The sequence below is a fragment of the Bufo bufo genome, chromosome 5, assembly GCF_905171765.1.
Source record: "Bufo bufo chromosome 5, aBufBuf1.1, whole genome shotgun sequence".
NCBI classification, from domain to species: Eukaryota; Metazoa; Chordata; class Amphibia; order Anura; family Bufonidae; genus Bufo; species Bufo bufo.
Window position 1 is genome coordinate 349220736 of NC_053393.1, and position 72089 is coordinate 349292824.

Here is a 72089-nt window from a genome sequence, read left to right on the forward strand (position 1 = left end):
TGACAAAAAGTGTAATATAGAGCAACCAAAAATCATATGTACCCTAAACTAGTACCAACAATACTTCCACCCTATCCTGTAGTTTCAAAAATGGGGTCACTTTTTTGGAGTTTCTACTCTAGGGGTGCATCAGGGGGGCTTCAAATGGGACATGGTGTCAAAAAAAACAGTCCAGCAAAATCTGCCTTCCAAAAACCGTATGGCATTCCTTTCCTTCTGCGCCCTGCCGTGTGCCCGTACAGCAGTTTACGACCACATATGGGGTGTTTCTGTAAACTACAGAATCAGGGCCATAAATATTGACGTTTTTTTTGCTGTTAACCCTTGCTTTGTAACTGGAAAAAAATTATTAAAATGGTTTTTGAAGATTTCTGAGAAATTTCAAGATTGCTGCGTCTTACTATGCCATTAGATAGCCACATCCCCACAAATTGTTAACTTTAAACATAACCCATATAAATTCTAGTAAAGAGTCAGTGTGCATAAATTAGGTCCCATCTTTTCTGTTTAGCAGAGAAAGGTGGAACCATAGTCTTGTATTCTTGAGCAAGGAGAATATAGGTGAGGCTGAATAGGCCAGACAGGCAGGGAAATCATGGGCAGTTTGAAAATACCTAGTAATTTGAGAAGGCTTCAGGAGATAAGAAAGTTCTTTGTAGTAATGAGATTAAACATGTAACTATTTATAGTTTATTTTCTACTATGGTAGCACAAAGAGAATTGGGTGAATAACCATGTGCAATTGCAGGGTATGCCTAGCTAGATCCAGGAGAATTTAGAACAATGCTACCTCAATTGGGCCATACTTCCTCTTTGCAGCCAATAATAGTGCCTCCATAATGTTGAAAAAGTAAACATAGTAAAGTCCTGCATTGTATGATCTTCGTCCCAGATCCTATGAATTATATCTTTGGGAGTCTTCCAGGCAAGAGGCAAAGAGGGATTGGATAAGATCTCAAGAGCTTTTAGTGTAGTTGGCCAGCTAAGACCTGTCCTAGGTTGCTAGTAGAGCTTATATGTGTATACAGCTAGACCGGCTAATAACCTTAATACAGTTCCTATGTTTATGTGTTAAAGACAAAAGCAGAGTTATTTACTGTGACATTATGTTTTGGATGTCATATAACTGTTATACAGGGTGGGCCATTTATATGGATACACCTTAATAAAATGGGAATGGTTGGTGATATTAACTTCCTGTTTGTGGCACATTAGTATATCTGAGGGGGGAAACTTTTCAAGATGGGTGCTGACCATGGCGGCCATTTTGAAGTTGGCCATTTTGAATCCAACTTTTGTTTTTTCAATAGGAAGAGGGTCATGTGACACATCAAACTTATTGGGAATTTCACAAGAAAAACAATGGTGTGCTTGGTTTTAGCGTAACTTTATTCTTTCATGAGTTATTTACAAGTTTCTGACCACTTATAAAATGTGTTCAATGTGCTGCCTATTGTGTTGGATTGTCAATGCAACCCTCTTCTCCCACTCTTCACACACTGATAGCAACACCGCAGGAGAAATGCCAGCACAGGCTTCCAGTATCCGTAGTTTCAGGTGCTGCACATCTCGTATCTTCACAGCATAGACAATTGCCTTCAGATGACCCCAAAGATAAAAGTCTAAGGGGGTCAGATCGGGAGACCTTGGGGGCCATTCAACTGGCCCACGATGACCAATCCACTTTCCAGGAAACTGTTCATCTAGGAATGCTCGGAACTGACACCCATAATGTGGTGGTGCACCATCTTGCTGGAAAAACTCAGGGAACGTGCCAGCTTCAGTGCATAAAGAGGGAAACACATCATCATGTAGCAATTTCGCATATCCAGTGGCCTTGAGGTTTCCATTGATGAAGAATGGCCCCACTATCTTTGTACCCCATATTCCACACCATACCATCATTTTTTTTGTTCCAACAGTCTTGGAGGGATCTATCCAATGTGGGTTAGTGTCAGATCAATAGCGGTGGTTTTGTTTGTTAACTTCACCATTCACATAAAAGTTTGCCTCATCACTGAACAAAATATTCTGCGTAAACTGAGGGTTCTGTTCCAATTTTTGTTTTGCCCATTCTGCAAATTCAGTGCGCCGATCTGGGTCATCCTCGTTGAGATGCTGCAGTAGCTGGAGTTTGTAAGGGTGCAATTTGTGAGTAGCTAATATCCGCCGAAGGGATGTTCCAGTAATGCCACTCTCCAGTGACATGCGGCGAGTGCTACGCTGTGGGCTCTTGCTGAATGAAGCTAGGACAGCCACTGATGTTTCTTCATTAGAGACAGATTTCATGCGTCCACATTTTGGCAAATCCAACACTGAACCAGTTTCACGAAACTTAGCAAGCAGTTTGCTAACTGTAGCATGGGAGATGGGTGGTCTCGTAGGGTGTCTTGCATTGAAATCTGCTGCAATGACCCGGTTACTGCGTTCACCAGACATCAACACAATTTCTATCCGCTCCTCACGTGTTAAGCTCGGCGACATGTCAATGGCTGTAAACAAAGAGAAACTTGTAAATAACTCATGAAAGAATAAAGTTACGTTAAAACCAAGCACATCATTGTTTTTCGTGTGAAATTCCCAATAAGTTTGATGTGTCACATGACCCTCTTCCTATTGAAAAAACAAAAATTGGATTCAAAATGGCCGACTTCAAAATGGCCGCCATGGTCACCACCCATCTTGAAAAGTTTCCCCCCTCACATATACTAATGTGCCACAAACAGGAAGTTAATATCACCAACCATTCCCATTTTATTAAGGTGTATCCATATAAATGGCCCACCCTGTATTTTGTGTTCACAGAAGCAGAAAAAGATAATATGCCATTAAGATTCATTTTGTAATGTAAGGTAAGCTCAGTGACACAGCAGAAACAAAATAAAGCATAGTGTTAATCTGTTGTTGCTGGGCAGAAGTCTAGACCAATCACAGCCAGCCTCACACCCAGCCTGTCTGGGAATTCCCCTAGCAGAAGCTGCTAGAATCATTATTCACCAGAGACAGGAGCTGAAGAGACATTCACTCCATGGAGAGCTGTGTTTTTATTGAAACAGAGAGGCCAAAATGGGCATTTAAATCAGCTATATAATGTTCCTACTGTTAGTATAGTGATTAGAACTGTATACTGAACCAGTTATATGTGTGTTTACTTACAGTTCCACCAAATACAAATTGAAAATTCAAATTGCAAGCTACAAATTGCAAGCATACAATTGCAGGCATTCAGATACTATATTACAATCCAAATTGCATAAAACCATACCAGATCATACTTGAACAGTTGAACCACCATCTTAATCATACCGCCATTTTGTGATATCTTTTCAACATGTGTTATGTACATGGACTATCTGCTGCGGAGGCCGCAGTGTTATATATGAAGAAAGGTTAAAGTTAATAAAGAAGTTATTTCAAGCATTTGGTGTGTTCTTTAAACCTAGTGTTTCCGTAAAACGGCGCTAGAGAAATTACAGAGTAACAGACAGTCTGGTTAGACTAAAAGTCAGAGATATCAAAATTCTTCTAATGCCACAGCGCAAAAGGCACTTCATAGTGCTGCGCCTGCCAAAGTGGAACTATTGCTTTCGGAGGGCGAAGCGATAGCGCTCCTCAACTTGCACAGTAAAGAGCGCGTTAGAGCAGCAGAGCGCCAGCATATACCGCCGCGGCAGCAACTGTTTCCTGAGTGAGCAAACAAAGTCTTCTCAGCGGAGCTACCATAAAGGCCATAGAACGTGTGCATTAGTCAAACTGCAGCCGACTATTAAAGTGGCAGAACGGCAAAGGCAAAATAGTCTGAGAAAGAGCGCCAACCCTCTTCCGATCCCTAGAGAAAGAAAGAGACGCATGGTGGGAGGCCAAAGTCCAGAACTAGAGTGCTTGCATCACTAACCACGGAGAGACCACGTACTGCAGCCAGCTAGTTTCCCGCCACTAGGCCCAAAGCCTGCAGCAGCGTATCCAAGCCAGCGCATCGCAAGTCAGCACAAAGCATCGCAAGTCATCACAGAGCATCACAAGTTTGACATTTGTTCCTGCTCTTTAGAATAAGGTCAGAGCTTTCCCTTTATTACTTATCACTGCATATAGGCTTTGGCATAAAGTGACATTTTTTGTGTTCAGAAATAGACTTTAAATAAAAACAAAGGACAGTTTGTAGTACACGGTCTCTAAAGCATTTAAAGTGAAAGTCATTTTTTGCCTGCATTTATCGCTGTTGTATTTACAGTGACAGTCATTTTTTTCTGCATTTGTCAGTATTGCGATTAAAGTGAAAGGACTCTTAATATTCGTATTGATTATCAGTATTGCATTTAAAGTAAAATGTCTGAACCTAGTATCACCATGCCACTGTTAGAGGATGCAAAGATAGATAAAGTAGAAGTTGAAGAGCAACGGAACCTGTCTGAAGTAGAAGAGTCTTATATAGCATTAGTCTTGCCTCAAACAAATATAGCCCAAGCAGATGAACTAAGACGTTCATCACATGCCAGAAAACCGACTCGAAAGATGCTGGAAAATTTGGAGCAAGAAGCAGTACTGAATTGAAAAAAGTTCGCCAGAATGTATGATAAGTGGAAATTATATATTAAAGACATTCGTAAAAAGTTATAGCAAGAAAGTAGGGACCTATACTTTTTTTTAAATTTACTTAAGTTTTACACAATAACTGCTTTTTTAAAACAAAAAAAAATATGTTTGTAAAAGTATTAGAATGCTTTACAATGCATTCTAATACTTCTGTATTGGAATGCATTGGCTGTATGAGTAATACAGTGTGTATAACTCATACAGCTTCCTGCCTGTGAGATCCAGGGGGCTGGATCTCACAGGCTCTTCACCGGAAGACAGCGCCGATGCTTAAGGAAGGCATCGCGCTGCCTTCCATGCCATCGGGTCCCCATTACAGCAGCACGGGGACCCAATGGCACCGCCGCCCGCCAGAACGTCCCATAAACGCCACAAACCGCGCATTGTCCCAGGGTGCCTGCTGATTGATTTCAGAAGGCACCCAGATCCGATCACCGCCCACCGCGCGGTGGTGATCGGAACTACACATGACGTACCGGTACGTCATGTGTCCTTAAGTACCGGGACATCATGACGTACCGGTACGTCATGTGTCCCCAAAAGGTTAAAAGTTATCTTTTAGGTAATCCCACAATTTCATGTTAGATTTCCTAAAAGAAGGAACAAGAAGGTATACACCTATGCGCTACTGGATGCCCAGAGTGATGTCACCTTCATTGATCAAGAAATCTGCAAGAAATTACAAGTGGCTACAGAACCAGTGACGCTCAAACTCACCACAATGACGGGGAGAGCCACATTAGTGAACAGTCAAAGGACTGAGAGTTAGAGGACTTAATTCAAACTGCACATTAGATCTACCTCCTCTTATACAAAAGACGATATACCTCTAGATCGAGATCGCATACTTACCTGTGAAGCAGCCAATGATAGGAAGCACCTATCTGTCATATTCTCATGAAATGTCCCCGCTGAAGGAGTTTGGTGTTGGACTGTTGATAGGTTACGACTTGGTACCACGAAAGGTAATCACAGGAGGAAAGGGTGAACCCTACACTGTTCAAACTGATCCAGGATGGGGTGTTGTCGGAGGAAAACAGCAGATCGCAAACTCAAGACAGGTGACAGGATTGTGTCATAGAATATCTGTCCAAGAGTTACTAACTGTAAGTCCAGCGAAAGTAATCAAGATCCTTGAATCCGACTTTGCAGACATAAGTTCTAAAGAAAAGAGTGTATCTCAAGAAGACATAAAGTTCTTACACACTCTAGAAGAAAGTATTTAGCAGAATCAACAAAGTCATCTTGAAATGCCCATTAGAGAACGACCTCGTCTGCCAAATAAGAGAAATCTTGCCTTAGCAAAGATTGAAGAAAAAGATGGGAAGAGATCCCAAATTCAAGCAGGACGCTGTCAGAAGGGGGGCGCCGGCAGGGCACAGCAGGAGATGAGCGCTGCGCCTCCATTATGGAAGCGCTCACTCGTCTCTATAGTCATCTGTATCGCCGTCCTCAGGACGGCGATACAAATGTCTGTGCTGCGGCAGGGGAGGGAGAGGTGTGTCCCCTTCCTGTTCCTCTGATAGGCTGCCAGCACTAGGCCGGCAGCCTATTAGAGGTCGGTGCAGGCTGCGCGATGACGTCATCGTGCCGCCTGAACCAGTGAGGGACACAGGCCGGAAGAGGCCTGCATCGCATCCTGGAGGAGGTAAGTATAAGTTTTTTAGTTTTTTTAAATATATATATATGTACAAATTACAATACTGGCACATAAGGGGGTCTTCTGGCACATAAGGGGGGCTGCTGGTACATAATGGGGGCTACTGACAGATAAGGGGGGCTGCTGGCACATAAGGGGGCTGCTGGCACATACGGGGGGCTACTGGCACAGACATAAGGGGGACTACTGGCACATAAGGGGAGCTACTGGCACATGATAGGGGGGCTACTGGCACATAAGGGGGGCTGCTGGCACATAAGGGGGGCTACTGGCACATAAGAGGGGCTACTGGCACATGATAGGGGGGACAACTGGTACATAAGGTGGACTACTGGCACATAAGGGGGGCTACTGGTATATAAGGGGGCTACTGGCACATGATAGGAGGCTACTGGCACATAAGGGGAGAAACTGGCACATAAGGGGGGCTACTGGCACATAAGGGGAGCTACTGGCACATAAGGGGGGCTACTGGCATATAAGGGGGGCTACTGGCACATAAGGGGGGCTACTGGCACATGATAGGAGGCTACTGGCACATGATAGGTGACTACTGGCACATAAGGGGGGCTACTGGCACATAAGGGGGGCTACTGGCACATGATAGGAGGCTACTGGCACATAAGGGGGGCTACTGGCACATAAGGGGAGCTACTGGCACTTGATAGGGGGGCTACTGGCACATGATAGGGGCGAGACTGGCACATAAGGGGGCTACTGGCACATGATGGTTGATAAGGGGGGCTGCTGGCACATAAGGGGGCTGCTGGCACATACGGGGGGCTACTGGCACAGACATAAGGGGGGCTACTGGCACATAAGGGGAGCTACTGGCACATGATAGGGGGGCTACTGGCACATAAGGGGGGCTGCTGGCACATAAGGGGGGCTACTGGCACATAAGAGGGGCTACTGGCACATGATAGGGGGGACAACTGGTACATAAGGTGGACTACTGGCACATAAGGGGGGCTACTGGCATATAAGGGGGCTACTGGCACATGATAGGAGGCTACTGGCACATAAGGGGAGAAACTGGCACATAAGGGGGGCTACTGGCACATAAGGGGAGCTACTGGCACATAAGGGGGGCTACTGGCATATAAGGGGGGCTACTGGCACATAAGGGGGGCTACTGGCACATGATAGGAGGCTACTGGCACATGATAGGTGACTACTGGCACATAAGGGGGGCTACTGGCACATAAGGGGGGCTACTGGCACATGATAGGAGGCTACTGGCACATAAGGGGGGCTACTGGCACATAAGGGGAGCTACTGGCACTTGATAGGGGGGCTACTGGCACATGATAGGGGCGAGACTGGCACATAAGGGGGCTACTGGCACATGATGGTTGGGGGCTCTTATTACTGGCACATGATTGGGGGGCATCTATGGGGGCTCTTATTATTATACAATATACAGTATACCTCTACACTGTGTAGGGGTTATACTGTTTATTGTACAGCATGGCACAGAGGTTATATTGTCCGGCATGGTGTAACCTCCATACATTTTATGTACAGTATACAGTAATCCGCCTTGCCATCTATGCTTTGAATCTGGTTTTATATGTTACTTGGTTTTTGTACATTTACTTGCGTGTGCTAGTTGAGACCTGCTGTGATTGGGTTTTAGTTAGTTATTAAATGCTAACATGACAGTTTTTTAGTTTTGCACATTATTGATGATTGTATTTCATGACTACTCTTCTAAGGGTATTGCCTTCCTTTATACTGCAGTTCTCCTGTACCACTCTGCCTGCGACTTTTAGCAGTTTAAGCAGTAATTTAGGATTTTCTTTTGCTCTCAAAAAATATATGGTGAGACGGTTGCAAGTACTCTTCTGATATGATTTCATCGAGCAGTTTTGATGGGGGGGGGGGGTTTGACACTCGCCCTGAGAGAAATTTTACCTAGAAACTGCACTGGTACCGTACATCCCACATCAAGGTGTCTACCACTCAAAGAAACCAGATAAGATTAGAGTAGTATCTGATTGCTCAGCAAAGTACAATGGTGTTGCATTGAATGATAGCTAATCAGAATGAAAAGGATTGCCCATCAGCAGCAAATTTTCTGAAAAAAAACTTTTATGTAGATGATGGTCTTATAAGTCTACAGTCCACAGAATCTGCAATCAAACTAGTGAAAGAAAGCCAAGAGTTATGCGCAAGAGGAAACCTGCGCCTTCACAAATTCATCTCAAACAACAGAGAGGTACTGGAATCCATCAGTGACTCTGAACATGCAGCAACAATGAAGAATGTAGATCTCAATTATGATCATCTTCCAGTTCAGAACGTACTTGGATTGGGATGGAATGTAGAGAACGACAAGTTCTTCTTTGAAGTAACTATTGAAGAGAAAATTGCAACTAGACGAACCATTTTTTCCGCAGTGACTTCTATATTTGATCCATTGGGATTATTGGCCCCAGTAATCCTCAGAGCAAAATAAATACTGCAAGAATTATGCAGACAGAAGTTAGAATGGGATGAGCCCATACCTGAAAATTTGAGGCCAAGGTGGGAGAGTTGGATAAGAGACTTGTAAAACTTGAGAGAAGTTCGAATACCCTGATGTTTTGTACCTTATGATTTTGAAAAGTACAAGAAAATAGAACTTCATCATTTTTCAGATGCTAGTGGTTATGGTCAGTGCTCCTACATCAGAGTAATAGGAGAAGAAAAGATACACTGTGCCCTGGTTATGGGGAAGGCCAGAGTTGCACCTACCAGTATTCAGACAATACCAAGACTTGAACTGACAGCAGCTGTAGTTTCAGCATCAGTAAGCAAGTTTCTGAGAGAAGAATTGGAATTGAAAATAGATGAAGACTATTTTTGGAAAGACTCACAAGTTGTCCTAGGATACATAAACAACGAAGCCCGAAGATTCCATATCTTTGTCACCAACAGAGTTGAGAAAATATGGGAAATAACAAATCCAGAACATTGGCATCTCATTGACACAAAGCATACCCCAACAGATCATGCTTTAAGAGGCCTGAAGGTAACAGAATTGAAAAATTCAAACTGGTTCACCGGTCCAGAGTTCCTTTGGGAAAAGGAAATCACGCCCAGTAAAGGTTACACAGAATTGTCTATGGGTGATCCAGAAGTAAAAGTTGTACAAACATTGAGAACTGCTGCCAAGTGTCAAGATGACATACTTGAAAGACTAGCCAGATGTTCAAAATGGAATACAGTCATAAACGTAGTAGTTCGAATTCAACATTCGGCAAAGGGAATCAGAAAGAAGGAACTGTTGAATGTAGAAGAAAGAATGAAAGCTGAAGAAACATAAGACTCATTTAACAGAGATTATACAGTGAAGAGTTAAAGAGACTTAGTCAAAACCTAAAAGACTTCCAAACAACCACCCATTGTACAAGCTTAATCTTGTTCTGCAGGATGGTATACTGAAGGTGAGAGGGAGACTGGAAAATGCATTGTTACCTAGCAGAGTGAAGCATCCAGCAATTCTACACAAAAACTCTACCTTCACAAGATTGATTATTGATCACTACCACAACATATCCTTGCATCAAGGAAGAAGCTTTACCCAAAGCTGTTTGAGAGAAGGTGGTTACTGGATTGTGAAAGGAAGCAAAGTTATAGCAAAGTATATAAGTAAATGTGTAGTCTGCAGAAAGGCACGTAGACCGACAGAAGAACAAAGAATGGCAGATTTACCGACAGATCGTGTGAACCCATCACCACCATTTCTTTATAGCGGAATGGATTGCTTTGGCCCATCCATCACCAAACAGAACCGCAAGGAGTACAAGAGATATGGACTAATATTTACATGTCTATGCTCCAGAGCAATTCACCTGGAAATGTTAGAAGATATGTCAACTGATGCATTCATCAACGCCTTGAGATGTTTCATAGCCATTAGAGGTACCGTCCGAGAGCTTAGATCTGACCAAGGATCTAATTTTTGTCGGAGCAAAGAATGAATTATAAAAAGCTCTAAAAGAGTTTTATAAAGAAAAGGTAACTGAGTATTTGTTAGAGAAACAGTGTGATTTTCATATGAATGCTCCACATGCAAGCCATACAGGAGGAGTTTGGGAAAGACAAATCAGAACTGTGAGAAATGTGTTAAGTTCAGTGTTGAAAAAGAACGCTGGAAGAATAGATGATGCTTCACTTAGGACCCTATTCTATGAAGTAATGTCTATTGTTAACAGTCTTCCACTTTACAGTTGATAACATCAACGATCCAACAAGTTTGGACCCTTTAACTCCCAACCATCTACTTCACCTTAAGTCTGATTACATACAGCCACCCCCTGGCAGTTTTGGAATAGATGGAGGAAAGAGTACTTAGCCAATCTGATGCTAAGAGTAAAATAAGAAGATTTACCTAGAAGTCAATAGAAATTGGCCAAAGTTCTAGAAGTTCAAAAGGATGAAGACAGACTAGTAAGAAGAGTGTTGTTACAAATAGGAGACTTAAAACTTGACAAAAAAGGAAAACGTCTCACTTCTCCACTCAAGTTGGAACGTCCTATACAGAAGTTAGTTGTTCTACTTGAGAGTGATAAAAGACACTTGGAAGTTGAGAACCTGATGGAAAATTCCTCAAATTCATGTTCAAGTCCTACCACTAAGAACATAGAATTATAGATAATTTTGGTGGGAGTGTAGCTGGCCAGCTAAGACCTGTCCTAGATTGCTAGTAGAGCTTATATGTGTATACAGCTAGATCTGCTAATAACCTTAATACAGTTCCTCTGTTTATGTGTTAAAGACAAAAGCAGAGTTATTTACTGTGACATCATGTTCTGGATGTCCTATAACTGTTATATTTTGTGTTCACAGAAGCAGAAAAAGATAATATGCCTTTAAGATTCATTTTGTAATGTAAGGTAAGCTCCGTGACAGAGCAGAAACAACAGAAAGTATAGAGTCAATCTGTTGTTGCTGGGCAGAAGTCTAGACCAATCACAGCCAGCTTCTCACATAGCAAGAGTTTTCACCAATTACAGCCAGCTTCACACACAGCCCGTCTGGGAATTCCCCTAGCAGGAGCTGCTAGAATCATTATTCACCAGAGACAGGAGCTGAAGAGACATTCACTCCACTGAGAGCTGTGCTTTTATGAAAGGCCAAAATAGGTATTTAAATCAGTTATATAATGTTTCTACTGTTAGTATAGCGATTATAACTGTATACTGAACCAGTTATATGTGTGTGTTTACTTACAGTTCCACCAAATACAAATTGCAAATTCAAATTGCAAGCTATAAATTGCAGGCATACAATTGCAAGCATTCACATTCCATATTGCAATCCAAATTGCATACAACCATACCAGATCCATACCAGATCATACTCAACCAATATGCAAATAGTCACTGCTAAATGCATACTGCAAGTGAACTATTAGTTAGACCTCAGATATACCACTCAGAGAGATCATAAAGTGCTTAAATAACTTAAAGTGAGAGTACAGATACTCAAGAGAGAAATTTATCCACCATTTTCTGTTGATTGACAAGATTGAACAGTTGAACCACCATCTTAATCATACCGCCATTTTGTGATATTTTTTCAACACGTGTTATGTTCATGTATATGAAGAAAAGTTGAAGTTAATAAAGTTATTTCAAGCATTTGGTGTGCTCTTTAAACCTACTGTTTCTATAGAACGGCACTAAAGGAATTACAGAGTAACAGACAGTCTGGTTAGACTAAAAGTCAGATATCAAAATTCTTCTAATGCCACAGCGCAAAAGGCACTTCATAGTGCTGCGCCTGCCACATTTAGGCCTTCCGTCTTTTGGATGTCCCTGATGTGTGTTAGTCAACAGCAAGTCTCTGGGAACTGAGACGGATCCTGCAAGGCAATTGAATGCTTTATCTGTTGCAGTGATTGCCCCTGTATTATGCAGCAGCTTTGATGGATGCAACCCTGATGGAGTCCACTTCTTCTCATTCTGTTTTTTTTCTTCCTGCTTCCTTTGGTTCTGCTCCTGGTTTCGACTCCTGACTTGTCTCCTGATTGTGTTCTCTCTTATCCTTCAGTAATTTTCAATTTCATCCATTCTGCTCTTCTATTGACATCCCTTGGCTATGTTCTTTACTTGGTTACAAGCTCTTCTCAACAGTGTACACCCTGCCAACTGGTGACTATTCTGGGGACCATGACCTGGAAAACCAACAAGCAAAAACCACACCCTTTGCGGCAGTAAAAAGTAAAGAAAAGTACTGTTCTTAGACTCCACATCCCAGTCTATCCGGCATTAAACCAATAGTGGCTTAGAGGATCCGCTTTTCTGGTAAGAAATGATACAGTGAGCAAGGTATTCCCATGAAGTTGGTTTTAAATTTTTTCATGTCCTTGCAAGCTACAGAGTGCTTTATTGGATACCATCTCTTCAGGGGAGTACATATGGTTTTTTTCTTAGACTTTTTCTCCACTCTGTATAATCTCTGTTTTAAATCCCATTTCTGATTGGAAAGTTTGCTCAAAGTACAAAAACCCCCAAAAAACACAAATTTCTCATTATGGTTTATGAGAAGGTATTGGAGGTGGTCTCTAATAATCCACTCTTCCAGTGAAGATGAAGTGGGTACATCCTGATCAGGAGAGGGTAATGTGACATCCACAGGCTCTGTAGTGAAATATTCGAAGAAGACTGTCCATTTTGGCCAGGAGCCATGTTGCAGGTATAAAGAATAAGTATATTTTGAAGAAATACAGTCAGTGGTAAGGTTATCTCAATGTGCTTGCTACTCACTTCCACAGGCAAGCCACATTCTCTTATTTAGACCATAGGATATATCATCACATATAATGCTTTAAATGTTAGAACTGCAGCATCTCCAAGACAACCATCAAACTGTTCATTTAACCACTTCAGCCCCCCTAGCTTAAACACCCTTAATGACCAGGCCACTTTTTACACTTCTGCACTACACTACTTTCACCGTTTATTGCTCGGTCATGCAACTTACCACCCAAATGAATTTTACCTTCTTTTCTTCTCACTAATAGAGCTTTCATTTGGTGGTATTTCATTGCTTCTGACATTTTAACTTTTTTTGTTATTAATCAAAATTTAACGATTTTTTTGCAAAAAAATGACGTTTTTCACTTTCAGTTGTAAAATTTTGCAAAAAAAAACGACATCCATATATAAATTTTTCTCTAAATTTATTGTTCTACATGTCTTTGATAAAAAAAAAATGTTTGGGTAAAAAAAAATGGTTTGGGTAAAAGTTATAGCGTTTACAAACTATGGTACAAAAATGTGAATTTCCGCTTTTTGAAGCAGCTCTGACTTTCTGAGCACCTGTCATGTTTCCTGAGGTTCTACAATGGCCAGACAGTACAAACACCCCACAAATGACCACATTTCGGAAAGTAGACACCCTAAGGTATTTGCTGATGGGCATAGTGAGTTCATAGAACTTTTTATTTTTTGTCACAAGTTAGCGGAAAATGATAATTTTTTTTTTCTTACAAAGTCTCATATTCCACTAACTTGTGACAAAAAATAAAAACTTCCATGAACTCACTATGCCCATCACAAAATACCTTGGGGTGTCTTCTTTCCAAAATGGGGTCACTTGTGGGGTAGTTATACTGCCCTGGCATTCTAGGGGCCCTAATGTGTGGTAAGTAGTTTGAAATCAAAATCTGTAAAAAATGGCCGGTGAAATCCGAAAGGTGCTCTTTGGAATGTGGGCCCCTTTGCCCACCTAGGCTGCAAAAAAGTGTCACACATGTGGTATTGCCGTACTCAGGAGAAGTTGGGCAATGTGTTTTGGGGCGTCATTTTACATATACCCATGCTGAGTGAGTGAAATATCTTGGTCAAATGCCAACTTTGTATAAAAAATGGGAAAAGTTGTCTTTTGCCAAGATATTTCTCTCACCCAGCATGGGTATATGTAAAATGACACCCCAAAACACATTGCCAACTTCTCCTGGGTACGGCAATACCACATGTGTGACACTTTTTTGCAGCCTAAGTAGGCAAAGGGGCCCACATTCCAAAGAGCACCTTTCGGATTTCACCGGCCATTATTTACAGATTTTGATTTCAAACTACTTACCACACATTAGGGCCCCTAGAATGCCAGGGCAGTATAACTACCCCACAAGTGACACCATTTTGGAAATAAGACACCCCAAGGTATTTCATGATGGGCATAGTGAGTTCATGGAAGTTTTTATTTTTTGTCACAAGTTAGTGGAATATGAGACTTTGTAAGAAAAAAAATAAAATAAAAAATCATCATTTCCGCTAACTTGTGACAAAAAAATAAAAATTCTAGGAACTCGCCATGCCCCTCACGGAATACCTTGGGGTGTCTTCTTTCCAAAATGGGGTCACTTGTGGGGTAGTTATACTGCCCTGGCATTCTAGGGGCCCTAATGTGTGGTAAGTAGTTTGAAATCAAAATCTGTAAAAAATGACCTGTGAAATCCTAAAGGTACTCATTGGAATTTGGGCCCCTTTGCCCACCTAGGCTGCAAAAAAGTGTCACACATGTGGTATCTCCGTACTCTCGGCAAAAGACAACTTTTCCCATTTTTTTATACAAAGTTGGCATTTGACCGAGATATTTCTCTCACCCAGCATGGGTATATGTAAAATGACACCCCAAAACACATTGCCCAACTTCTCCTGAGTACGGCGATACCACATGTGTGACACTTTTTTGCAGCCTAGATGCGCAAAGGGGCCCACATTCCTTTTAGGGGGGGCATTTTTAGACATTTGGATCCCAGACTTCTTCTCACTCTTTAGGGCCCCTAAAATGCCAGGGCAGTATAAATACCCCACATGTGACCCCATTTTGGAAAGAAGACACCCCAAGGTATTCAATGAGGGGCATGGCGAGTTCATAGAAATTTAATTTTTTTGCCACAAGTTAGCGGAAATTGATTTTTTTTTGTTTTTTTTCTCACAAAGTCTCCCTTTCCGCTAACTTGGGACAAAAATTTCAATCTTTCATGGACTCAATATGCCCCTCACGGAATACCTTGGGGTGTCTTCTTTCCAAAATGGGGTCATTTGTGGGGTGTTTGTACTGCCCTGGCATTTGAGGGTCTCCGCAATCATTACATGTATGGCCAGCATTAGGAGTTTCTGCTATTCTCCTTATACCGAGCATACAGGTAATGAGATTTTTTTTTTTTCGTTCAGCCTCTGGGCTGAAAGATAAAATGAAGGGCACAGATTTCTTCATTCGCATCGATCAATGTGGATGAAAAAATCTCTGCCAAAAAAAAAAAAGGAGGGGAAAGGCGTCTGCCAGGACATAGGAGCTCCGCCCAACATCCATACCCACTTAGCTCGTATGCCCTGGCAAACCCGATTTCTCCATTCACATCAATCGATGTGGATGAATAAATCATTGCCGGGATTTATTTATTTTTTATATACAAAGTGTTTGCCAAAGCATATGAACACCGCCGCCTCCTTAGCTCATATACCTCGGCAAACGTATCTTTTACTGCAGAGGAGAAATCTTGTCTTGCAGCGCGGCATACACCGACTTGTGTGTAATCTGACAGCAGTGCAATGCTTCTGTCAGAATGCACATCAGTGCTGCAGCTAGTCGATCGGTTGGTCCACCTGGAAGGTAAAAAAACAAAACAAATAAGAAAAAAACAGGCCGCAACGCAATAAATTTATTAACTTTATAATAACTTTCGAACAGAACATATAAACTTTTGAACTGAACGTTAACTTTTTTGCTTACCGGTGATTTTTTTTTTTTTACCTTTATAGGACAAACCTCTCCTTCCCCATGGGACAATGTGCAAAGTGCAAATCGCCCAAAGATGTGGCGAAGTACATTATGCACTTTATCCCAGGTGAAAGGAGAGGTTTGCAGTAGCTGTGAGTGTAAGGGCCCTAATAGCCCTGTGTGCCTGTCCTGTGAGATGCAATCCCTATGCTAAGTGTACCTATGTGTGGTACTTCCGAAAACACTCCTCTAAGCATAGGGCAGGGTGGTCAGGCCAGTCAGGACAGAAATAGCGGGTGTCACGTCTTATTCCACTCCTGCTACAGACACGACATCTTTTTCGGGGTGACGGTTGGGTTGAGGTACCAGCAATGACTTGGGGAAATGTCGCTCGTGTAGACTGCTCACTACACTGGTGGTTTGGGCCACGGAACCTCCTGGATACAGGAGGTTCGCGATGATCTCTTCCTGAAATTTGAGGAAGGATCCTGTTCTCCCAGCCTTACTGTAGAGAACAAAACTATTGTACATCGCCAATTGAATCAAATATACAGACACCTTCTTATACCAGCGTCTGGTGCGTCGGGAAACTAAATAGGGAGCCAACATCTGGTCATTTAAGTCCACCCCTCCCATGAGCGCATTATAGTCGTGGACTGAGAGGGGCTTTTCAATGACACGGGTTGCCCTTTCAATTTGTATTGTCGTGTCTGCGTGAATGGAGGAGAGCATGTAAACGTCACGCTTGTCTCTCCATTTCACCGCGAGCAGTTCTTGGTTACACAAGGCAGCCCTCTCCCCCCTTGCAAGACGGGTGGTAACGAGCCATTGGGGGAAGCCCCGGCGACTAGGTCGCACGGTGCCACAGCAGCCAATCTGTTCTAGGAACAAATGCCTGAAAAGGGGCACACTTGTGTAAAAATTGTCCACATAAAGATGGTACCCCTTGCCAAATAAGGGTGACACCAAGTCCCAGACTGTCTTCCCACTGCTCCCCAGGTAGTCAGGGCAACCGACCGGCTCCAGGGTCTGATCTTTTCCCTCATAAATCCGAAATTTGTGGGTATAGCCTGTGGCCCTTTCACAGAGCTTATACAATTTGACCCCATACCGGGCGCGCTTGCTTGGGATGTATTGTTTGAAGCCAAGGCACCCGGTAAAATGTATAAGGGACTCGTCTACGCAGATGTTTTGCTCAGGGGTATGCAAATCTGCAAATTTCTGGTTGAAGTGGTCTATGAGGGGCCGAATTTTGTGGAGCCGGTCAAAAGCTGGGTGGCATCTGGGACGGGAGGTGCTGTTGTCGCTAAAGTGCAGGAAACGCAGGATGGTCTCAAAACGTGCCCTGGACATAGCAGCAGAGAACATGGGCATGTGATGAATCGGGTTCGTGGACCAATATGACCGCAATTCATGCTTTTTGGTTAGACCCATGTTCAGGTGAAGGCCCAGAAAAATTTTAATTTCGGAAACTTGGACTGGTTTCCACCGGAAAGGCTGGGCATAATAGCTTCCCGGGTTGGCGGCTATAAATTGAGTGGCATACCGATTTGTTTCTGCCACGATTAAGTCCAAGAGCTCCGCAGTCAAGAACAGCTCAAAAAATCCCAGGGCCGAACCAATCTGAGCTGTCTCAACCCGAACTCCAGACTGGGTGGTGAAAGGGGGAACTACAGGTGCGGCTGAAATTACGTCCGTAATTTGGGTCCGCATTCGTTCCGCAATTTGCGGACCCATTCACTTTCAATGGGGCTGGAACGGATGCAAATCCACATTTCCTGGATCCGCATCCGTTTTTTCGGGATCCGCATCCATTTTTTCGGGATCCGTTTTTTCGGGATCCGCAATTTCGTTCCTGGAAAAAATAGAACATGTCCTATTCTTGTCCGCAATTGCGGACCAGAAAAGGCATTTTCTATTATAGTGTCTGTGGTGTGCAGATCCGCAAATTGCGGATCGCACATTGCAGGTGTCCGTGTTTTGCGGATCCGCAAAACACTTACGGACGTGTGAATGGACCCTTAGACAGCTGTTCACATGGTGCAATACTGCGTAATGGCCTTTGTTTTTGTGGCGCTGTGCTGGTGGGTTGGTGGGACCCAGTGTCATGGGTGGCATTGTCAGACAGCAGGGTTGCTGTTTGACTCCTAGGTCCTGCCGCCTACTAGGGCAGTGCCGCTTTGTCACCGCATTGTCGCTGTGACTCTTTGTCAGAGTAGGTCCCACTCAAAGAGGCGACCTTGGCGTGGTGAGTGGGCTTATGCCTTTTGATCAAAATGTACACAAATGCCTCTTGTACAGCATGAAGTATGGGGGGCTGTACACGTTAATATAGCGCTGAGAAGTGAGTTTAATTAGATCAAAGCATAGCATTGTGGATGTGCGATCTAGTTCTGTTTTTCTCCCCCTGACACATGACCTTGCGGTCTGCAAGGTCTGCAAATTGTGGATCTGTAAAACATGGATACTGGCTGGGTGCATTGTGCAGAATGGAACAGCTGTCCTCTAATAGAACAGTCCTATCCTAATGCGGACAGTTATAGGACATGCCATATTTTTATTGCAGAACGAACATGTGTACACGCAATGCACACAGATTCATTTACGTTTTTTTGTGGCCCCATAGAAGTGAATGGTTCTGCATACAGACGCAAAAAAAAGCTTAACGGACATGAACAAAAATACGTTCATGTGCATGAGCCCTTAGGCTTTTGAGTGAAGGACCTTCTCTATGTTTATATGACCTAATAGGGCATATACAATGTGCTGTGAAAAAGAGACAGCTCAGGTCACCTACATATGTATATGCTCTTTGCCTATTAACTGTGTTCAAATTTATGACGATGAATTATTCAGTGTATGTAGCACTGTGATGTGCATTTATCACATGCTTCTCCTAGGGAAATTTACATTTTCGGATGTAACTGTCTGTTAATTAGTAACAGTACTCGTACATCGTAGTAAACAATTTCCACATTTCTGTAAACACTGAGGCTGAAAAGTATATTGATTTCATTAATACCATAACACGAGCAATTTATTGCCAGACAATTTAATTGAAGTCAGCCTGTGCAATACAACATTGTTCTTCTTAAACAAGAACAGTGCCAGTAAAAACACAACTCATAGCAGATGCAATTTTAAACTAAAAGCCATGGGAGGAATGATTGTATAAAAATAGCTATAGACTTAATGTATATTTCAAATATAAATCTGTATAGTCTGAGGGACATTTTATTTGCAGAAATTTCCATATGAGGAATACAATTTCAACTTTAAAGGGAACCTGTTATCAACTTTATGCTGACCTCACTGAGGGCAGCATAAAATAGTGACAGAAATGCTGATTTCAGCAGTGTGTCACTCATGAGCTAAAAGTAAGTGGTTGCTGAGAGCCAGCTTCATAATCATTGCAGCACAGGTCTTGAAAAAAGTCAAATCTACAGTTGCAAGAAAAAGTATGTGAACCCTTTGGAATATAGATTTCTGCACAAATTGGTAATAAAATGTGATCTGATCTTCATCTAAGTCACAACAATAGACAATCACAGTCTGCTTAAAATAATAACACACAAAGAATTAAATGTTACCATGTTTTAATTGAACACACCATGTAAACATTCACAGAGCAGGTGGAAAAAGTATGTGAACCCTTGGATTTAATAACTGGTTGAACCTCCTTTGGCAGCAATAACTTCAACCAAACGTTTCCTGTAGTTGCAGATCAGACGTGCACAACGGTCCGGAGTAATTCTTGACCATACCTCTTTACAGAACTGTTTCAGTTCAGCAATATTCTTGGGATGTCTGATGTGAATCACTTTCTTGAGGTCATGCCACAGCATCTCAATCGGGTTGAGATTAGGACTCTGACTGGGCCACTCCAGAAGGCGTATTTACTTCTGTTTAAGCCATTCTGTTATTGATTTTCTTCTATGCTTTAGGTCGTTGTCCTGTTGCAACACCCATCTTCTGTTGAGCTTTAGCTGGTGGACAGATGGCCTAAAGTTCTCCTGCAAAATGTTTTGATAAACTTGGGAATTAATTTTTCCTTCGATCATAGCAATCCGTCCCAGCCCTGACGCAGCAAAGCAGCCCCAAACCATGATGCCCCCACCATACTTCTCAGTTGGGATGAGGTTTTGATGTTTGTGTGCTGTGCCTCTTTTTCTCCACACATAGTGTTGTATTTCTTCCAAACAACTCAACTTTGGTTTTTAATCTGTCCACAGAATATTTTGCCAGTACTGCTGTGGAACATCTAAGTGCTCAGTGGCTTACTCTGTGGTATCCTCCCATGAAATCTATTCTTGTTTAGTGTTTTACGTATGGTAGATTTGCTAACAGAGATGTTAGCATATGCCAGAGACTTTTGTAAGTCTTTAGCTGACACTCTAGGATTCTTTTTTATCTCATTGAGCAGTCTGCGCTGTGCTCTTGCAGTCATCTTTACAGGACGGCCACTCCTAGGAAGAGTAGCAGCAGTGCTGAACTTTCTCCATTTATAGACAATTTGCCTTACTGTGGACTGATGATGAACAGCAGGGCCGGTACAAGGCAGGGGCCGAAGGAGCGGGTGCCCTGGGCGCTACCATTTGCGGACAGGAGGGGGGCGCAGGTGAAGTGCCAGCCACGGCCCCCCCTACATTATGCTGTGCCCCCCCATGTCCCCCCCCAACTAAAATGACCCCCCCCCCCCAAGTGAGCAGCCGCCGCCGGGCACAGGGAGATGAGCGCTTCCATTGCGCTCATCTCCATTGTAAACTGTCTGTGCCAGCGGAGGTGCAGGGGAGGGAGAGGCGTGTCCCTTCCCTTTCCTCTGATAGGCTGCAGGCAGGCACCGAAGTGGAGGAGAGGCCCCGCCCCCTAATTACTCCTGTTTACCTTTCTAAAGCTAAAGGACCTTTGATGATGTCATCACAGGTCCTGTAAGGGAACTGCACAGTGTAAAGTGTAGTTCCCAGGTTAGAACAGTGCATCTGCCAGGACCTGTGATGACATCATCTTCAACATCACAGGTCCTGCAGAATCTAGCAAAGGAACTGCACCAAAAATGGTGTAGTTCCTAGGTTTCAAAGGTACATCTGCCAGGACCTGTGATGACATCATCACAGGTCCTTCAACCCCTAACAGCAAGTATTAAAAGTTCACAAGCAGCTCTGTATTGATCCATACAGACTGGAATGGAGAGGTAAGAGGAGGTCCTCCACTTTTCATCATTTACCCCCCCCCCCCTCCATGCCCTGTTTTTACTCATTGCTCACTCATGTATACTACTTCAGACAGTTACCACTACCTCATGTACCTCACAGTGACTATAATGCATAACTGACCACATATTTCTATAAACACTGCATCTACAGTATTATACCTTCTATGTGTCACATCAATACACTGCTCTGTATATATATATATATATATATATACACACACATACATGCACACACACTGCATATATTACACAGTATTATACATGCAATATGTACAGATATATAGTATATACCGCAGTGCACTGATATGTGAGGTATGAGGTATAATAGATGCTGTGTGTACAGATATCAGTACACTTCTGTATATACTATATATGTGAGGTACGAGGTATAATAGATGCAGTGTGTACAGATATATAGTATATACAGCAGTGTACTGATATGTGAGGTACGAGGTGTCAATACACTGCTGTATTTACTATATACCTGTACACACTGCATCTATTATACCTCGTACCTCACATATTACACTACTGTATATACTGTATACACTGCATATATTATACCCCGTACCTCACATATCAGTACACTGCTGTATATACTATATACCTGTACACACTGCATCTATTATACCCTGTACCTCACATATCAGAACACTAGGGAATATACTATATACCTGTACACACTGCATCTATTATACCGCGTACCTCACATAACTGTACACTGCTGTATATAATATACATCTGCATCTATTATACCTCTTTTGTGTGCCAGGGCTGTTTTGTAATCCCATTCCGGCCCTGATGGCATAAATTATAAAACGCAGCAGCAAGAATAGTTCATGGAACAAAGGGAGGGGCTATAAAAGGGGAATGGGGGCCCAATTTAGATTCCTGCTATGGGGCCCAGTGATTTTTATGTACGCCCCTGGCTGCAGGCACTAGGCCGGCAGCCTATCAGAGGCCGGCGCAATGACGTCATCGTGCCGCCTGAGCCTTACATTACAGCGTGGGACACAGGAAGAGGCTGCATCGCATCGCTGACACTTAGGTAAGTATAAGTGTTTTTTTTTTGTTTTTTTTTACAATAGTGTTACTGGCACATTGGGGGGGCTTATTACAAAACTGGCACATGATGATGGGGGGGACTTTATACTGGCACATGATGATGGGGGGGAACTTTATAGTGTCTGTGACTTTCAAAGTCCCACAGTCCTTTGTTCTATTGCTTTAAGTATATTCTTGTTTTGAAACAACATTGATTCTTTCTTAAAAACGGGGGGGGGGGGGGGGGGGGGCGCAGTTTGCCATCTTCGCCCTGGGCACCAAATGGCCTTGTCCCAGCCCTGATGAACAGCAAGGCTTTTGGAGATACTTTTATAACCCTTTCCAGCTTTATGCAAGTCAACAATTCTTAATCGTAGGTCTTTTGAGAGCTCTTTTGTGCAAAGCATCATTCACGTCAGGCAATGCTTCTTGTGAAAAGCAAACCGAGAACTGGTGTGTGTTTTTTATACGACAGGGCAGCTTTAACCAACACCTCCAATCTCATCTCATTGATTGGACTCCAGTCGGCTGACACCTCACTCCAACTAGCTCTTGGAAATGTCATTAGTTTAGGGGTTCACATACTTTTTCCACCTGCACTGTGAATATTTACATGGTGTGTTCAAAAACATGGTAACATTTAATTCTTTGTGTGTTATTAGTATAAGCAGACTGTAATTGTCTATTGTTGTGACTTAGATGAAGATCAGATCACATTTTATGACCAATTTGTGCAGAAATCCATATCATTCAAAAGGGTTCACATACTTTTTCTTGCAACAGTATCTGAGAAGAGTCATGGTTATTCATAATCTCCAGCACTTTCACCCATCTGCTAAAGATTGGCAGTTCTCTCTTAGAGAGATGGGGAGAAAACTAGGTAGAAGACTGTCAATCATCAGCAGGTGGGCAGAGAGAGAAAGAATTTATGAATAGCCATGACTCTTCTCAGGTGGCCCGGGACTCGTTTCCAGGCCCAGTTTGCAATGATTGTGATGTTGGTTCTTGGCAACCACTTACTTTTAACGTTTAAATGACAGACCGCTGAAATAAACTCACTTGTGTCTACTTTATGCTGCCATTAGCATGGGCAACATAAAGTTGATGACAGGTTCCCTTTAAATGACTGAGAAAAAGTGTACTATTTTAATGTATTGGGGCAAAGAAATTGATTCAACACATTCAATTGATTCTTTGCAGAAGCAAAATATGTATATTAAAGGCTTGTCTGCTATGTAGCAATTGCTCAATTAAAAGTTGATCACTGTGTCCCACTGCAGTGATCAGATGAAACATTTTGGTAACACCAACAGCAAGTTTTCCTTTCCCCTGCAGGGCCACCACAGTGGAAATGAAACATTGAACATTGATAAGCAATTTCTGTAAACCAAGGACCTGTTGAGTCCTCCAGAGTGAAATCTTTCTAGCTGTTCTCCACTCTAGCGAAAAGCACATGAATGCATTTTTCACCTGTCCAGTGACCAGAATACTCCTTTAACCCAGACTTCCTTAATAAGCTATTTGGGAAAATAACTTTTAAAATGTCACCTTTATATAAAATCTCTATTGCGGTACTGTAATTTTCAAATGTAAAAGGATTTTAAAAAATATTTCTGGTTGTGTTAGATTTTTTTTTTAGGCTCCCTGAGATAAAATTTGCCATCATGCATTTATATGATGACTAGAGATGAGCGAATTATTCCAAAATTCTATTTGGCTGCTTAGCCTAATTTTGCTAAAATTTTTTGCTTTGTTACGAATAACGGGATTTTGTGCGAGATCTTCAAGCAAGATGGCAGTGATGGCCCATGGCAAGCAAATGGATCAGGTAAGTTTTTTACACTATTTCAGGTTAAATTAATTCGCTACCACGAAGCATGAGCAAATTCAGCTTTGAGGTGAATCAAATTTATCCTGAAATTCGGATCAAAGTCCACTTTCCACTTTGTGGACTTTGATTTGCTCAACACTAGTGCTGATTGAGCATGCTCGGCCGAAAACCTCCAGGTAAGTACTGCACTCACTGTTATGCCAGTAGCCATGTTGGCTACTGGCATTACAGTGATTGGCTGGCCGGAACGTGCCATCAATGACGCATGTTCGGCTCATTCGTAGTCAGGGAGAGCTGAGCATAGTAAGGGACAGAGAGTGTATGGAGTGTAATTGAATATTTTTTTTGTACAAAAAGTTTCAGAGACCCAAAAGTCCTTGTAAGGACTATTGTGTGTGACAGCAGCAATATATGTTTGTAGCGCAACCTGCGCTAAATTGCTCAGTGTTACTGTGCATAGGAAGGGACAAACAGTGTAGGGAGTGTAATAGGAAGATTTTTATACAAAATACTTTTCAGAGACCCAAAAGTATTTTTAAGGACTATTGTGTGTGACAGCAGCAATATATATTTTTGGCACATCCTGCGCTAAATACCGTGTAATAGGCTGCTGCGGACAGTTAAATTATTCACGCCACATCTCCTGTGTAAAGTGTGCGCATCCCTAAAATATCAGTGACATCCAGTGTACTTTTTCCATAGATGGTGTCCGCTGTGGACAGTTAAATTATCTGCGCAACATCTCCTGTTTAAAGTGTGCACATCCCTAAGATATCAGTGTACTTTTTCCGTAGGCACTGCGAACAGTGACATTACCTGTGGTACCTGTCTTGTATTACATTTCCTCATCACAAATGCCTTTGTAAAAAAAAATGCGCATACACTTCCAAATCTGTACGTGTGACATACTTTCAAGCAAATATCACATTTAAAATGAAGAAGGCGAGGAGTAAGGGACAGGGAAGTGGCAGTGATGCTTATGAAGCACGCAGAGGATGTGGCCCTGGACGCAGAGAAACTGTCCCTGCTGCCAGAGTACAAGAAAAACAATCATTCACGATGCCTAGCATCATGTCCCAGTTTGCAGGGCGGCGCAGGACAATGCTTGCAAAGTCAGCCCAGTTTGAGCAGGTGGTCGGTTGGATTGCAGCAGATAATGCTTCCAGTCGGTTAAGCACCACCCTGACTTCCACCAAGTCCAGACTCAGTAGCCAGGAGTCTGGTCAATACAATCCTCACCATGATCCTCCTTCCTCCCACCATGACAGTCTGGCCAAACAAGTGATCCCACACTTGGATATTCTAAGGACCTCTTTTTATCACCGAGCATCCACAGTCACAAGAACTTGACAGTGGGGAACGGCAATTAGTGTTTAATAATGTGAATGATGATGAGACTCAGTTGCTAATGAGTCAACCGCAATTACTGTCTCAAGAGGTTGATGAAGAGGATGAGACACAGTTGTCAATCACTGAGATTGTGGTTAGATCAACAAATCAGGAGGATGATCAGAGTGAGGAAGTGGAAGAGGAGGTGGTGGACGATGAGGTCACTGACCCAACCTAGGAAGGTGGAAAGCTGAGCGAGGACAGCAGTACAGGGGAGGGATCTGCAGAACCCCAACAGGGTGGAAGAGGCAGTGGGGTGCCAAAAGGGAGAAGGCGGGCCAAACCAAACAGGCCCGCAACTGTTTCATGGAGAACCCCCTTGCGGAAATCTCCATTGCCAAGGGGTAGATGTTCCGCAGTATGGCGTTTTTTTGAGGAAAGTGCGGGCGACAAAAGAATAGTAGTTTGCAACCTGTGCCATACGAAAATGAGCCGGGGCGTGAACACTAGCATCCTCACCACCCCGAGTATTATCTGCCATATGGCATCCAAGCACCGTAGTAAGTGTGACGAACGCCTGGGTCCTTCCCCAGGCTTGTGAACACTGAGGCCTTGTGCAGCCTGATGTCGGTGGCCGTCCCGCGTTATGCAGTCCCCAGCCGCCACTATTTTTCAAGGTGTGCCGTGCCCGCCTTATACCAACATGTGTCCTGTAACATCACACGTGCCCTGACCAACGCAGTTACTGGGAAGGTCCACTTAACCACGGACACATGGACAAGTGCATTCGGCCAGGGTCGCTACATTTCCCTGACGGAACACTGGGTGAATGTTGTGGAGGCCGGGAGGCCGTACCCAGGCAAATCCCACTTCTCCTTCTCCACTTTCACCTCTGAATTATTCGCGTGCAGCACCAGTCAGACATCAGTCGGTAGCTGGAAGCAGTGTAGCACTGCAGTGGGGAAGCGGCAACAGGCTGTGCTGAAGCTGATATGCTTAGGGGACAAACAGCACACTGCCGCAGAGCTGTGGTAGGGGATAAGAGACCAGACTGAGCTCTCGCCACTCAACCTGCAACCAGGCATGTTTGTGTCTGATAATGGCCGTAACTTGGTGGCGGCTTGAGAGCTCGGCAAGCTCACACACATCCCATGCCTAGCCCACATGTTCATCCTTGTGGTTCAGCGGTTTCTCAAAACCTACCCCAATTTGCCTGAGCTACTGGTGAAGGTGCTCCGCATGTGTGCACATTTCCGCAAGTCATCGACAGCTTCAGCCGGTCTGTCAACACTGCAGCAGCGCTTGAAATTGCCGGCTCATCAGCTGCTGTTCGACGTGAGCACACGCTGGAACTCCACGTTCCACATGTTGGCCAGGCTTTGTGAGCAGCAGAGGGCAGTAATGGAATATAAGCTGCAACATGGTCGTTGCCTTTCCAGTCAGCTTCCGCTTTTCGCAAGCATGGAGTGGACATGGATGTCTGACCTCTGTGAGGTTTTAAGAAACTTTGAGGAATCAACACAGATGGTGAGTGGCGATAACGCTGTTATCAGCGTAACCATCCCACTTCTGTGTCTACTCAAACACTCGCTGCTCACAATTAAGGACGACGCTTTTCATGTGGAAGAGGTGGAAATGGGGGAAAACATTTCACAGGGTGATAGCTAGACCACCCTCAGTTCGTCTTCTCAGCGCGAATTGGACGATGAAGAGGAGGAGGAGGAGCACGAGATGGTTGCCTCCGCTACAGAAGGTAGAACCCATGGAAGTTTAATGCCATCTGTTCAGCGTGGGTGGGCAGAAGAGGAGGAAGAGGATGAGGAGATTGAGAGTCATCCTCCTGATGACGACAGCGAAGTCCTGCCTGTTGGTACTCTGGCACACATGGCTGACTTCATGTTAGGCTGCCTTTCCCGCGACCCGCGCGTTATAAACATTTTAGACAACACGGATTACTGGTAGTGATGAGCAAGCATGCTCGGCCGAGAACCGGTTCGGCTCGAGCATTGCTATGCTTGGCTCGTGGCGGTACTCGGCCGAATACCACGTGTGCTCGTCGCATTGCTTGAGTCTCCGCCCCACATGTTTGGCGCCTCCTGAAGCATCCAATCAGCTTTCAAGTAAGTAATTCCCTCCAGTGTAATGCCATAGCCATGTTAGCTATAAGCCTTACACTGGTTGGCTGGCCAGAACACGTGGTACTAGTTTATATAGGAGCCGACGTCCCGGGCTTGGATCATTCAGCGTCAGGGAGAGCCGACAGTAGGCAGGGACATATTGCGGTTTGCTGAAATTACAACGATTGAACTCCCAAAAAGCTCTTGAAAGACAAAACAGTCCTCTTCATGATTAAAGTGTGTGTTTGACAGCAGTGCAGCATTTATTTATTTTTTAACAAGGGTTAAATTCAGCAGTATTAGGGACTGGTGTCTGCAGGAAGGGACAGATAGTGCAGGGCTGGAAAATCGCTGTGTTCAGTACCAAAAAGCTTTCAAAAGAAAGAAATATTACATATCAGTGAGATCTACAGTACACCATCAGAAAGCAGTGTGTTTAGCAGAAATTCTAAAAAGGGGCTTATTCACTAGAGTGTGCCTGCTAGTGAGATATACACCGCTCCATCATAGAAATACATTTTTCTGGGGAAATTAACCTAATTTGTGCCACATCTGTGTGCGCGCTCAATCCACAAACGTTATATACAGTATTCCAGCCTAGAATCATTTCTATTTCTATTTCGCAACCATATATATACAGTAATTCAGCAGATAATTCTTTCTATTTGGGACAAAAATCCCTAGTGTGGGTTTCATCTGTGTGTGAATTTAGGCCGCAACCATATATACAATAATTCAGCACAGAATTATTTCTATTCGGGACAAACTTCCATAGTTTGGGTAACATCTGTGCGTGAATTTAGTCCGCAACCTTATATACAGTAATTCAGCAAAGAATTATTTCTATTTGGGAAAAATATCCCTAGTTTGGGTCACAACTGTGCGTGAATTTAGACTGCAACCATATATACAGTAATTCAGCATAGAATTCTTTCTATTTGGGACACAAATCCCTAGTTTGGGTTATATCTGTGTGTGAATTTAGGCCGTAACCGTTATATACAGTAATTCAGCATAGACTTATTTCTATTTGGGACAAATTTCACTAGTTTTGGTCTCATCTGTGTGTGAATTTAGGCAGCAACCATATATACAGTAATTCAGCTGAGAATTATTTATATTTGGGACAAATATCCCTAGTTTGGGTCACAACTGTGCGTGAATTTAGACTGCAACCATATATACAGTAATTCAGCAGAGAATTATTTCTATTTGGGACAAAACTCCCTAGTGTGGGTGTTATTTGTGTGTGAATTTAGGCCGCAACCATTATATACAGTAATTCAGCATAGATTTATTTCTATTTGGGACAAAATTTACTAGTTTTGGTCACATCTGTGCATGAATTTAAGCAGCAACCATACATACAGTAATTCAGCAGAGAATTATTTCTATTTGTGACAAATATCCCTAGTTTGGGTGACTTCTGTGCGTGAATTTAGACTGCAACCATATATACAGTAATTCAACAGAGAATTCTTTCTATTTGGGACAAAAATCCCTAGTGTGGGTTTCATCTGTGTGTGAATTTAGGCCGCAACCATTATATACAGTAATTCAGCATAGATTGTGAGGGATTGCAGCTTCATTTTGTATCCTGGGTTCCATTTTACTTTGCTGGTTTATTTTAGGTCAGAATTGAGAATTGCTGAGCCGTGTGTATTTGAGACAAACAAAGTTAATTGCTTATTAGTTCTCAGAAGTATGTGTGCCTGATGTTCTGGGAGTACAACTGGTACTAGGTACTTTTCAAGGACGAATAACTGAAGGCTAAGATATGTTTTTTTGTAATCAAATGTGCTTGACTTGCAAGCATCAAAAAGAAGTTATTATTATTATTATTATTAATCATGTGATGCTTACGTAAAATGATGATATCTGTGTTTGGCTTGAGTTCTAGAAAATAGGTATAAATATTTTGTATCCGCCCAATAAAGATGAGAGAGATCATTCTGATACAACCTTGAGCCTGGGTCATTTATCTCTCCTGAGTATACTCGTACTTTTATCTGATTTGGACCCCAGCAGATCATAGAAGTAGGGGTTTTGCCCTAACAATTCTTGGCGCCATCAACGTGGAGCTCGACCAGTGGACTCTTCCCAACAACTCCGACTGATTAAGGAGAGGGACCAGGACACACAGATGATCTAAAAACAGCGCTGTTAAGGTAAGAAGCTTATTCTTACAAATCTATCTGTGTCTCCTTTGCCTTTCTGCCTGGGATAGGGACTGTGGGGAAGTATAAAACATCTACTTAAGGTCGAGCCATATTTGAGAGGTAAGAACACCAACCACGTCATTCCTATGATCGCTGGGTATGGATAATATTGGGTTTTTTTGGAACACCTTTGGGTTTGCACATGGTATCGTGATATATGTCTTAGTAGTCCTCTGGATTTTGTATAGAATCACAGTGAATGCAGCACAGGGCAATCAGGAGCCCTGGAACCCCATAAGGCGCTGATAAAAGTATGTATGGGTTGGTATTCTTCTGTCCTACGTAGTGTACACTAGAGGAAGGAAGTCTAGTGGGGAAGCACCACGAGGAAGGGACAAGCAAGGAATTAAAAATACAGACGTCTGGAGATAATTAGTGCATTCAGTTAAGGGATTGGCAAGTAAAATGAAAATCCCTGAGGGCTACAAACTGACAGAGGAAGTGTTAGAAAAGGCTGGGAATTGTTTGGGAGTAACTGTCTACCTATTTGTCATTGTTTATTGTTTGTGTTGGATCTGGCAGGAAGCTAGGGGAAGGGTCCAAAAGCCCAAAGAGGCTTTGGCTTTAACACAGTAGGTACACCTGGAAGGACAGGGTGGGGAAGCTGCTGTGGGAGAAAATAGATGTCTAAGGTTCCCCCTTGTAAGCACAGATTCAGGAATAGACAATGGGTAATCAGAACAGCGTTCCCGAAGATTATGAGTCAGCTAAAAAACTGTTAGAAAAGAGAGGTGGCAAAAATGGATTAAAGAAAGTTGACAAAGTGTTGGAAAAAGCAGGTAGAAAGCATGGAAACCTTGATTTAGAGGTTTGGGAAAGGTTCAAGCACACCCACAGTGGGTGGATCAAGGATCATGCATGTGAAGATGTAGTTAGCATCTAGACTAAGGTAGCAAGAGAGATAGAAACCGAAGGTTGGAAGCCACAAGTTTTCAGAGGACAAATAGTGTGTGAGAGAGAGAGAGAGAGAGTAGAAAAGAGACAGTAGAGACGTATGCAGCTGGACTGCGGACGATTACAGAATGTGATTCAAATGGAGAATTGAGTGTGGAAACTTGCTCGGTGTGTCTTGACTGTCCATGTATCTGTGTGACCTCGTGAATATGTCGCAGAACCCGTAGGAACTCCGTTTGCTGAGATCGAGAACAGAGGGAGAGACAGGGTCCGCTGCTGTAAGGGGGGAGTGACGTCCCGGCATTGGAATGTGAAATAGCGAGAACACTGTTGGCAATTTTAAGAGAAAATAACAAGGCAATGTATGTGAGGTACTTAGTGTGAGTGTATGGACCTCCAGAAAATGTATATTTGTTAATAAGTTCAAAGACTTGTATGTGTGTGTGAGCGAAATCAGCTTTACTGATGGAATCATTACAAAAACACAGGGAGGTGTTGTCACGGATGTAGTAGGGGAGAACACCAAAAGACAATCAAGAAGGAAGGGGAAAGACACTAGGCCTTACCGCTAGGGAAGGAAAAGGGTCACCACCTATAAAACCCTGCTCCTGGCCCTAACTCCTATCCGTATGGGCACCTCTTGATGGTAGAGATACCCATACACGGGAACCTAGAAAACCCTGGTGACCCTCAGATGCCCTAAAGATAATGACAGGGCAGAGACCACCTGTTCCTTCCCTGGTGAAGGAGCTAGCGTCTCAAACAACCAGGGGGGGGGGGGAATACAAAACACGACAAGCGGAACACTTAACTTCAGAGGATGAAGGATGTACAGGACTTCAACACGAACCACACTCCAGCTCTTCCAAGACCAAATGAAGCTATCCCAAGCAAGGAGTGATGGTAAAAGTCAGACTAAATAGGGTGTGGTAGAGGTCACATGATCCACACCTGAACAGGAGGTGTGGACATACCAGCAACACTCAGACAAAGTGAAACCAAAAGAGGCTGTCAGATCACTAATGCATAGATAAACTTTCAGACCTTCTGGGACCTGTCACTGATGTGGCAGGTGTGTGTTCTGGTTTTAGGTAAAAAAGGAGTGAAATTATTCTATTATGAATAAAATAAAATAAAACTATGATGAACAGACTCAGGGAAACTCACTATGTCTCCGGTTACTGTGTATCTTAAGTCAGGATGTCAGCCTCCTCGAGTGAAGCAGTACCCCCTCCGTACACCCCCTCCCCCTCAGTCATACCCAGGAGAAAGCAGTGGCCAGTCAAATTGATGCTTTTCTACAGCCCTGGGTATTCCAAAGCATGATGAGGAATTTAACCTGTGCTGTTCAGAAATGCAGAGTCACAGTACTGCTGTGCTTACTCAGAAGCATGGTGAACGTCAACACCCACTGGCATACTTCTCAGCTAGATTAGATCCTGATGCTCGAGCACCCCCTCCTGCATCAGGGCAGTCGTGGCAGTGCAGGCAATGATTGAAAAAGCCTCAGAAGTAGTGTTGGACTACCCGGTGATTGTGCAAACCCCCCATGACATACAGGGCATTCTCACAGGTGCAACCAAGAAATTTCTGTGGCTAGACAACTCAGACTCCAAGGTGCCCTCCTCATGCCAGACAATATTTCTTTCAAAAGATGTACTACTCTAAATCCTGCTACTTTGTTACCAATTACAGATTCAGAAATGGGGGAGGGTAGAACAGGTAGCCTTTTGTCTGATTTAGCTGAAAATGATCCTCTTGATTGTATACAGTTAATGCAACAAGAAACTACTGGATTTTTCATGTGCATAAAAAGCCTCTTGATAATCCAGATGTTGAGTATTTTGTAGATGGAAGCAGGTTTATGGGAGAGGATGGCCGGTTCCATACTGGATATGCAGTGGTCACACAGCATGAGGTAGCCATTGCTGAACCACTCTCTCCACACATGTCTGCGCAGGAGGCAGAGTTGAAGGCACTCATTGAGGTGTGTAAAATGGCTGAAGGGAAGAAGGTGAAACTCTACACAGACTCCAGGTATGATTTTCGTATTGCACATGACTATGGACCCATATGGCGGGCTAGAGACTTTTCGACTTCTGCAGGTCAGCCCATTAAAAACAAAGACTCTGTGCTTGAACTAATGAACTCTACTGTTGCCAGAAGAAGTTGCTATTGTGAAAGTAAAGGCTCACACAAGGTGTACCACGGCAGAGATAAAAGGCAATGACAGAGCTGATAAGGCAGCCAAGCTAGCTGTGTTCCGGCTACTGAATGCTGATGCCACCCCGGTAAGAGCCTTAAAACCTGTGAATATATCCAAAGACACTCTGATCAAATTGTCTGAGCAGGTCCTACCTGAAGAAAAAGAACTATGGACTAAACAAGGGGATAGGCCAGATGACCAAGGACTATGGAGAAACAAAGACAGAAATCTGCTTGCCAAATCCTCTGTAATCCTCTTTACCCATGGGCCTACACATGTGTCAAAAGGTGCCATGGTAAGTGGTGTGGTAAATATTGGTTGGATTGCTCCAGGGTTCTCTACAGTTGCAGCCGTTTTGTGCAAGGATGTATGGTCTGTGCATTGAAGAACTCCGGCTAAGTGGTGAAGACTCCAAGCAAGCACACCCCTAGGCCACTTTACCCGTTTCAGAGACTGCAGATAGACTACATAAAACTACCAAAGGTAGGAGTGTATGAGTTTGTTCTCGTGTGTGTGGATCTCGTTTCAGGGTGGCCGGAAGCTTATCTCGTGTCTAAGGCAAATGCAAAGAAACTGGTCAGTGAACTGATATGCAGGTATGGTGTTCCTGAAATTATTGAGTCAGATAGAGGTTCCCACTTTATAGGTGAAATGATGAGAGAGGTTATGCAAGCTTTAGGGGTGACCCAAGCCTTCCATACGGTGTACCACCCACAAAGCAGCGGCCGTGTCAAACGCTTGAACGGGACAATAAAACTAAAAATTCAGAAAGCTATGCAGGAAACAGGTAGACCATGGACAGAGTGTTTGCCTCTAGCCTTGTACTCAATAAGAACCACATCAAACAAGAAGATAGGGTTGTCCCCCTTTGAGGTATTGTTTGGTAGTGCCCCAAGGATAGGATTGTATTTCCCTCAACAGTTGCAGTTGCAGGCTGACAGTATGGTCAGTTACATGAAGATCCTCACTGAAAGGTTAGATCACACTCATAAACAAGTGTTTGCTTCCATTCCAGATCCCGACTCAGTAGAAGGTGTACACAGTCTTGAGCCTGGAGATTGGGTGGTGATAAAGAGGCACGTGATTAAAACCTTTGAGCCCAGATTTGATGGTCCCTTCCAAGTCCTGTTGAAAACTGCAACCTCCATAAAGGTGGAAGGAAAGCCCAACTGGATTCACGCCTCACATTGCAAGAAAATGCCAAACCCTGAGGATGGAGATCCTTGCACTGCTACTCCTGACTCCGAGCATCCAAGGTCTACATGTGAACCTAAAAAGTGACTGGGACAATGCCCTTATTAGGCATCATTGGGTCATGTTAAAGAATATGACAGATGCAGACAGTTATAAAAACTGTTGGATCTGTACTCACAGTCCTGTGAGTTCAAAGACTATGCCTTATTTAGCGATCCCGGTGCCGTGGTTAGAGCTTTCTAGCATAAACTGTAGAAACTTTTTATCCATTCGAAGATCAGAGAATGAAATTGTAACCATTACTGCAGTTGCTTATATACTCCTTTATCATGTAACCTATAATTATACTCTTCCTTGTAATCTATGTTTTGCTTGTGGAGTGGCAGCATATAAGTGGATTCCACCTGGAGCTTACGGAACCTGTACTCTTGTCCGGCTGAATCCAGCCACATTTATGCTGTCACATGATAAGCTTAATATAAATGCTGTGCCTAAACATACATTATATAAAAGAGCTGCAGACAACAAACCCAGACCAAATGGGAGGCCTCATGTAGTAGAGATGAGTATTGCAAATAAGTTCTTTAGTACTCTGTTTATTTACCCAATGATTATGCAGATGTGGGATAAGCTAGTAGTAGCAACAGATTATCTAGATGACCACATATGAGATGTGTTAGGCCTTGTAAATCAAACTAACGATGTACAATCTCAATTAATCATAGTCACTAACCAGCATACTTTAGTTCTGGATTATCTCACTGCCAGGGAAGGAGGAATGTGTCAAGTGATAGGACCAACCTGCTGTCATTATATAGATCCACAAGGTAACCTCCAGATAAGGGCAGGTATTGAAAAGATGAAGGAAATGAGAGATAAGTGGTTGGATGAACATAGTGCGGATAAAGATTCTTGGTGGTCAGACACTTTCTCTTTCTTGAACCCAGCAAATTGATTCAAAAATATTGGTGGATGGCTTGTGATCATAGTGCAGGGGATAATACAGATTGTGTTGATTATTGCACTTATTTACATTGTGATTAAGCTAGCATTAATGTTCTTGAGTAAAGTGTGTAACAAAACCAGTAGTAGGAGAGATTATTAAAATGTATTGAGATTATCCCTCATGCAGGTACGGATATGCAGAATCTGGTAAACCAGCAGCAAAGGGAAATGCCCGGCTGAAGTATGTGTACCTGTTGCCTGCAATGAGTGAATATCTCAAAATGGGGGAATTGTGAAGGATTGCACCTTCATTTTGTATCCTGGGTTCCATTTTACTTCTCTGGTTTATTTTAGGTCAGAATTGAGAATTGCTGAGCCGTGTGTATTTGAGACAAACAAAGTTAATTGCTTATTAGTTCTCAGAAGTATGTGTGCCTGATGTTCTGGGAGTACAACTGGTACTAGGTACTTTTCAAGGACGAATAACTGAAGGCTAAGATAAGGTTTTTTCTAATCAAATGTGCTTGACTTGCAAGCATCAAAAATAAGTTATTATTATTATTATTAATCATATAATGCTTACGTAAAATGACGATATCTGTGTTTGGCTTGAGTTCTAGAGAATAGGTATAAATATTTTGTATCCGCCCAATAAAGATGAGAGAGATCATTCTGATACAACCTTGAGCCTGTGTCATATATCTCTCCCGAGTATACTCGTACTTTTATCTGATTTGGACCCCAGCAGATCATAGAAGTAGGGGTTTTGCCCTAACATATATTTATTTCTATTTGGGACAAATTTGACTAGTTTTGGTCACATCTGCGTCTGCGTTTAGGCCGCAACCATATATACAGTAGTTCAGCAGATAATTATTTCCATTTGGGACAAATTTCAATATTTTTGGGCACATCTGTGTCTGCATTTAGGCCACAAACATATATACAGTAGTTTAGCAAAGAATTATTTCTATTTGGGAAAAATGTCAGCATTTTGGGTCTCATGTGTGTGTGAATTTAGTCCACAACCATATATACAGTAGTTCCACAGAGAATTATTTCTATTTCGGACAAATTTAACTGTTTTGTGCCAAATATACTGTCCATGTACTGTGGATTCATGTGACAAATACTCTATCACATTGGAAAAGAGTGTCTGTTGCACCAATCTAAATAATCTGTGCATAATCTAGTGTCCATATTCTGTTCATTACTGGGGCATATACTGATTCAAATTTTAAATTTGTGTGTCTAGCGACAAAATAATCTGTTCAAAATCTAGTGCCCATAGCACGTGGCTCTCTGTTTCAAATACAGTACCACATGTGAAAACAGTGTATTTTAGTAAAATATTTGTGCCACATCTACTGTGTGTGCATTTCATACATATTACTAACATATACTGTACTTCATCCGCAGACGGTGTATGGTAGTTTGTGACATTATCAGAGCTTGGGTCAGTGATGTCATCGTCCACCATCTCCAAATCCACTTCCTCACTCTGGTCATCCTCCTGACTTGTGTTGACCTAACAAGACCCTACTTATTGACAACTGTGTCTCAACCCCATCATCCACCAAGTGAAACACTAATTGCCATTCCCCTCTGTCATCTTCTTCTGACTTTGGAGGCTTAAGAGTTTGGGGATCAGTGCATAAGGTATCCTCATGTCTCTCTTCAGGGAGGGTCAGCTCACCTGCAGGCCCTGACCTACAATTTTTTTTGGGGTCAGCTGACATGGTATATTATTTTCTATGTTTCAGACTTGGAAGGAAACATAATTTGGTTTCCTTCAGTGGTGAATCTTTCACGCATGTGTTTTTTTTTACAGGATTCTGGTTTTTATATAGTGGCACAGGGGTAAATATTTCAATGTTGTTGTTTTTTTAATATGTCAGGCTTGACTCCATTTTCTCCTCTCTCCTTTGCAGATGCCTTTTCAGGAGATATTAGACCCTTTTGCATTTGGGGCCTGGAGGAGTTACAATTGTATTCCTTTTTTCACCCTTCTCGACCCCCGCTACAAAGACAACTTCTCATCTCTCATTCCTCTGGTGGAGAGGACGAGCAAAACAGAGTCCGTAGTTCCTTGGCCAACCGAGGAGGGGAGACAAGGGGAACACACAGCAGTTCCAACAGAGGCAGGGCAACACTCCCTGGGACAGTTTCATGACACCCCGCCAGCACCCTCACCCTGATGCGCGGCCTAGTGTCACAAGGAGGTAAAATTTTTGGAATATGGTGATGGAGTACATAGCAGACCGTGTCAGTGTCCTCAATGATCCCTCAGTGCCTTACAACTACTGGGTGTCCAAGCTGGGAACGTGGCACGGACTGGCGCTCTACGCCTTGGAGGTGCTGGCCTGCCCTGCCGCCAGCGTTTTGTTTGAGCGGGTATTTAGTGCTGCTGGTGGCATTATAACAGATAAGTGTATCCGCCCGTCAACTGAAAATGCTGACAGGGTGACTCTTATAAAAATGAACAAGGCCTGGAATGACCATGACTTCTCGACTCCACCAGAGGAAAGCTTATGAACATAAAGGCACTTTAAATGTGTTGGTTATAATGTACTGAATACAGTGTATTCCCATGCAGCCTTTTCACCAAAAACAAGGGTATATGGTTGAATCTTCCTTTTCTCATCCTCCTTCTCCTTTTCCATCATATCAACACATGCTTATTCGTCGCATATAATGCCCTCTCATATATGCAATTCGCATATAATGTTTTACAGGGTCAGCTCACCAGCAGGCCCTCACATATAATTTTTTAGAGGGTCAGGTCACCAACAGGCCCTCGCATATAATGTTTTACAGGGTCAGCTCACCAGCAGGCTGTCACTACCAGAGCTTTGGGACGTTCTCACAGCTCTGTTTCTCCACCCCTGTGATGATGTCACTACTAGAGCTGGGAGGAGTTCTCACTACTCTGTTTACTTTTGGTTTCTTTCACCACAGCTGTTTTTCATGTGTTTGATTTCCCTCTCTTTATATCACTCCTCCTCCTATGATAGGATGTGGATTATAGTTCTCACTTCAGTTGTAGCTCTTGCTTTAGTTTCTTCACTTGTAGCTATCAGTTCACTGGATCTGTGTTCTGCTGCAGCTAGCACTCCGGATATTGCCAGCCTGTCCTTGGATCCGTCTTCTCTGTGGCTGCAACACCTTCAGCTAAGTCTGCAGACATTGTTGTGTTCCTGTTTGTTTTCTGACTGGATCTGAGGTGGCCACGGTTCCCTCCATATACTGAGTAGGGCACTGGTGGCCGTGCCCCTTCCACTATTGTAGGGGTTACAGTGGTCATTAGTCTTAGGCACGTGGGCATGCCTCGTTCCGCCATTGGGATCCGGGCATGTGCTTTAGCAGAATAGGGAGAGCGTTGAGGGTCGGACAGGGGTCACCCTTTATCCTCCCTAGTTCTGGGTCCAGTCAGTTGCTCTGTACTGTGTATTTCTATTGTTGCTCACATACAGCCGTGACATTATAATCCACCATAACCGTCCTTTTTTGACATGGATCCGCTTTCTGACCTGGTTGACCGCATGCAGGGTCTTTCTTTGCAAGTAGCGGATCTCCGTCAATCTATGACCCAGCTTCAAGCATTGGGCCCTGCTCCGGCTCATGGAGTCTGTTGCGAGCCAAAGGTCTCACTTCCGGAGACGTTCTCCGGGGGCAGTGAGAATTTTGTTCGTTTCAGAGAGGCATGCAAACTCCATTTTTGCTTGTGTTCTCACTCTTCTGGTAATCAGGAGCAGAGGGTGAGGATTGTCATTTCCCTGCTCAGGGGTAATGCTCAGACTTGGGCTTTTTCGCTGCCATCAGGGGATCCCTCCCTTCGATCCGTGGAGGGATTTTTTGTGGCCCTGGGGCAGATTTATGATGACCCAGATCGTGTTGCTCTGGCCAAATCTAACCTACGTGTTTTATGCCAGAACAAACGGTCTGCGGAGCTTTATTGTTCTGAATTTCGGAGATGGGCAGCTGATTCGGGTTGGAATGATGCTGCACTCCGGAGTCAGTTCTGTCATGGTCTCTCGGAGAGATTAAAAGATGCGTTTGCTTTCCATGAGAGACCAACGTCCTTAGAGTCTGCCATGTCATTGGCGGTACGCCTTGACAGGCGTCTAAGAGAAAGAAACGAGACCTCTCTGTCCAACCATTGTCAGTCTAGGGGCAGTGGTGCGGACTCATTCAGTGTGCAGGGGCCTCATCCTGTCTCGCTCCCCTCTGAGGAGGAGCCCATGCAGCTAGCTCGACTTGCCCCTGATAAAAGAGGATTTAGTCCTCAGAGTATGGTCTGTTTTTGTTGTGGGGGCATAGGTCATTTGGCAAATGTTTGTCCGTCTAGGAGATTCTTGAACCGTACTAAGAGCGATAATAAGAGAAAAATCTCAAAAGGTAAATCATCAGGTTCTGCTTCATCTGCTACTTTGGGCAAAGTTGATGTAGGATTTGATGCTTTTCCTCTGACCTGCAGTTCCCGTTTTCTCCTGTCTGCCAGGGTGGCGCTAGAGAGCAAAGTCATTTCTTGTGAGATTTTTGTCGATAGTGGAGCGGCCGTCAATCTTATTGACACTCAATTTGTAGCCATGCATGGTTTTCAGGTTTGCTCATTAGATAAAGATATACCTGTTTTTGCTATTGACTCTGCTCCACTCTCACAGAGATCTCTGAAGGGCATTGTTCACAATATCCGGCTAGCTGTAGGTGACACTCATGTGGAGGATATATCTTGTTTTGTCCTTAACGGATTGCCGTCTCCTCTAGTTTTGGGGTTACCCTGGCTCACTAGACATAACCCCACTATTGATTGGCAAGGAAGGCAAATAAATGGGTGGAGTGATTTTTGTAGAGAGAATTGTCTCACAGCGACTTTTGCAGAGCTGTCTACTAAAACGGTGCCATCATTTCTCTCTGATTTCTCGGACGTGTTTTCCGAGAGCGGTGTTCAGGAGCTACCTCCTCACCGGGAGTTTGACTGTCCCATTAACCTCATTCCCGGCGCCAAGCTGCCAAAAGCACGCCTCTACAATCTCTCACAACCGGAAAGAATCGCTATGCGAACTTACATCTCCGAGAGTCTCGAAAAGGGGCATATTCGTCCCTCAAAGTCACCTGTGGCCGCTGGTTTTTTTTTTGTTAAAAAGAAAGATGGCTCTCTGAGACCTTGCCTAGATTTTAGGGAGCTGAATCGTATCACGATTCGCGATCCCTATCCCCTTCCTCTGATCCCGGACCTCTTCAATCAAATTGTTGGGGCCAAGGTGTTTTCCAAATTGGATTTGAGAGGCGCGTACAACCTGGTCAGGGTCAGAGAGGGGGATGAATGGAAAACGGCCTTTAATACCCCTGACGGGCATTTCGAGAATCTCGTTATGCCTTTCGGCCTGATGAATGCTCCGGCCGTCTTTCAGCATTTTGTTAATAGTATTTTCTATCATTTAATGGGGAAATTTGTATTGGTGTATCTTGATGATATTTTGATTTTTTCCCCTGATGTTCAGACCCATCAGGATCATCTTTTTCAGGTTCTGCAGATTCTGCGGGAAAAGAAAATTGTACGCCAAGCTGGAGAAATGTCTTTTTATGGTATCGGAGATTCAATTTCTGGGTTTTCTCCTCTCTGCTTCTGGTTTTCGCATGGATCCCGAGAAGGTCCGTGCTGTACTTGAGTGGGAGCTTCCTGAGAATCAGAAGGCATTGATGCGCTTTCTGGGTTTTGCGAACTATTACAGAAAGTTCATTTTGAATTATTCCTCTGTTGTCAAACCCCTCACTGACATGACAAAAAAGGGGGCGGATTTTTCCTCTTGGTCGGAGGAGGCGCTTACAGCCTTTTCTAAGATTAAAGAGAATTTTGCGTCTGCTCCCGTCTTGGTGCATCCCGATGTTTCCTTACCTTTTATTGTTGAGGTGGATGCTTCCGAGGTGGGTGTGGGTGCGGTTTTGTCCCAGGGCCCTTCCCCTGCCAAGTGGCGACCCTGTGCCTTTTTCTCTAAAAAAACTCTCCCCGGCAGAGAGAAACTATGATGTGGGAGATAGGGAGTTGTTGGCTTTCGAGGAATGGCGTCATTGGTTGGAGGGGGCCAGGCACCCTATCACCGTTTTTACCGACCATAAGAATCTGGCATACTTGGAGTCGGCCAGGCGTATGAATCCGAGACAGGCCAGATGGTCTCTGTTCTTCTCCAGATTCAATTTTGTTGTTACATTCCGACCTGGGATAAAAAATGTGAAGGCTGATGCTCTCTCTCGCTGTTTTCCGGGAGGAGGAAACTCCGAGGACCCGGGTCCCATTTTGGCGGAGGGGGGTAGTTGTTTCTGCTCTTTATTCCGATTTGGAGGCCGAGGTCCAGGCTGCCCAGACTGAGACACCTGCCCGTTGTCCTTCTGGGAAGTTGTTCGTGCCTCCTGAGCTACGTCACAAACTCTTTAAAGAGCATCATGATACGGTTCTTGCTGGTCACCCCGGGAGTAGAGCCACGGTAGATCTCATTGCTCGGAGATTTTGGTGGCCGGCTCTTCGTAAGTCGGTGGAGGGTTTTGTGGCTGCTTGTGAGACGTGCGCTCGTGCTAAGGTCCCTCGTTCACGGCCTTCAGGTTCCCTTCTCCCGTTACCCATTCCTTCCCGTCCTTGGACACACCTGTCCATGGACTTTATCACAGATCTTCCTCGTTCCTCGGGGAAGTCGGTGATCCTGGTGGTGGTGGACCGTTTTAGCAAGATGGCTCATTTCGTACCTTTCCCTGGTTTACCCAATGCTAAAACGTTGGCGCAAGCTTTTGTTGACCATATTGTTAAATTGCACGGCATTCCCTCTGATATTGTTTCCGATAGAGGCACGCAGTTTGTGTCCAGGTTCTGGAAGGCTTTCTGTTCTCGCCTGGGGGTTCGGCTGTCCTTCTCTTCTGCTTTTCATCCGCAGTCGAATGGTCAGACTGAGCGCCTCAATCAGAATCTGGAGACATATTTGCGCTGTTTTGTGGCAGAGAACCAGGAGGATTGGTGTTCATTTCTCCCTCTTGCTGAGTTTGCTCTGAACAACCGTCGTCAGGAATCTTCTGATAAGTCACCATTCTTTGGTGCATATGGGTTCCATCCGCAGTTTGGGACATTCTCGGGAGGGGCTCTTTCTGGTTTACCTGAGGAGGAGAGATTTTCCTCGTCTTTGTCTACCATTTGGCAAAAGATTCAGAGTAATCTTAAAAAGATGAGTGAGAAGTATAAGCGTGTGGCTGATAAGAGACGTGTGCCTGGTCCGGACCTGAATGTGGGTGATCTGGTGTGGTTGTCTACTAGAAACATTAAGTTGAAGGTTCCCTCCTGGAAATTGGGTCCCAAGTTTATTGGGCCTTATAAAATCTTGTCAGTCATCAATCCTGTTGCCTTCCGTCTTGATCTTCCACGGGTTTGGAAGATACATAATGTATTTCACAGATCTCTCTTAAAACCATATGTCCAGCCCACGGTACCCTCCTCTTTGCCTCCTCCTCCGATTTTGGTTGATGGCAATCTGGAGTTTGAGGTTTCCAGAATTGTGGACTCTCGCATTGTCCGCGGTTCTCTTCAGTACCTCGTTCATTGGAAGGGTTATGGTCCTGAGGAGAGGATGTGGGTTCCGGTGTCGGACATTAAAGCCACTCGCCTCATCAGGGCATTTCATAGGGCTCATCCTGAGAAGGTGGGTCCTGGGTGTCCGGAGTCCACCCGTAGAGGGGGGGGTACTGTCACTACCAGAGCTTTGGGACGTTCTCACAGCTCTGTTTCTCCACCCCTGTGATGATGTCACTACTAGAGCTGGGAGGAGTTCTCACTACTCTGTTTACTTTTGGTTTCTTTCACCACAGCTGTTTTTCATGTGTTTGATTTCCCTCTCTTTATATCACTCCTCCTCCTATGATAGGATGTGGATTATAGTTCTCACTTCAGTTGTAGCTCTTGCTTTAGTTTCTTCACTTGTAGCTATCAGTTCACTGGATCTGTGTTCTGCTGCAGCTAGCACTCCGGATATTGCCAGCCTGTCCTTGGATCCGTCTTCTCTGTGGCTGCAACACCTTCAGCTAAGTCTGCAGACATTGTTGTGTTCCTGTTTGTTTTCTGACTGGATCAGAGGTGGCCACGGTTCCCTCCATATACTGAGTAGGGCACTGGTGGCCGTGCCCCTTCCACTATTGTAGGGGTTAAAGTGGTCATTAGTCTTAGGCACGTGGGCATGCCTCGTTCCGCCATTGGGATCCGGGCATGTGCTTTAGCAGAATAGGGAGAGCGTTGAGGGTCGGACAGGGGTCACCCTTTATCCTCCCTAGTTCTGGGTCCAGTCAGTTGCTCTGTACTGTGTATTTCTATTGTTGCTCACATACAGCCGTGACACAGGCCCTCGCATATAATGTTTTACAGGGTCATCTCACCTGAAGGCCCTCACATATAATGTTTTAGAGGGTCAGCTCACCTGCAGGCCCTCACCTACAACTTTCTAGAGGGTCAGGTCACCAGCAGCCCCTCACCTAAAATCTTTTACAGGGTCAGCTCACCAGCAGGCCTTCACCTAATTATACCTAATAGGTAATTTGCGCGCATGCTGTCTTGCTTGGATTTGGTAGCCGTAGCTGTTTCTCAGGCTCCCTCTCTGGAATCGAACCATGATTCCCCCGTTACCCGTGGTCATCATGGTTTGCGCTGAAAATAACATTGAAAGTTGATAGGGCAGACATCCGCATGGATCGTCGCCGTCACGGGGACGTGTGATCGGCCCCAGGTTATCTAGAGTCAACAAGCGGCAGCAGGCCCTCACCCATAATGTTTTAGATGGTCAGATCAGCAGGCCCTTGCTCCAAATGTTTTTGAGGGTCACCAGCAGGCCATCAATCATAATTTTTTAAGGCTGTGTATGATGCCCTCCTTTATGTGTAACAAAGGGTGTATTGGAGTGTCGGTTCCTTGTAATTTTTGGCAGTCCTTTCACTTAGTGCATAGGTTTTATGAGTGTAGGAGTCCCACTATCTGAGCAATTGTACCACAATGTGAATGAGGCCATCCAAACACACGGAGACTACTCCAAGAGATAGCAGCCTGGCATGTTCCATACAGCAAACACCAGATCCCTGTATAGGGGTCAAATTGTGAAAATGAGTGAGCCATTAGGATAATGCCCTTAGGTTTAGGCCTAAGCCAATGTGCTGACACTCAGCAAACCGCTCGGCTATCCTGAGAGAGGGGGCGGGCGGATGATCGCATGCCTGCCCGCCTCCCCAAGCACCGACCGCACCGCCCACCCTCCCTGCCACACTCCCCGCAACCCCCCCTGCTGCGCCCGCCGGCAGATAACAAAGAGGGCAGCAGGGGGGGGTTAAACATTAAAATAAACGTTATTTGAAGTTTCTGATCCCCACGGTCACAGTCCGCGGGGATCAGAAATATCCGAAACCGCTGCAAACCGCTACAAATCGCTGCAAATCGCAAATATCGCCACTTCGAGAATTCACGAAGATTTATAATATAGTGCTATATATTCGTATTCGCGAATATTCTAGATTTTTTTTATCAGTAACCTCCCTTCTTGCTTGTGGGCCAATGAGAAGGCTGCAATATCTTTGTTTGAGCTTAGCAACACCCCTAGCAACCAATACGAAACTTGCCTACCCCTTGCTATATAAGAAGCAGCCATTTTCTGTAGTTTTATAGAGTTCTGAGAGAGACAGCAGTATCATTGCTGTGCTCTGTGCTTTACTGTTTAATTACATTAGATAGTTAACCACCTCCGGACCGCCTAACGCAGGATCGCGTTCCGGAGGTGGCAGCCCTGCGCAGAGTCACGCATATATGCGTCATCTCGCGATGGCCGAGATTTCCTGTGAACGCGCGCACACAGGCGCGCGCGCTCACAGGAACGGAAGGTAAGAGAGTTGATCTCCAGCCTGCCAGCGGCGATCGTTCGCTGGCAGGCTGGAGATGTGTTTTTTTTAACCCCTAACAGGTACAGTGGCGGAAATAATTATTTGACCCCTCACTGATTTTGTAAGTTTGTCCAATGACAAAGAAATGAAAAGTCTCAGAACAGTATCATTTCAATGGTAGGTTTATTGTAACAGTGGCAGATAGCACATCAAAAGGAAAATCGAAAAAATAACTTTAAATAAAAGATAGCAACTGATTTGCATTTCATTGAGTGAAATAAGTATTTGAACCCTCTAACAAAAAAAGACTTAATACTTGGTGGAAAAACCCTTGTTTGCAAGCACAGAGGTCAAACGTTTCTTGTAATTGATGACCAAGTTTGCGCACATTTTAGGAGGAATGTTGGTCCACTCCTCTTTGCAGATCATCTCTAAATCCCTAAGGTTTCGAGGCTGTCTCTGTGCAACTCTGAGCTTGAGCTCCCTCCATAGGTTTTCGATTGGATTAAGGTCCGGAGACTGACTAGGCCACTCCATGACCTTAATGTGCTTCTTCTTGAGCCACTCCTTTGTTGCCTTTGCTGTATGTTTTGGGTCATTGTCGTGCTGGAACACCCATCCACGACCCATTTTCAGTTTCCTGGCAGAGGGAAGGAGGTTGTCGCTCAGGATTTCACGATACATGGCTCCGTCCATTTTCCCGTTTATGCGAATAAGTTGTCCTGTGCCCTTAGCAGAAAAACACCCCCAAAGCAAAATGTTTCCACCCCCATGCTTGACGGTGGGGACGGTGTTTTGGGGGTCATAGGCAGCATTTTTCTTCCTCCAAACACAGCGAGTTGAGTTAATGCCAAAGAGCTCTATTTTGGTCTCATCAGACCACAGCACCTTCTCCCAGTCACTCTCTGAATCATTCAGGTGTTCATTGGCAAACTTCAGACGGGCCTGCACATGTGCCTTCCTGAGCAGGGGGACCTTGCGAGCCCTGCAGGATTTTAATCCATTGCGGTGTAATGTGTTTCCAATGGTTTTCTTGGTGACTGTGGTCCCTGCTAATTTGAGGTCATTAACTAACTCCTCCCGTGTAGTTCTAGGATGCTTTTTCACCTTTCTCAGAACCATTGACACCCCACGAGGTGAGATCTTGCGTGGAGCCCCAGAGCGAGGTCGATTGATGGTCATTTTGTGCTCCTTCCATTTTCGAACAATCGCACCAACAGTTGTCACCTTCTCTCCCAGCTTCTTGCTAATGGTTTTGTAGCCCATTCCAGCCTTGTGCAGATCTACAATTTTGTCTCTGACATCCTTGGACAGCTCTTTGGTCTTTCCCATGTTGGAGAGTTTGGAGTCTGCTTGATTGATTGATTCTGTGGACAGGTGTCTTTTATACAGGTGACTAGTTAAGACAGGTGTCCTTAATGAGGGTGACTAATTGAGTAGAAGTGTCTAACCACTCTGTGGGAGCCAGAACTCTTAATGGTTGGTAGGGGTTCAAATACTTATTTCACTCAATGAAATGCAAATCAGTTGCTATCTTTTATTTAAAGTTATTTTTTCGATTTTCCTTTTGATGTGCTATCTGCCACTGTTACAATAAACCTACCATTGAAATGATACTGTTCTGAGACTTTTCATTTCTTTGTCATTGGACAAACTTACAAAATCAGTGAGGGGTCAAATAATTATTTTCGCCACTGTATATTAGTTATTATATGTTTTGATAACAGCGTCTAATATACCTGCTACCTGGTCCTCTGGTGGTCCCATTTGTTTGGATCGACCACCAGAGGACACAGGTAGCTCAGTAAAGTCCCACCAAGCACCACTACACTACACTACACCCCCCCCCCCCGTCACTTATTAACCCCTTATTAGCCCCTGATCACCCCTGATCACCCCATATAGACTCCCTGATCACCCCCCTGTCATTGATCACCCCCCTGTCATTGATTACCCCCCTGTAAAGCTCCATTCAGATGTCCGCATGATTTTTACGGATCCACTGATAGATGGATCGGATCCGCAAAACGCATCCGGACGTCTGAATGAAGCCTTACAGGGGCGTGATCAATGACTGTGGTTATCACCCCATATAGACTCCCTGATCACCCCCCCTGTCATTGATTACACCCCTGTCATTGATCAACCCCCTGTAAAGCTCCATTCAGACGTCCGCATGATTTTTACGGATCCACTGATAGATGGATCGGATCCGCAAAACGCATCCGGACGTCTGAATGAAGCCTTACAGGGGCGTGATCAATGACTGTGGTGATCACCCCATATAGACTCCCTGATCACCCCCCTGTAAAGCTCCATTCAGATGTCCGCATGATTTTTACGGATGCACTGATAGATGGATCCGATCCGCAAAACGCATCCGGACGTCTGAATGAAGCCTTACAGGGGCATGATCAATGACTGTGGTGATCACCCCATATAGACTCCCTGATCACCCCCCTGTAAAGCTCCATTCAGATGTCCGCATGATTTTTACGGATGCACTGATAGATGGATCCGATCCGCAAAACGCATCCGGACGTCTGAATGAAGCCTTACAGGGGCATGATCAATGACTGTGGTGATCACCCCATATAGACTCCCTGATCACCCCCCTGTAAAGCTCCATTCAGATGTCCGCATGATTTTTACGGATGCACTGATAGATGGATCCGATCCGCAAAACGCATCCGGACGTCTGAATGAAGCCTTACAGGGGCATGATCAATGACTGTGGTGATCACCCCATATAGACTCCCTGATCACCCCCCTGTCATTGATTACCCCCCTGTAAAGCTCCATTCAGATGTCCGCATGATTTTTACGGATGCACTGATAGATGGATCGGATCCGCAAAACGCATCCGGACGTCTGAATGAAGCCTTACAGGGGCGTGATCAATGACTGTGGTGATCACCCCATATAGACTCCCTGATCACCCCCTGTCATTGATTACCCCCTGTCATTGATTACCCCCCTGTAAAGCTCCATTCAGACGTCCGCATGATTTTTACGGATCCACTGATAGATGGATCGGATCCGCAAAACGCATCCGGACGTCTGAATGAAGCCTTACAGGGGCGTGATCAATGACTGTGGTGATCACCCCATATAGACTCCCTGATCACCCCCCTGTCATTGATCAACCCCCCTGTCATTGATCAACCCCCCTGTCATTGATCACCCCCCTGTCATTGATCACCCCCCTGTCATTGATCACCCCCCTGTCATTGATCACCCCTCTGTAAGGCTCCATTCAGATATTTTTTTGGCCCAAGTTAGCGGAATTTATTTATTTTTTTTCTTACAAAGTCTCATATTCCACTAACTTGTGTCAAAAAATAAAATCTCACATGAACTCACCATACCCCTCACGGAATCCAAATGCGTAAAATTTTTTAGACATTTATATTCCAGACTTCTTCTCACGCTTTAGGGCCCCTAGAATGCCAGGGCAGTATAAATACCCCACATGTGACCCCATTTCGGAAAGAAGACACCCCCAGGTATTCCGTGAGGGCCATATTGAGTCCATGAAAGATTGAAATTTTTGTCCCAAGTTAGCGGAACGGGAGACTTTGTGAGAAAAAAATTAAAAATATAAATTTCCGCTAACTTGTGCCAAAAAAAAAAATTTCTATGAACTCGCCATGCCCCTCATTGAATACCTTGGGGTGTCTTCTTTCCAAAATGGGGTCACATGTGGGGTATTTATACTGCCCTGGCATTCTAGGGGCCCCAAAGCGTGAGAAGAAGTCTGGTATCCAAATGTCTAAAAATGCCCTCCTAAAAGGAATTAGGGCACCTTTGCGCATCTAGGCTGCAAAAAAGTGTCACACATCTGGTATCGCCGTACTCAGGAGAAGTTGGGGAATGTGTTTTGGGGTGTCATTTTACATATACCCATGCTGGGTGAGAGAAATATCTTGGTCAAATGCCAACTTTGTATAAAAAAATGGGAAAAGTTGTCTTTTGCCAAGATATTTCTCTCACCCAGCATGGGTATATGTAAAATGACACCCCAAAACACATTCCCCAACTTCTCCTGAATACGGCGATACCACATGTGTGACACTTTTTTGCAGCCTAGGTGGGCAAAGGGGCCCATATTCCAAAGAGCACCTTTAGGATTTCACAGGTCATTTACCTACTTACCACACATTAGGGCCCCTGGAAAATGCCAGGGCAGTATAACTACCCCACAAGTGACCCCATTTTGGAAAGAAGACACCCCAAGGTATTCCGTGAGGGGCATGGCGAGTTCCTAGAATTTTTTATTTTTTGTCACAAGTTAGTGGAAAATGCTTATTTTTTTTTTTTTTTTTTTTTTCATACAAAGTCTCATATTCCACTAACTTGTGACAAAAAATAAAAAGTTCCATGAACTCACTATGCCCATCAGCGAATACCTTGGGGTCTCTTCTTTCCAAAATGGGGTCACTTGTGGGGTAGTTATACTGCCCTGGCATTCTAGGAGCCCAAATGTGTGGTAAGGAGTTTGAAATCAAATTCTGTAAAAAATGACCTGTGAAATCCGAAAGGTGCTCTTTTGAATATGGGCCCCTTTGCCCACCTAGGCTGCAAAAAAGTGTCACACATCTGGTATCTCCGTAATCGGGAGAAGTTGGGGAATGTGTTTTGGGGTGTCATTTTACATATACCCATGCTGGGTGAGAGAAATATCTTGGCAAAAGACAACTTTTCCCATTTTTTTATACAAAGTTGGCATTTGACCAAGATATTTATCTCACCCAGCATGGGTATATGTAAAAAGACACCCCAAAACACATTCCTCAACTTCTCCTGAATACAGAGATACCAGATGTGTGACACTTTTTTGCAGCCTAGGTGGGCAAAGGGGCCCACATTCCAAAGAGCACCTTTCGGATTTCACAGGTCATTTACCTACTTACCACACATTTGGGCCCCTAGAATGCCAGGGCAGTATAACTACCCCACAAGTGACCCCATTTTGGAAAGAAGAGACCCCAAGGTATTCGCTGATGGGCATAGTGAGTTCATGGAAGTTTTTATTTTTTGTCACAAGTTTGTGGAATATGAGACTTTGTATGAAAAAAAAAAAAAAATCATCATTTTCCACTAACTTGTGACAAAAAAAAAAAAAATTCTAGGAACTCGCCATGCCCCTCACGGAATACCTTGGGGTGTCTTCTTTCCAAAATGGGGTCACTTGTGGGGTAGTTATACTGCCCTGGTATTCTAGGGGCCCAAATGTGTGGTAAGGAGTTTGAAATCAAATTCAGGAAAAAATGAGGAGTGAAATCCGAAAGGTGCTCTTTGGAATATGGGCCCCTTTGCCCACCTAGGCTGCAAAAAAGTGTCACACATCTGGTATCCCCGTACTCAGGAGAAGTTGAGGAATGTGTTTTGGGGTGTCTTTTTACATATACCCATGCTGGGTGAGATAAATATCTTGGTCAAATGACAACTTTGTATAAAAAAATGGGAAAAGTTGTCTTTTGCCAAGATATTTCTCTCACCCAGCATGGGTATATATAAAATGACACCCCAAAACACATTCCCCACCTTCTCCTGAGTACGGAGATACCAGATGTGTTACACTTTTTTGCAGCCTAGGTGGGCAAAGGGGCCCATATTTCAAAGAGCACCTTTCGGATTTCACAGGTCATTTTTTACAGAATTTGATTTCAAACTCCTTACCACACATTTGGGCCCCTAGAATGCCAGGGCAGTATAACTACCCCACAAGTGACCCCATTTTGGAAAGAAGAGACCCCAAGGTATTCGCTGATGGGCATAGTGAGTTCATAGAACTTTTTATTTTTTGTCACAAGTTAGTGGAATATGAGACTTTGTAAGAAAAAAAAATAAAATAAAATAAATCATAATTTTCCGCTAACTTGTGACAAAAAATAAAAAGTTCTATGAACTCACTATGCCCATCAGCGAATACCTTAGGGTGTCTACTTTCCGAAATGGGGTCATTTGTGGGGTGTTTGTACTGTCTGGGCATTGTAGAACCTCAGGAAACATGACAGGTGCTCAGAAAGTCAGAGCTGCTTCAAAAAGCGGAAATTCACATTTTTGTACCATAGTTTGTAAACGCTATTACTTTTACCCAAACCATTTTTTTTTTACCCAAACATTTTTTTTTTATCAAAGACATGTAGAACTATAAATTTAGAGCAAAATTTCTATATGGATGTCGTTTTTTTTGAAAAATTTTACAACTGAAAGTGAAAAATGTCATTTTTTTGCAAAAAAATCGTTAAATTTCGATTAATAACAAAAAAAGTAAAAATGTCAGCAGCAATGAAATACCACCAAATGAAAGCTCTATTAGTGAGAAGAAAAGGAGGTAAAATTCATTTGGGTGGTAAGTTGCATGACCGAGCAATAAACGGTGAAAGTAGTGTAGGTCAGAAGTGTAAAAAGTGGCCTGGTCTTTCAGGGTGTTTAAGCACTGGGGGCTGAGGTGGTTAATTAAGTTTTTTATATATATATATATATATATATATATATTACAGATAGTTAGTGGGAGATAGTCAGTGTAGGTTAGATCGTGATATAGTGTAGCTGATAGGTTCTGCTGTCCATACATACAGTCGTGGCCAAAAGTTTTGAGAATTAGATAAATATTGGAAATTGGAAAAATTTCTGCGATTATGTAGAAGCTGTTTTCCACTCATCTCAGTGTCAACATTAGTTAGTGCATGTGTACAGTCGTGGCCAAAAGTTTTGAGAATTACATAAATATTGGAAATTGGAAAAATTGCTGCTTAAGTTTTTATAATAGCAATTTGCATATACTCCAGAATGTTATGAAGAGTGATCAGATGAATTGCATAGTCCTTCTTTGCCATGAAAATTAACTTAATCCCCAAAAAAACCTTTCCACTGCATTTCATTGCTGTCATTAAAGGACCTGCTGAGATCATTTCAGTAATCGTCTTGTTAACTCAGGTGAGAATGTTGACGAGCACAAGGCTGGAGATCATTATGTCAGGCTGATTGGGTTAAAATGGCAGACTTGACATATTAAAAGGAGGGTGATGCTTGAAATCATTGTTCTTCCATTGTTAACCATGGTGACCTGCAAAGAAACGCGTGCAGCCATCATTGCGTTGCATAAAAATGGCTTCACAGGCAAGGATATTGTGGCTACTAAGATTGCACCTCAATCAACAATTTATAGGATCATCAAGAACTTCAAGGAAAGAGGTTCAATTCTTGTTAAGAAGGCTTCAGGGCATCCAAGAAAGTCCAGCAAGCGCCAGGATCGTCTCCTAAAGAGGATTCAGCTGCGGGATCGGAGTGCCACCAGTGCAGAACTTGCTCAGGAATGGCAGCAGGCAGGTATGAGCGCATCTGCACACACAGTGAGGCGAAGACTTTTGGAAGATGGCCTGGTGTCAAGAAGGCCAGCAAAGAAGCCACTTCTCTCCCAAAAAAACATCAGGGACAGATTGATCTTCTGCAGAAAGTTTGGTGAATGGACTGCTGAGGACTGGGGCAAAGTCATATTCTCCGATGAAGCCTCTTCCCGATTGTTTGAGGCATCTGGAAAAAGGCTTGTCCGGAGAAGAAAAGGTGAGCGCTACCATCAATCCTGTGTCATGCCAACAGTAAAGCATCCTGAGACCATTCATGTGTGGGGTTGTTTCTCATCCAAGGGAGTGGGCTCACTCACAATTTTGCCCAAAAACACAGCCATGAATAAAGAATGGTACCAAAACACCGTCCAACAACAACTTCTTCCAACAATCCAACAACAGTTTGGTGAAGAACAATGCATTTTCCAGCACGATGGAGCACCGTGCCATAAGGCAAAAGTGATAACTAAGTGGCTCGGGGACCAAAACGTTGACATTTTGGGTCCATGGCCTGGAAACTCCCCAGATCTTAATCCCATTGAGAACTTGTGGTCAATCCTCAAGAGGCGGGTGGACAAACAAAAACCCACTAATTCTGACAAACTTGCTATCAGTCAGGAATTGGCCCAGAAGTTGATTGAGAGCATGCCCAGTCGAATTGCAGAGGTCCTGAAAAAGAAGGGCCAACACTGCAAATACTGACTCTTTGCATAAATGTCATGTAATTGTCGATAAAAGCCTTTGAAACGTATGAAGTGCGTGTAATTATATTTCACTACATCACAGAAACAACTGAAACAAAGATCTAAAAGCAGTTTAGCAGCAAACTTTGTGAAAACTAATATTTGTGTCATTCTCAAAACTTTTGGCCACGACTGTACATGCTACAGACATAGAGCTGTGATGTCACAAGTTCGCAACAATACTTAGTGCACCAATCAGTAATATGCAGTCAGACCTGCTAAAATGTGAATTTGCACGTATTGTGCAAAAATCTGCACATCGTTAATTGCTGATTTGCAAAATCGCGAATATATAGGAGCACTCTATCTGCATATAAAGCTATTGTAATGTTCTTCCGTGCCAACCATTTTCTCCAGTCTCAGGAAACTTCTAGCAGCTTGAAAAATGTAGCAACAGTGACCCACGCCTATATTTCACGTGCAATACGCGCATATTACATTGCCGATTTTCGCGAATTCTCGAATATATGATGAATATTCGCGAAATATCGCAAATTCGAATATTGCCCCTGCTGCTCCTCACTATTAAAGATCTAAATAAATTGCCAGTCAAATTTCTGTTAAAATGTAAAAAAGCGTCTCAAAAGGGTCACAAATGTTTTAGGGCAACAGTACTATTATGTTACACTTAGTGGTTAAAATTAAAATAAGAAGTTTTCATTTTCTAAATGTTTTTCATAGTTTATGTGCACAATGTATGCGTAAATTAACACAAATCAATCATGTAATTAATTTGTAAAATTGTACTCTATTTTTTTCTTACAGTATATGCAGAAATGCGAGCACAGTGGCTCAGTGGTCAGCCCTGGTGCCTTCCAGGGCTCAGTTCGTAGGTTTAAATGTTACCAAGGGCAGCATATGCATTGTGTTTGTATGTCCTCCCTGTGTTTTCATGCGTTTCCTCCAGGTACTCTGGTTTCCTCCCACACTCCAAAGTGACACACTGACAGACAATTTATATTATGAGCCTCAATAGGGACAACAAGTGATTATAATGTCTGTAAAGCACTGTGGAATATGTCAGCGTTATGTAAGCAAAATAAATCATGGAAAATCCTTGACTGGTCATCTCAGGCTAATTTCACATGGGTGATGCTTCCATCTAGCTGTGATTCATTTTTATAACAGCATTTGGACTGAACACTGACCCATTTATTTCTTACTGATGATCTATCCTTTGGATAGGTCATCAGCATCTGATCAGCAGGGGCCCCGGGTGTCATTGAAGTGAATAGGGCTGAGCTGCGCCCAGGCCACATGACATAGTCGTGATGTCACTGCTCTGCAGGATTCTGCAAGAAGGCTGTGGCGCTATAGTGAGCGCTGTTGCCTTCTCAAACAGCATATTGGCGGGGTCCTGATTGTCAGATCCCCGCTAATCAGATGCTGATGACCTACAGTATCCAAAGGATAGATCATCAATAAGGAAAAGTTAAAGAACCCCATGTGCACTGCTTTGCATGTGGCATTTATTAACCCGTAGGCAGTGATGGTGAACCTTTTAAAGACCAAGTGCCCAAACTGCAACCAAAAACCCACTTATTTATCACAAAGTGCCAACACGGCAATTTAACCTGAATACCAATATAGTATATCTTCCATGTAATTTATCATTTAGCTATAATATCCTGCCTACATTTGGTGCAAAGCATATTGGTACACCATAGACTTTTTCCAGGGTGCGGGTGCCCACAGAGAGGGCTTTGAGTGCCGACTCTGGCACCTGTGCCATAGGCTCGCCACCAGTACCCTAAGGGAACAACATACACTGAATACCAGGAATAACATATGGCCTTCCTAGAAGAAAACAATGTAACATTATAGAGTCTGAGATTAAATTAGAAAGTAGGGCAATTTGGTAATATAGCGCAAGGTAAGTAAGCTATCTAACAGAACCCCATCAGCCAGAAGAGTTTAATATCACACTGCTTGTGAAATCTGAAACATTTTGGCACTAGTAAAATCTGTTACAGATGTGTTCAAACTTTGACCTGGAAATTATAGCATATTAAAATGTATAGAAACACAGAACACAAACACAATAAGAATACTGATACAAGAAACAGACTTTATTGTTCAGGAATATTTTAAAGAAGTGCCAGTCTGCTGATGAATCCATTTCTTTCATACAGTTGGGGAAAAAAAGTATGTGAACCCTTTGGAATTATATGGATTTCTGCACAAATTGGTCATAAAATGTGATCTGATCTTCATCTAAGTCACAACAATAGACGATCACAGTCTGCTTAAACTAATAACACACAAAGAATTAAATGTTACCATGTTTTTATTGAACACACCATGTAAACATTCACAGTGCAGGTGGAAAAAGTATGTGAACCCCTAGACTAATGACATCTCCAAGAGCTCATTGGAGTGAGGTGTCAGCCAACTGGAGTCCAATCAATGAGATGAGATTGGAGGTGTTGGTTACAGCTGCCCTGTCCTATAAAAAACACACACCAGTTCTGGGTTTGCTTTTCACAAGAAGCATTGCCTGATGTGAATGATGCCTCGCACAGAAGAGCTCTCAGAAGACCTACTATTAAGAATTGTTGACTTGCATAAAGCTGGAAAGGGTTATAAAAGTATCTCCAAAAGCCTTGCTGTTCATCAATCCACGGTAAGACAAATTGTCTATAAATGGAGAAAGTTCAGCACTGCTGTTACTCTCCCTAGGAGTGGCCATCCTGTAAAGATGACTGCAAGAGCACAGCGCAGACTGCTCAATGAGGCAAAGAAGAATCCTAGAGTGTCAGCTAAAGACTTACAAAAGTCTCTGGCATATGCTAACATCCCTGTTAGCGAATCTACGATACGTAAAACACTAAACAAAAATGGATTTCATGGGAGGATACCACAGAGGAAGCCACTGCTGTCCAAAAAAAACATTGCTGCACGTTTAAAGTTTGCACAAGAGCACCTGGATGTTCCACAGCAGGCAAAATATTCTGTGGACAGATTAAACCAAAGTTGAGTTGTTTAGAAGAAACACACAATACTATGTGTGGAGAAAAAGAGGCACAGCATACCAACATCAAAACCTCATCCCAACTGTGAAGTATGGTGGTGGGGGCATCATGGTTTGGGGAGGCATTGCTGCGTCAGGGCCTGGACAAATTGCTATCATCAAAGGAAAAATGAATTCCCAAGTTTATCAAGACATTTTGTAGGAGAACTTAAGGCCATCTGTCCACCAGCTAAAGCTCAACAGAAGATGGGTGTTGCAACAGGACAACGACCCAAAGCATAGAAGTAAATCAACAGAATGGCTTAAACAGAAGCAAATACGCCTTCTGGAGTGGTCCAGTCAGAGTCCTGACCTCAACCCAATTGAGATGCTGTGGCATGACCTCAAGAAAGCGATTCACACCAGACATCCCAAGAATATTGCTGAATTTAAACAGTTCTGTAAAGAGGAATGGTCAAGAATTACTCCTGACCGTTGTGCACGTCTGATCTGCAACTACAGGAAACGTTTGGTTGAAGTTATTGCTGCCAAAGGAGGTTCAACCAGTTATTAAATCCAAGGGTTCACATACTTTTTCCACCTGTACTGTGAATGTTTACATGGTGTGTTCAATAAAAACATGGTAACATTTAATTCTTTGTGTGTTATTAGTTTAAGCAGACTGTGATTGTCTATTGTTGTCAATTTGTGCAGAAATCCATATCATTCCAAAGGGTTCACCTATTTTTTCTTACAAATTGTATGTGGTAAAACTAGGAGAGAGATCTTTTTTTTTTTAGGCCAACAACCTTTTTTGTCATTTAGAATGTAAATAGTATTTGCCACCTTTCAGACGTCTCCTCGTATTGTATATTTGCTGTACTGAACATTTTCTAATCTTTACCCCCTTACAGAACTTGTAATTCCATGTACAACAGTTGACAGAGAGAATTACTTTGCAGAGAAAATTAGTGAAAGCGCTATAGCTCTTGACTAGTACAATGACCCTTTCATTCCGGTCCTGGCATTTGGATCGCAATAGATTAGTGGCAGAACCTCTTTAGAATTTAAAAAAGTTAATTATGTGAAAATCAGACAATGCCTGCAGCATCACACCAGGTTTAACCTAACCCAATAGTTTGGATACCTCTCCTGGCTAGTATCTATCTGTATTCCTGTCCAGGCTCTGAATTCTTCCAGGCACTGTGTCTACGTGATTGCTTCCACCTTTGCGAAAACCCAGCAATCTGTTTGCTATATAAGGCCTCTTTCACACGGGCGTTCCGGGAAAATGTGCGAGTGCGTTGCAGGAACACCCGCGATTTTCCCAGAAGTTTGGGCTTGGGATCGGTGTTCTGTAGTTTGTATTATTTCCCCTTATAACATGGTTATAAGGAAAAATAATAGCATTCTGAATACAGAATGCATAGTAAAACAGCGCTGGAGCGGTTAAAAATAAATAAATAATAATTTAACTCACCTTAGTCCACTTGATCGCGTAGCCCGGCATCTCCTCTTGTCTCCTTTGTTGAATAGGACCTGTGGTGAGCATTAATTACAGCAACAGGACCTTTAACGTCACTCCGGTCATCACATGATCCATCACCATGGTAAAAGATCATGTGACGTACCATGTGATGACCGGAGTGACGTCATCAAAGGTCCTGTTCCTGTAATTAATGCTCACCACAGGTCCTATTCAACAAAGGAGACAGAAGGAGATGCCGGGCTACGCGATCAAGTGGACTATGGTGAGTTAAATTATTTTTAAAAAAATTAACCCCTCCAGCGCTGTTTTACTATGCATTCTGTATTCAGAATGCTATTATTTTCCCTTAGAACCATGTTATAAGGGAAAATAATAATGATCGGGTCTCCATCCTGATCGTCTCCTAGCAACCGTGCGTGAAAATCGCACCGCATCCGCACTTGCTTGCGGATGCTTGCGATTTTCACGCAACCCCATTCACTTCTATGGGGCCTGCGTTGCAAGAAAAACGCAGAATATAGAGCATGCTGCGATTTTCATGCAACGCACAAGTGATGCGTGAAAATCGCCGCTCATGTGAACAGCCCCATAGAAATGAATGGGTTGGTATTCAGTGCGGGTGCAATGCGTTCACCTCACGCATCGCATTCGGCACGGATTACTCGCCCGTGTGAAAGGGGCCTAAGGGTACGGCCACAATTTCAGGTTTCCTGATGCAGTTTTGGAAGCCAAAACCAGGAACAAATTTAAAAAAGAGAAGTTGTATCTGTCTTTTATACTTTCTCTCCTTTCATGATCCAATCATGATTTCGTCTTCCAAAACTGTATTAGGGTACTTTCACACTAGAATTTTTCTTTTCCGGCACTGAGTTCCGTCATAGGGGCTGAATACCGGAAAATAACTGATCAGTTTCATCCCCATGCATTCTGAATGGAGAGAAATCCGTTCAGGATGCATCAGGATGTTTTCAGTTCAGTCACTGAACTGCGTTTTGGGCGGAAGAAATACCGCAGCATGCTGCAGAATTATCTCCGTCCAAAATTCCGGATCGGTTGCCAGAATGCCGGATCTGGCATTAATTGACATTGAAATGTATTAGTGCAGGATCCGGCATTAAAAATCGCGCAATGCCGCAGACTAGTAAAAATGTAAAAAAAAAAATAGAAACTGATCCATTTCTCCGTATGACAAACGGAGAGACGGATCCGTTCTTGCAATGCATTTGTGAGACGGATCCGTCTACAAATGCTGTCCGTTTGCATGCAGATTGCCTGATCCGGCAGGCATTCCGGCGACGGAACTGCTTGCTGGATCACTCTGCCGCAAGTGTGAAAGTAGCCTTAGGAAATTTAACAATGTGGTCTTACTGTAAGGTTTCATGCACACGACCGTTGGTGTCCCGTGCCCGTATTGTGGACCGCATTTGCGGATCAGCAATACACGGGCACTGTTCCGTTGTGATTCCGCATCACGGATGCGGACCCATTCAATTCAATGGGTCCGCAAATCTGGAGATGTGGAACGGAAGCACAGAACGGAACACTACGGAAGCACTACGTAGTGCTTTCTGGGGTTCCGTTCCCTGCCTCCGCACCGCAGAAAGATAGAACATGCTCTATCTTTTTGCGGAACGGAGGGATTGCGGACCCATTCAAGTGACTGGGTCTGCGATCCCCATGCGCCATTTGCGGTCCACAGCACAGGCACGGGACACCAACGGTCGTGTGCAAGAGCCCTAAGGCTTGTCATTAGCATACGGAGTTTCTGGAAAATTTTGTGTGCTTTGTCCATGTTTGCATCCAACTTAATGCCAGTGCTCTGGTGTTCCTCGTCTTGTCATATTTAGCCCATTTTTTGCCCCGCTTTTATCCTCTTCTGAGTTACTGTTTCTGACTTCTTCCAAGTTCCTGCTCACTTCTATGTAGCAGTCCTAAATTGTGTAACCTTGTTTCTGCATACAGATGTTTGGCAGAGTGCCTCACATGTTGACAACCACTTAAATGCCCAACATGCTCTTGCTTGGCTTATTACAATGCTTAATACCACAGTGCATCCCAGTCCTTCTGTAGACAACCTTCCGTCTCCACTGAAATGTAACTAGTACAGCATGGCTTCAGTAAGTCTACTAGTCTACAGTCGTGGCTAAAAGTTTAGAGAATTAGATAAATATTGGAAATTGGAAAAGTTGCTGCTTAAGTTTTTATAATAGCAATTTGCATATACTCCAGAATGTTATGAAGAGTGATCACATGAATTGCATAGTCCTTCTTTGCCATGAAAATTAACTTAATCCCAAAAAAAACTTTCCACTGCATTTCATTGCTGTCATTAAAGGACCTGCTGAGATCATTTCAGTAATCGTCTTGTTAACTCAGGTGAGAATGTTGACGAGCACAAGGCTGGAGATCATTATGTCAGGCTGATTGGGTTAAAATGGCAGACTTGTCATGTTAAAAGGAGGGTGATGCTTGAAATCATTGTTCATCCATTGTTAACCATGGTGACCTGCAAAGAAACGCGTGCAGCCATCATTGCGTTGCATAAAAATGGCTTCACAGGCAAAGATATTGTGGCTACTAAGATTGCACCTCAATCAACAATTTATAGGATCATCAAGAACTTCAAGGAAAGAGGTTCAATTCTTGTTAAGAAGGCTTCAGGGCGTCCAAGAAAGTCCAGCAAGCGCTAGGATCGTCTCCTAAAGAGGATTCAGCTGCGGGATCGGAGTGCCACCAGTGCAGAGCTTGCTCAGGAATGGCAGCAGGCAGGTGAGAGCGCATCTGCATGCACAGTGAGGCGAAGACTTTTGGAAGATGGCCTGGTGTCAAGAAGGCCAGCAAAGAAGCCACTTCTCTCCAAAAAAAAACATCAGGGACAGATTGATCTTCTGCAGAAAGTTTGGTGAATGGACTGCTGAGGACTGGGGCAAAGTCATATTCTCTGATGAAGCCTCTTCCCGATTGTTTGGGGCATCTGGAAAAAGGCTTGTCCGGAGAAGAAAAGGTGAGCGCTACCATCAGTCCTGTGTCATTCCAACAGTAAAGCATCCTGAGACCATTCATGTGTGAGGTTGCTTCTCATCCAAGGGAGTGGGCTCACTCACAATTTTGCCCAAAAACACAGCCATGAATAAAGATTGGTACCAAAACACCCTTCAACAGCAACTTCTTCCAACAATCCAACATTAGTTTGGTGAAGAACAATGCATTTTCCAGCACGATGGAGCACCGTGCCATAAGGCAAAAGTGATAACTAAGTGGCTTGGGGACCAAAACGTTGACATTTTGGGTCCATGGCCTGGAAACTCCCCAGATCTTAATCCCATTGAGAACTTGTGGTCAATCCTCAAGAGGCGGGTGGACAAACAAAAACCCACTAATTCTGACAAACTCCAAGAAGTGATTATGAAAGAATGGGTTGCTATCAGTCAGGAATTGGCCCAGAAGTTGATTGAGAGCATGCCCAGTCGAATTGCAGAGGTCCTGAAAAAGAAGGGCCAACACTGCAAATACTGACTCTTTGCATAAATGTCATGTAATTGTCGATAAAAGCCTTTGAAACGTATGAAGTGTGTGTAATTATATTTCACTACATCACAGAAACAACTGAAACAAAGATCTAAAAGCAGTTTAGCAGCAAACTTTATGAAAACTAATATTTGTGTCATTCTCAAAACTTTTGGCCACGACTGTATAATACCCTACCTAGAATCCCTCATCAGAGACTTTCTAGCTATCCCTTCTACAGGATCCCCTTACTTTATCCATGCTGATCTACGATTTTCTGCAATAGTTAGCAATATTTCTCTACTATACTTTACCCAAACGGTAGGTCAACATATGGCATAAATTGCTGAGACAAAATCTGTGATGCATCTGTGGCACAATCCATATGAGTTACATGCACATTTGTTGCAGATATTGAAATCAAGGTTGGATTCTATTTTTTTAACTCTTGAAGTGGATCGTGTTATACGTTTTCCTTAATGGCTTTGTTAAGGGATGCTTTAGGCTACTTTCACACTGGCGTTTTGGCTTTCCGTTTGTGAGATCCGTTCAGGGCTCTCACAAGCGGTCCAAAATGGATCAGTTTTGCCCTAATGCATTCTGAATGGAAAAGGATCCGCTCAGAATGCATCAGTTTGGCTCCATTCCATCTCCATTCGGTTTTGGAGACGGATACTAAAACGCTGCTTGCAGTGTGTAGGTGTCCGTCTGACGAAACTGAGCCAAACAGATCCGGATCCGTCCTCTATTGACTTTCAATGGTGTTCAAGACGGATCCGTCTCGACTATGTTAAAGATAATACAAACGGATCCATTCTGACCGGATGCAGACGGTTGTATTATCTGAACGGATCCTTCTGTGCAGATCCATGACGGATCCGCACCAAACGCGAGTGTGAAAGTAGCCTTAGTTTGTCTTTACACCTTTAAGGGTAGGTTCACACACATTTTTTTTAAAGCTGCAGTTTTTGATGCAGTTATTTTGAGCCAAAGCCAGAAATGGATCCAGCAGGATGCAGAAGTATAACTTTACATTTGCCCTTCACTACTGTACAGATGCAAATACGATGACACAGTACATCACTGTTCATTTTGACTCCAATTACCTCACTGGATAAACACGCCTAAAATACTAATTCAGACAATCCCAGACATTACATGCAGATCTACTAGGTGTGAGTAAGAGCCTAACACACAGTAGTGGTAAAAGCCACATTCCTACATTCTCTTGAAGTTAACACTCAAACAAACATCTGGAAAAGATAAACCTTTGATATTAGTCAAAAATATATACAGGATTTTCTCTATATCATATCATGGTATGTTCAGATTCTGAAGGCCATCTTAATAGAATTTTGCTGATCAGGGACATTAGGAAACAAGAGTCCTGCATTTGAAAATTATCAGGAGCAATTTTTGGAAAAATGAAAGTAATTAAGTAAATGCCTTTCATAGGTCTCAGATGCTTTCCTTATGGAAGAACACTTCAAAGTAGCAAATCCATATTATAAAGGGCACGTTACAATAGAAAATGTTTTTAGCCCACCTCTATTTTTTCTGTCAAAATAATAGCAAAATTTAAAGAGGTTATCCAGTAATTTAAATTGATGAACTATCTTCTGAATGAGTCATCAGTAACAGATCGGTGGGGGTCCAACACTGAGGACTCCCACCGATCAGCTGTTAGAAGAGGCCAGCGCTCTGTGAGCACTGCGGCCTCTTCCTAGGCCATGTGACTTCTCCGTACATCAGTCACACAGCCTAGTTGCAGTTCAGACCCATTGAAGTGAATGGAGCTTAGCTGCAATCCCAAGCACAACCACGGTACAATGTACGGCGCTGTGCTTGGAAAGCTGCCAGGAGCCGGCTGCAACCACTGGAGCACTGATTAGCATGGAGGCTCCTTGTAAACAGCTGATCAGCAGGGGTATTGGGGCTCGGACCCCTGCTGATGTGATCACGATGACCTATCCTGAAGATAGGTCATCATTATCCATTCCTAGGTAACCCCTTTAAAATATCAACAATAAAGTAATCTTCATAGAAGTAGGTTCCCAAGTACACCCAACCTCCTTTATGAGCCAGAGCAAGGAGCTGATAAGCACAGTCCCACTATGGTTGACCCAGCATGTGGTTAGTATTCATTTGTTTGTGATTCAAACTCAAGTTTTCCTTTTTTTTTCACAACAGTTTTTTGGGATCCAATTAATAGATCTACATTGATATCTTTATTACAATTTCTTTCTCCAAACTAGTAACCCGCATGATGGATACTATTTCATATTCTATTTTTTTGGTGCTTAAAGGGCTTCTGTCAGCCCACTAAACCGTTTTTTTTTTGTTTACTAATAATCCCTACACTGCGATCTCTGCATACATAAGTAAAATAATAATTTTCGTTCAGTAGAATTTGATAAAACGCTATTTTTATAATATGTAAATTACCTTGCTACCAGCAAGTAGGGCGGCTACTTGCTGGTAGCAGCCGCATCCTCCGATCCTAATGACGCCCCCTCCTCATTGTGATTGACAGGGCCAGGGAACGGAATCGTTCTCTGCTGGCCCTGCCTGTTTTCATTCAATATCTGGCGCCTGCGCCACGGCCGTACCTATCTTCAATCTGCGCAGGCGCACTGAGAGGCGGCCACTCACTCGGCCGCTCAATCCTCAATGCGCCTGCGCCGATGACGTCACATCTACACCCGGCGCAGGCGCATTGAGGAGCGAGCGGCCGAGTGAGTGGCCGCCTCTCAGTGCGCCTGCGCAGATTGAAGATAGGTACGGCCGCGGCGCAGGCGCCAGATATTGAATGAAAACAGCCAGGGCCAGCAGAGAACGATTCCGTTCCCTGGCCCTGTCAATCACAATGCGGAGGGGGCGTCATTAGGATCGGAGGATGCGGCTGCTACCAGCAAGTAGCTGCCCTACTTGCTGGTAGCAAGGTAATTTACATATTATAAAAATAGCGTTTTATCAAATTCTACTGAACGAAAATTATTATTTTACTTATGTATGCAGAGATCACAGTGTAGGGATTATTATAAAAAAAACAAAAAAAAAAAAACGGTTTAGTGGGCTGACAGAAGCCCTTTAAGGGTGATACTAGAATCTAGTAATGTCTTTTATTACTGCAGTAATGTCATAATTGTGGATTATAATGAGTGACATCATGAACTGAGACCAAATTATAGTACTAAACCAAAATAACAACTTATCAAAGGTAAATGACGTCAGGTTATATCAATCTGTTATGCTATAAACTATATTAATATTAATCATAGCAGAATAACCTGGTTTCTAATTTTTGTATGCAGGGCCGGCTCCAGGTTCATGTGGGCCCTTGGGTGATAAAGTCTCAGTGGGCCCCTTTACACAGTGATAAATCTCTGATTACAGATAGTATAGTAGATATTACCTGAAGTCCTATGTAACAACACAGATAACACAGTGATGGCTATCTGAGTACAGAAAATGTAGTAGTGTTACCTGCAGTCCTATGTAAAACCACAGATGACACTAGTGCTAATAATGTGTTAGTGTTACCTGCAGTCCTATGTAAAACCACAGATAACACTTGTGCTAATAATGTGTTAGTGTTACTTGCAGTCCTATTTAAAACCACAGATAACACTAGTGTAGATCATGTGGTAGTGTTTCCTACATCCTTGGTGTGCCTCCCTGTGCCTCTCCCACAGACTCCATGCTGGCGGCTCTGCCTCCTCTTCCATCTTCTCCTTCTTCTTGCCCTGCACAGAACGTCCTGATGCAGCTGCGTCAAGGCATAGGAACACTGTGGGCATGATGATGGTGACACACACACATACACAGAGACACATACACAGGGACGGTCATATACACACAGGGACACACACACACAGGGACAGACACACACACACACAGGGATGGTCAAATACACACACAGGGATGGTCAAATACACACACAGGGACAGATACACACAGGGACACACATACACACAGGGACACACACATAGGGACACACATACACACAGGGACAGACACACACACACACAGGGACAGATACACACACACAGAGACAGATACACAGAGACACACATACACACAGGGACACACACACACACAAGGACAGACAGACACACACACGGACAGATACACAGGGACACACATACACACAGGGACAGATACACACAGGGACAGACAGACAGACACACAGACACACACACATGGACAGACACACACAGTGACATACACACACACACAGGGACAGTCAAATACACACAGGGACAAATACACATACATACACACACATGGACAGACAGACACACACACGGATGGTCAAATACACACAGGGACAAATACACACACAGGAACATACAGGGACACACACAGGGACAGACAGACACACACACTTGGACAGATACACAGGGACACACATACACACAGGGACACACACAGGGACAGACAGACACACACACATGGACAGATACACAGGTACACACATACACACAGGGACAGACACAAACACACAGTGACAGACACACACACAGGTACGGTCAAATACACACATAGGGACACACATATACACAGGGACACACACACAGGGACAGCCACACAAACACAGGGACAGCCACACACACAGGGACAGACACACACGCACACACACACAGGGACAGACACACACACACAGGGATGGTCAAATACACACACAGGGACAGATACACACAGGGACACACATACACACAGGGACACACACAGGGACAGACAGACACACACAGGGACAGATACACAGAGACACACATACACACAGGGACACACACACACACACAAGGACAGACAGACAGACACACACGGACAGATACACAGGGACACACATACACACAGGGACACACACACAGGGAAAGATACACACACAGGGACACAAACACACAGGGACAGACAGACACTCCCACACAGGGACACACACACACACACACAGGGACAGACACACACACAGTGACAGACACACACACAAGAACGGTCAAATACATACAGGGACAAATACACACACAGGGACACATATACACACACATAGACAGACAGACACACACATGAATGGTCAAATACACTCAGGGACAAATACACACACAGGAACACACATACACACAGGGACACACACACAGGGACAGACAGACACACACACACATGGACAGATACACAAGGACACACATACACACAGGGACACACACACAGGGACACACACACACAAGGACAGACACAAACACACAGTGACAGACACACACACAGGGACAAATACACACATAGGGACACACATATACACAGGGACACACACACAGGGACACACGCACACAGGGAAAGACAGAAACACACACAGGGACAGACACATACATATGGACAGACACTTATGCGATGGTGAGATCATCAACCAGCTTCTATCTAATGTGTGGCCACCTTTAGGGGACATTAACCAATTAAGAACCTGCACCATACATGTACGGCGCAGACGTCCATGACTTAAGGACCAGCGACATACATGTACATCCGTGGCAGGGGTATGGCAGTCACTGATAGCCAGACCCCTGCTGCATGCGCCGGCATTGGTGAAATCACCGATGCCGGAGCATTAACCCTTAATGTGCAGCGGTCAGCGCTGACCGTGGCAAGTGGGATGTCCGTGCAGGGAGGAAGCAGCCATTGGGTCCCCGATGCCTTCCTTAGGCATCATGGCTGCCTTCCGTAACAGCCTGTGGGATCCAGCCCCCTCGATCTCACAGGCAGGAAGCTGTAAATGCATTACATTCAGTAATACACTTACAGCCAATGCTTTACAATACAGAAGTATTGTAAAGCAATGTAAAGGAGATCAGACCCCCAAAAGTTGAAGTCCCACAGTGGGACAAAAAATAAAGTGGAATTTTTTTTTTAAATAAAGTTTTACAAAGAATTTTTAAGTTTCAAGTAAAAAAAAAAAAAGCGTCCTTTTCCCAAAATAAAGTAAAAAATTTTTGGAGAAAAATAGGGAAAAAAAGAAAAGTAGACATATTAGGTATCGCCGAATCCATATCGACTGGCTCTATAAAAATATCACATAACCTAACCCCTTACATCACAAAAAGTGTAATACGAAGCGATCAAAAAGTCATATGCACCCTAAAATAGTACCAATCATACCGTCATCTCATACAGAAAAAAATTAGCCCCTACATAAGACAGTCGCCCAAAAAATACAAAAACTAAGGCTTTCAGAATGTGGAGACACTAAAAAAATATTTTTTTTCAAAAATGCTTTATTATGTAAAACTTAAACGAACAACCAAAATCATATTTGATATTGTCGCGTCTATAAAAATAGCTCTATAAAAATAGCACATGATCTAAACTGTCAGATGAACATTATAAATAACAAAAAATAAAAACCGTGCCAAAACAGCTATTTTTTGTTACCTTGCCTCACAATAAGTGTAATATAGAGCAACTAAAACATCATATGTACCCTAAAATAGAATTTCTACTCTGGGGATGCATCAGGGGGGCTTCAAATGGGACATGTTGTCAAAAAACTATTCCAGCAAAATCTGACTTCCAAAAACCATATGGCGTTCCTTTTACTTCTGCGCCCTGCCGTGTGCCCGTAGAGCAGTTTACGACAACTTATGGGGTGTTTCTGTAAACTACAGAATCAGGGCAATAAATATTGAGTTTTGTTTAGCTGTTAAGCCTTGCTTTGTTACTGGAAAAATGAATTAAAATGGAAAATCTGCCCAAAAAGTAAAATTCAGAAATTTAATCTCCATTTACCATTAATTTTTGTGGAACACCTAAAGGGTTAACAAAGTTTGTAAAATCAGTTTTGAATACCTTGAGGGGTGTAGTTTCTAAAATGCGGTCATTTTGGGTGGTTTCTATTATGTAAGCCTCACAAAGTGACTTCAGACCTGAACTGGTCTTTAAAAAGTGGGTTTTGGAAATTTTCTGAAACATTTCAAGATTTGCTTCTAAACTTCTAAGCCTTCTAACGTCCCCAAAAAATAATATGGCATTCACAAAATGATCTAAACATGAAGTAGACATATGGGGAATGTAAAAGTAATAACTATTTTTGGAGGTAATACTATCTATTATATGTGTCAAATCTCTATTTTTTATTCAAAGATATATTGCGGTACAAACAATACATAGTAGAAAGAGAATCATTTACTCACACTTAACAGCACAATCACTTACAAATTGCTCTAAAGCAGGGGTGCACAAGGTTTTCTGGTTCGGGGCCACATTGTCAGACTGAACCAACGTCAAGGGCTGAAAATAAAATTGAAAGCGGTATTAACAACTAAAATACTGTATTTATGGCATATTGAACACACAGTATATAACATTAATGTCTAGTTACAGTTCCAGGACTCAAATCAAATGGCAGAATAAATGAAAAATACATGTGAGAAGCCACAAAACATAGACATACATGTCTGTCACTAGATGGTTGGGGGCCGCACAGAATGGTATCATGGGCCGCATGTGGCCCCTCGGCCGCAGGTTGTGCACCCCTGCTCTAAAGTGAACAGGCTAGTCTGCAATTGACTACATTTGTATGTCTACCTCTATAGTGCTGGTGAGATATGCATCAATAAATTGAGAAACATATCAACAATTAGAGATGTAGTGATAGAGAAAGTAAGAAAGAAAGAGAAAAAGGTAAAAGTTTGGGAAGATAAGGTAAGGTAAGAGGTGGGATGAGAATTAACGGTATGTGTTTCACTAGTTCTTCCTAAGGTGCATTCAGTAATTTGTAGAAGAATAAAATAAAATTAAATAAAAAAAAAATTAAGGTTGTGCAGAAGTTTAGTGGGATGTGTCCATGTATTTGGATTGCCTCCAGGGGTCCTAGATTTTGAGGAAGAATGTTCTGGTCATAGCTTCCCAATGGGTTAGCTCCTCTAGTCTGAGTATTTGATTGACCTTATCCTTGAGTTCCGCCAGAAAGTTGGGATTAACAATTTAGCTGCAGATAGTAATATTGTGGGTATATTGTGTTTACGAGGTGTAAAGGAAGAGGTTGGGCACCACAGGAGAACCAATTGAGGAGTTAATGTGATCTTGCTGGAACACACTTCATTTATGCTGTTTTCAATAGCTTCCCAATAATCTTTTATAAGGGGGCAATGCCACCAAAGGTGAGATAAGGTGCCTCTATCAGACCCGCACCTCCAACAGGTATCTGGAATCTCGGGATTAATTGTATGAAGAAAAAACTGAGTTTTCTACCAACGTGTTAGTAATTTAAAGGAGTTCTCTTGAAGCTTTACACAGCAAGAAAAGCCATGTGATCTGGAGAGTATAAATTGCAATTCTGGATCAGAAAAGGTCATACTCAATTCTTCTTCCCATTTAGACACATAATGGGGCTTAAGTTGAGAGTCATTAGTTAAAAGCCAGTTATATACAAAAGAAAGATATTTGGAGTGAGGCGAATGTTTCAATAAGTGCAATTCTAGCCATGTATCCTGACGTGTGGATGGCAGTTCCTTGTAGGAGTCGAAATCATGTCGCTGTATAAAGTTGGGAGATGTATTTTGGTCTTTTGTAGTAAAATGTCTGATGTGGGAGCAGAATCTGTGTAGAATATATCCCCTACCGTAATGTTAGAAAGTTGTTTCCAAAAGTCTGAGGGGGTACTTGTACCTGGATTAACATATTTAGGTAAGAGGCTCAGAGGCATTACAGGAGATCAGAATTGTTTGTTTATTGAGCTTTTGCAACACATCTGCAATGCCCCTGAGAAGAATATGAGGGTGATAGTTAGCGGGTTTAGAGACGCCCCACCAGCAACAACGGTCTGCCATGGTGAAAAGATAATTTTCAATGTTGGCATATAGATTAGATGGTGGGTTTAATGTGATTGTGATCCATTTACTAAACTGGTTCGCTTTATAATAGGTGAGGAGGTCTGGGAGCCCAAAACCACCAAAACTTTTGTTTGCATTTCAGAAGTCTAAAAGCAAGTCTAGGGCGCGCTTTGCTCCATAGAAATTAATTAAATATGAACTGTATTTTGGAGAAAAAAGAGACAGGGAGCCAAATAGGAAGTGTTTGTATCAGGTAAAGTAATTTGGGCACAATATAAGCTTTAAGGAAGTTTTTCCTGCCTATCCACGAAATGAAAGGTAAATACAGTTTTTTAAGCTGATCAGTTATGTCTTGCAGTGTTGGCAGATAATTGGCTTTATACAAGGCAGCTGGGTTCGTGTTAGATTAAAACCCAGATAGTTTATGGAATCTGTTGGCCAGGTGTACTTAGATTGATGTTGAAGTTGGCGAGTCTGATGTAGTGGAAGCGTTATATTCACAATTTCCGATTTGCTGAAGTTAACTTTAAAATTTGACAGGCTTCCATATTGTTCCAGCAATGCTGAGATACGTGGAAGAGACTGTAGAGGGTTTGTTGTCAATATCAGCAAATCATCAGCGAAAGCTGCAGTGGTGTGTGTGAAAGTTCCTACCCGATATCCCTGTATCAGAAGGTCCTGTGTAATTGTCTGAATTAAGGTTTCCTTTACTAGTACATACAGTGAAGGAGACAGTGGACAACCCTGTTTGGTACCATTTTTATATGGAAGTTCGAAGAATAGATTCCGTTCACTTTTATTTTCGCCTTGGGTTTGTCATATAGTGTAAGTATAGCATTAATTAATATATCAGGGAATTGGAACCGCCGGAGGGTTGCAATCATATATGGCCAACTAACCCTGTCAAACGCTTTCTCAGCGTCTTTGCCTAAAAGAAGAAGAGGTGTTTTAGTGGACCTGGCATGTGATATTTTATGTATAACGCTAGCAGTATTGTCTTTCCCCTGTCTACCTTTAACAAACCCGGTTTGTTCAGCACCAATGATTCTGGGCAGTATAGGACTCAGTCTATATGCTAAAGCTTTGGACCACCATTTCAGGTCCGAGTTGAGAAGAGATATCGGCCTATAGTTGCTGCAGAGAGTTGGATCTTTGCCTTCCTTAGGTAATATAGTTATATGGGCTTCTAGAGATTGCGGTGGCCAGGTATCTCCTCCCAACAGGGCATTACATATTTTGGTGCATCACTGTAGTAGAAAAAATTTCAACTTTTTATAATAGTTGATGGAAAAGCCATCTGGAACCGGTGACTTACCCGATGGGATAGACTGCAGTACCTAACCCAGTTCTAAAGGATTAAAGGGTTGTGTCAAGGCACTTTTATCTGTCTCTGAGATGGAAGTAAAGTTAAGTGAGTCCAGGAACTGGTCAATAGCTCTCGGGGAGGGTGTCGACACTAGAGAAGCTGGGTCAGAATGTAGATCATACAATTTAGAATAAAAAATCTAGAAATGCCTGGGCAATTGATTTTGAATCAGTAGATAGGGTTCCTTGTGGCGTGCGAATTTTAATGATATATGATATTTATTTTTGTTGTTTTACCAGGGCTGACATATTCTTATTCCATTTATCTCTGTGGGCATAGTATTTGAACTTGGACATGTGGAATAGCTTAGCCATGTGGATATTAAGATTGTTTTTCATATTAGTTCTTATTTCGGAGAGTTCCTGTTTAACGGCTTGGGCTCTAAACTTTTTATGGGAGTTTTCTCATTTAGAGACATGTGACATTAATGAGTCAAGAAGGGCAGATCTTTGTTTTTTAACTTCCAATGGATATCAATTCTCCCCGTATGGCGGCCTTGTGTGCCTCCCAGATAATATGTTGTGGTGTCTGAGGGATATAAATAGTTTAAAAATAGCTAGTGAGACATTCCTGTATTGACTTTTTATACTATTGGTTCCTCTAACAAAGGCTCGTTCAATCTCCAACACCAAGCCCCTTTTGGTAGATTAGGAGAGGCCATGGTAATTGATACGGGGGCATGGTCAGAGAGTAGAATGTCACCGATATCTGCTTTGCGAATATGAGACGTATAGGTTTGTGAAAGGAAGATGTAATCTAATATGTGATAAGTGTCATGGGCATTTGAGTAAGAAGGTGTAATCATTTGTGGTGGGGAATAACAATTTTACAGACATCCACTAAATGTAAGTTTTGCAGGATTCTGGTAAGATGTCTCAGAGACCGGTAGGCGATATGAGAGGCACCAGTGGAGTCAATGATTGGGTTAATTGGGAGATTAAAGTCACCACTGACTATCTTCATGCCTTCTGAAAATTGCCCAAACTTTTGCAAAGTCTG